Consider the following 72,089-nt stretch of genomic DNA (forward strand, 5'->3'; position numbering starts at 1 on the left):
GTCATGGGACTTGCCCAGATTCTTCTAAAAATAAGCAAGTCACTAGGAAGAATGCACAGACCTGTTTCTCAGCCACTGTCTATTCCCTCTTACATCTCTCACACACGATAGTCTGAAAGGAAAATGTAATCAACAGTTTCAGAGAGTCTCAAGACAAAAAAAAACAAAACAAAACTGCCTATTACTCCAATCCATGTCTATTGATTGAATAGGCATCCATGTCTATCTATTGCTTCATCCATGTCTATTCTCTACTTTTAAAACTGTATATAACGTTATCATATGCTATTTAAAAGCTAAGGATACCACTATATACAATGTCTGTTGAGTTTTAATAACCATACAGAGATGCAGTCCTTCATCTATTTAATCTATCCTAGAGCTTAATGAGGGGCTTCCCAGATGGCTCAGGAGTAAAGAGTCCCCCTGCTAATGCAGGAGATGCCAGTTAGATCCCTGGGTCAGGAAGACACTGGAGGAGGAAATGGCAATCTACTCTGGTGTCCTTGCCTGAAAAAATCCCATGGGCAGAGGAGCCACAGTCCACAGAGTTGCAAAGAATTGGATGCAACTGAGCATGAAAGCGTGCAGAGTTTAGTGAACATCTAGAATATTCTGTAGGAATTGTTTGAGTATTCATTTCAGGTATAAATCAGTAAGAATACACTAAAGATTTTCAATGATAGAGAACACAGCAACATTCTACTGTTAAAAAGGTCTTTAAAATGTTGTTCAATTCTCAGGATTTGTCAAATCCTCACTTCTCCAGGTCCAGCTCAGTATCCATCTTATCTGTGAAGACTTTCAGGACTTCTAACCCTGATCTGCTATCTCTGCATTGTAATTGCACTTATAACCTTTGAGTATAGCGTGTACTTCATTTATTTATTTTTGGTGTTTCCTAGAGGCTACCTTTGCTTTCAGTCTAGTTTGATCAGGAAGAAGAAAATGTTCTCTGGTATCCACAGATTCATTGTCACCATCTCTTTGACTCATTACTGGCTTCCCTGGTGGCTCGGATGGTAAAGCGTCTGCCTGCAATTCAGGAGACCCAGGTTCGATCCCTGGATCAAGAAGATCCCCTGGAGAAGGAAATGGCAACTCATTTTAATACTCTTGCCTGGAAAATTTCATGGATGGAGGAGCCTGGTAGACTACAGTCCATGGGGTCAGAGTTGGATATGACTGAGCAACTTCACTTTCTATGACATTACAGGAAAAGGGCCAGCATATGAATTAAACCTGTGAGCTCAGCACTGGGATGAATACAATGGACATCTTCATTGATTCTTTATGAATCCAGGCATTCTATTTATTTTGACCAAAATCCCTGTACTGTCTATAGACTATAGGCCATGATTTTTATCACTCAAGCATGGGTTTAATTACTTGAACATGGAGGAAAGAAAAGCAAAAATGCAATCATTTTAACATCTAGATTTTCACATCGGTATTCACTCTAGAGTTCAACAGCCACATACATTCCTCATGTTTACAAGTCACAATAAACCCTTGCTATAGTTTATAAAATAGGTAATATAAAATAATGGATAAAATAATGAGTTCCCTAGTCAGACAGCCCCTTGTTTTAATCAAGCATTCTGTGTGACTTTAGGTTCCTCCACTCTAAAGTTGGGATAATAATGTCCTTAGTTTTCTTGTAAATATTAATGGAGATAATGCAAGTAAAGCAATTAACTCCTGGCAGATAAAAGTGATCAGTAGCTCTTAATTATTAATATTATTGCTTTTCCATATAATTATTGAATTATTATTATTATAAAAGTGTTACCTCTATGCTTTCCCCCTTATTCATGGTTCCTGCCTGTGACTCAGAGTCTGCACTAACCAATTTCTGCAGCTATCTGGGGTGATTGTGATATCCACTCATGTCTCTGTTTGTTGACCTCTTCATACCCAAAGCCTTCTCCTCCGCTCGCCTCAACTACCCGCTCACACCGGCATGGTCGTGCATTTCCAGTATCCAAATCTCTGTGCGCCCAAACCACTCACTCAAGCCCCATTTCTCAGATCACATAATTGCTCCTCTCTCTATTTCAGTCTCTCATGTGAGTGCACACATGTGCGAATAGACACATGCACACACTTACACAGATATGCACAGAGAGAGAGACACACATATACAAAAACACATCTTCTGAAATGCTCACGATCTTTAGGCTTTGGCCCTAGAGTTTCCTTCCCTACATTTCCCTCGTTCTAAGCAACACACAGTGGGTTTTCCCAATATGGCCTCACCTATGCCCAAAGCACCAGTTACTATTCATATATCATGGACTTCCTAATTTATACCCGATTCAGACCTTTCTTTTGAGTTTCAAATCTACATGTCAGCTTGACTCCTTGCCATCTCCACTTGCACCCCTCAGTAGCATTTCAATTTCCACATGCTGAGGACATCTTCCCCTTCAAACCTATTAATGTTATTTTCCATTTCCACAAATGATAAGACCATCTAACCATTCCAGTGCCTAAGTCAGGAATCTATAAATTATTCTCTCATTCCCCTCTTCCTCCAACAAGTATGTTAGCTCAAATCTCTAAAATCCATTTATTTCTCTTCCATTTTTAATCACCACTGCTGCTGCCAACTCCTGTCTAGACTGCTGTCTTCTCTTGCCATAACTCTTTACAGGTCATATGCCTCTTCATTGTTCACTATAGAGCCCAGACTCCAAATTTACTTAAAAAATAAATCTGAGCATGTTAAAAAATCTTTATATTTAAAATCTTTCCATGATTTCACAACCCTGTTAGAATAAAGAAAAGTTCTGGAACCTATCCTGAACCATAGAATAAGGCTGCTGCTTATACTTTGAGCCTCATGGCATCTGGTCCCATCAGTTCATGGCAAATAGATGGGGAAGCAATGGAAACAGTGACAGACTTTATTTTATATTTTTTTGAGGGGAAGCTCCAAAATCACTGCAGATGGTGACTGCAGCCATGAAATTAAAAGACGCTTGATCCTTGGAAGAAAAGCTATGATCAACTTAGACAGCATATTAAAAAGCAGAGATATTATTTTGCCAACAGAGTCTGTCTAGTCAAGGCTATGGTTTTTCCAGTGGTCATATATGGATGTGAGAGTTGGACTATAAAGAAAGCTGAGTGCCTAAGAACTGATGCTTTTGAACTGTGGTGTTGGAGAAGACTCTTGAGAGTCCCCTGGACTACAAGGAGATCCAGCCAGTCCATCCTAAAGGAAATCAGTCCTGAATATTCATTGGAAGGACTGATGCTGAAGCTGAAACTCCAATACTTTTGCACTTTATGCAAAGAGCTGACTCACTGGAAAAGACCCTGATGCTGGGAAAGACTGAGGGTGGAAGGAGAAGGGATGACAGAGGATGAGATGGTTGGATGGCATCACCAATTCAGTGGACATGAGTTTGAGTAAACTCCGGGAGTTGGTGATGGAAAGGGAGGCCTAGCATGCTGCAGTCCATGGGGTCACAGAGAGTCGGACAGACTGGGCGAATGAACTGAACTAAACTGAACTGAACTGAAGCAATTAATTAACTAAGTGACTTGACCAAAGCTCTTAGTATGACCGAAAAAAAAGTCCGAAGTAAAAACCCAAAAAGATGTTCTAGAAGAGTCTAGACTCATCTCATCATTAACGCATTAGGGATGAATTGAGTTGACTATGGGTCAGGAAAAAGCAAAGGAGGTGAATGGTATCTTTTCAGTAAGATGCATGCCCGCAGTCCCTTTGATCATTAATATAATTAACCCTAAATAATTCATAATTCTAAAATATCACCCAAAAAGAAGGGAGAGGAGGGGGAAGAGGAGAAGAAAAGAGGAGGAGAAGGAGAAGAAGGAGGAGATAAAAAGCAAGAGAAGTCATAAGGAGGAAGGGAAGAAAACAAGAGGAGGAAAAAGAAAGCAGTGTGGCTTTGTCAGATTCCGATCCCACCTATCACTGTAAAGCTGTTCACTAGAAATGTAAGGTAACTGTACAGAAGAGAGCTTAAGGAAAGCAAAACTGAAACTATTTTGTTTTCATTTTTTCTTTTTAAAATGCTTCTCTTTCATTTTACCTTTATTGAAGTGGGTCTTTGAAAAATCATCATTTTCAGCACTACAAACTAAACAAGCTCTTGGCATTTCTCATACAAAAGAGGTGCCATAATTTCATGCCTTTGCAAACACACACTGTGAGCAATCAAGGGAAAAAGAAAATTAAAAACTAATTCTGCTGTTTACTCTCCTCATTTATTTCATCAGCCATCTCAGTCTTACACTGAATAAAAATCAACAGGATTTGATAGACATACCTAGGGGAGGCTAGACATCTTCTCTCAAAATCTCCAGAAAGCTGGAAAGGAAAGTCAAATAACAATGCTTTGGGGAGGCATCCCTAATTATACAATCAAAACTATCTGTACCAACATTTCCAACACTGTGGAAGTGTTCTGAAATCAGAAGTTACGTGGGGTAATAATAATTTGAAAGCTGGAGTTTATCATGGATTCAAACATTTGACAGCAGCAAACCATGACCAAAAAGACTCCAGAAAAGTATAGACAGAAGAATTGTGACCAATGACTAACCTGTATCTGTACCTGCATCTCGATTCTTCCTCCTTGAATTTTGGAAGTTCAGAGTTTATGTGGAGGCCCTGATAATGTCTTTAGTATAAATTCCATTTACACCTCTGCAGCATCATGGACACAATTCATAATGCATAAAACCAAATTACCCATCAAAAAAAAGTATCTCATTTCTGAAACTCTCCTCAAGAGTTTGGTGTGGGAGCTATATAGGATGAGAGTCATTTACTTTATCTTTAAACATCAACATTACAGGTAATAGAGGAGCCTGCAGAAAACGTGAAAGTGATCATCACACAGTCATGTCCAACTCTTTGTGATCCCATGAACTGTAGCCCACCAGGCTTCTCTGTTCATGGACTGCTCCAAGCAAGAATACTGGAATTTGTACTCCTTCCCTTTTCCAGGGGTTCTTCCTCACCAAGGGATCAAACTCAGGTCTCCTGCCTTGCAGGCAGATTCTTTACCATTTGAGACACCAAGGAAGTTTATTCAAAACACAAAGAAAAGATGCAACTAAGCACACTTTACAAGCGAAAGTGTGAAACATATGGAACTCAGTCTTGAAAATGTTACCCCTCATATCTGTAGCTGTCAGTGATAATAATTATTATATGTTTTAATGCCCTTTTTACTCCTAAATAAATTTCAGTCAGGCAGACAGTCAATAAGTATTTATTGAGGATTCTTTGTAAGTCAGTTTCCCTGGAAGCAAACTGTGATGGATAATTGCCTGCAGGAGTTTATTGAACATCAACAGTTACAGGGGAATAAAGGCCATGGGACTGAGCAGAGGGAGAAGCTGAAATTGCCGTGAAGTCACAGCCAAGGCCTCAGCTAACCATAGATTCTAAGGTAGCTCTGAACCTGAACAGACCTTCAGAGTTTAGAGAAATCTTCAAATATGGGTGAGAGAATTGGCCCTTTGGTACCTCCCTTGCCCCAGATTGACCAGTTATTGAATACAAGCTCTCTCTCATTATAGAAAGTGAAAGTGTTAGTCTCTCAGTCATGTCAGGTTCTTTGCAACCCCAAGTACTGTGACCCGCCAGGCTTCTCAGCCCTTGGGATTCTCCAGGCAAGAATACTGGTATGGTTTGCCATGCCCTTCTCCATGGGATCTTCCCCACCCAGAGATCAAACCCAGGTCTCCTGCATTGCAGGTAGATTCTTTACCATCTGAGCCACCAGGGAACTCATTATGGAAGGAATTTCTAAAACAATGACTCGTTTGAGTGGTATTGATAGTCTGGGTGACAGAGTACAACATGTACTGAAACACATATTATGAATCTGTCCCATGAGCCCTCTGGCATTAGCAAATTATAGAGAACACATAATTTGTATCTAGCGTGCTCCTACTTTACTTTGTGTCCCAGCCCAGATATTTATGAGGTCTGTGCAGACTTTCCAGAGCAGAGAGTTGTTCCCTCCTCTGTGTTCTCTCGTCCCACTCATAGATTTGTGGTACTACTTATCAAACTGAATCATATGTCATTAATCCCTGGTCTGAGTTCCATACCCAGCTATGTGTTCCTTGAGGGTAGGTTCCAATTCACATGTCATTTTCCTCACTAAACTCTCCCAACCCCCTGTCTACATAACCATAGTCCATTTGTTATTCTCAGTCACAACGAGCTTATAACATTCATCCTGACTCCTAATTTTTAGGTTTATGCGTTTCCTTGCTTATTATTAAACAATTGGTGAAGCCATTATTTTATGACCACATTGAAATAAAAGTAATCATTTAAATAGCTGATGGCCTTATATTTGCATTGAACATATTCAGTGACACACAATAAACTGAATTCTGGTTATGCATTATAATGATGATGGAATTTAGCAAGCCTTTCATTTTTCACACCAAGAAGCCAGTTTTTGGACAACACTGTTACATATTTTGTTTATTTCAAAGACTTGATTTGAGGTACTTACTTCATGGCAGTTATTTTAAGCTTTTTATTTTAGAGGAGTTTTAAGTTCAAGGCAAAATTGAAAGTATATAGTGGAAAGTGGAAGGATTCCAGAAACACAAAAGGGATTTGACCCTAATTTTAGATCCAGGCTAGACCCATCCTACATTAGTTCATTTGCCCCAAACATCTTCCCCAGACTGCTTGACATGTCTAAAATGACAGTTCTTCAAGGAAATTACCCCTACTCTAATACTGGATAAACAATACGGTTACATAGAGTCACTTTGTTAGGATTCAAATCTCAGTTCTACTCTTGCAAACTATGTGACATAAACAATAAATGTTATTTCATTCTATGTTCATTTTCTCATCTGTAAAACAACGTCAATCATGGGATTTATCTCACAGGATACTTGTGGGGCTAAGTGACTTGCAGAAAATGCTTATAGCCAAGTGTAGTGCATATGAAAGTGAAAATGAAAGTCACTCAGTTGCGTCCAACTCTTTGCAACCCCACGGACTATAAGGTCCATGGAATTTTCTAGGCCGGAATACTGGAGTGGGTAGCCTTTCCCTTCTCCTGGGATCTTCCCAACCAAGGGATCGAACCCAGGTCTCCCACACTGCAGGTGGATTCTTTACCAGCTGAGCCACAAGGGAAGCTCATGGTGCATATGAAACACCATTAAAGGTATATCTGTTAACTGATCATGCTTCACCTATCTCTATAATAACAAGTTAACTGAGGCAATGAGAATTCTGATAGAAGGAAAAATGATAATAAAGAAAACCTGGAGTGACGTAAAGTGAAGGGGTGTTTATTCAGAATTAAAAAAAAAAAGGCATAAGGTGCCAGAAAGAAAAGTCGCCAGAAGAAAGGTGTAGAATGGGGTGTAGGAGAGTGTCAAAAAGATTTAACATGATAATTAAAATCTTGGCCATGATTAATGAAATTACATTAGGAACAAGGCAGCCATGTCTTTCCTCTTCTACATTTTTCTTTCTTTCACACAAATTGCCCAATAGTTCTTAGAATTCAGAACTCAGTTTGGTGCCAAGGTCTTCAAAATCTTTTAAGCAGTCTAAGATCGCTGAAGAATTGATGCTTTTGAACTGTGGTGCTGGAGAAGACTCTTGAGAGTCCCTTGGACTGCAAGGAGATCCAACCAGTCCATTCTAAAGGAGATCAATCCTGGGGGTTCATTGGAAGGACTGATGCTAAAGCTGAAACTCCAATACTTTGGCCACCTCATGAGACGAGTTGACTCACTGGAAAAGACTCTGATGCTGGGAAGGATTGGGGGAGGGAGAAGAAGGGGACAACAGAGAATGAGATGGCTGGATGGCATCACCGACTCAATGGACATGAGTTTGAGTCAACTCCGGGAGTTGGTGATGGACAGGGAGGCCTGGCGTGCTGTGATTCATGGGGTCGCAAAGAGTCGGACACAACTGAGCGACAGAACTGAACTGAAGAACCAATTATTTTTAACATTGTTTCTATCGTAAGCCAAGTTCCAAATTCTAACTACTGCTCTGCAATGGAATGTTTCAATATCATCATTTACCAAGTCTCTTGCAACTACAAGTAGAAGCCTGAAAGAACAGCCTACATATGGCACCCAAGGAATAGAAATATAGTGAAATACAGTGCTGATGACAATGGGTGATTACTGACCCCAGAATGGAAACATAAAAACCATCTGTTAAAAAGTGCTTCAAGACTTGTGAGCTACTAGGACCTTTAAGCCTGGTCGGCTGCTGTCTATGGGGTCGCACAGTGTCGGACACGACTGAAGCAACGCAGCAGCAGCAGCAGCAGCAGGACCTTTTAAAGGTTTTACTATGTTCACCATGTCTGGAATCACTCTGGTTATTGGGTGCTCTGTAAAGGAAGCAGGCCCCAGCTTACCTGAGCACTGGCATTAGAACTGGACATGGAACAATAGACTGATTCCAAATAGGAAAAGGAGTACGTCAAGGCTGTATATTGTCACCCTGCTTATTTAACTTATATGCAGAGTACATCATGAGGAACGCTGGGCTGGAAGAAGCACAAGCTGGAATCAAGATTGCCGGGAGAAATATCAATAACCTCAGATATGCAGATGACACCACCCTTATGGCAGAAAGCGAAGAACTAAAGAGCCTCTTGATGAAAGTGAAAGAGAAGGGTGAAAAAGTTGGTTTAAAACTCAATATTCAGAAAACTAAGATCACGGCATCTTGTCCCATCACTTCAAGACAAATAGATAGGGAAACAATGGAAATAACTTGGGCTCCAAAATCACTGCAGATGGTGACTGCAAGCCATGAAATTAAAAGATATTTGCTCCTTGGAAGAAAAGCTATAACCAACCTAGACAGCTTATTAAAAAGCAGAGACATTACTTTGCCAACAAAAGTTCATCTAGTCAAAGCTATGGTTTTTCCAGTAGTCATGTATGAATGTGAGAGTTGGACTATAAAGAAAGCTGAGCACCAAAGAGTTGATGTTTTTGAACAGTGGTGTTGGGGAAGACTCTTGAGAGTCCCTTGAACTGCAACAAGATCCATCCAGTCCATCCTAAAGGAAATCAGTCCTAAATATTCATTGGAAGGACTGATGCTGACACTGAAGCTCCAATACTTTGGCCACTTGATGCAAAGAACTGACTCATCTGAAAAGACCCTGATGCTGGGCAAGATTGAAGGCAGGCAGAGAAGGGGATGACAGAGGATGAGATGGTTGGATGGCGTCACCGACACAATGGACATGAGTTTGAGTGAACTCCGGGAGTTGGTGATGGACAGGGAGGCCTGGCGTGCTGCAGTCCATGGGGTCGCAAAGAGTAGGACATGACTGAGTGACTAAACTTAACTAAGTGGTCCAACAGAGGAAGGAAGACCATTAGATAGCTCTCCTCAGGTCCCCTCAGGGAGTATCACAGGTGAAATAGAGGAAGGAGACTTGGACAGGTCTATTTCCCTAAATGCTGTGAATCATTATTTCAGATTTTGTCATTTTTTGATCAGTGCTTGATTTTTCAATAAGGAGAGCCACTTCAAAAAAGCATGTTAAGGCAAGGTGAGAGAAATGCTTTTTCCAAAATTTATATAATTCAAGAAAAGTCCCTTTTCCAGGAATTATGTAATTCAAGGTTTTAAAAAGACCTCTCAAGTCTTATGCTGAGCAATTATTTTGTGCCAAAATGACGACAAATCACTCACAGGTAATATCTTAATCTTTTAAAAAATCCTGTAATTGACTGATATTATTACTCTACTTTCTAGATAAGGGAACTGACAATCACAGTGAATAAGAGAGTAAGTCATTTCTATAAAGTCACAAAACAAGTTTGTAGTAAAATTCAAATTTCTCAGTAGAATCTATATGGTTTGCACTAATAAAGAGGTCATTCTGTAGAATACATTGCTCTCTATTTCCCAAACAAAGAAAGAGAGAGCTATAAAAATAATCCAGAATTTCACTAAAATCTTTAAATATAATAGACTTTTGCAATTTCAGATGCACTTATGATTCCTAGAGGCAAATAATTGCCACTGGCACATATAATTTAGTGAATCATCTTTCCCAGGGAAATGGCATTACAAAGCCTTCTAACAGACCATAAAAGTTAGTAGACCCAAGAAGAAAGTACTTTTTTTTTCTTTAAGAAAAATAAAACTAGTTGAAAACAAGTAACACTGTCTTGTCTCCTTTTCCAATGTACATGATTTCATAGGCACACACAGGCATTCTCTTACTTATTCCCATCTCCGCAAAGAGAACTGAGAATATACTATAAGCACATTGAATTCATTTAGTCCTGCCTTTTCTGTGCCATTAATTTATTGCTTTATTCTTGCTCTCTATACGTCAGTGTACATCAACACAAGAGAAAAATCTGAATATCTGTTCCAAAGCTTAGCTAGACTTTATCATAATTCCTCCTGCACAGTTTGGTCTTTTGACCCCTTTTTAATCTATGTCCCAAATTCCCAGTAAGAGAAAGAATCGAGAGAATGATGTTAGTGTCAAGTAGCAACGTGCTTGGCCTTGGTAATTTCAGTATATAAAATCATAACTCCAGGAACCAGAATAAAATTTGAAATGCCATCTCTTAATATTATTTTAAAAAGATCTTTCAAGCCAACACAAAAATAGGAATGATGGAAGCAGACTGGTGGAGGCCTATCAGACTGTAATTAAAGCTACAGGTGTGCAGAGCACTGTCAGCCCAGACGGGTACTGTCACTGATAAAGGAGAAAAGCAAAGTGCTGCAGACTTAACAACCTTCTGCAGTTAAACATACCAAAAACATCCCAAGGCTTTGGAAATGTTGCACAATATGCGTCAAGAGAAGGCTCTTTCTCTTTGCAGCTCTGCTCAATGTTTTATGTTCCCATCGTTTCTGTTCCCTCCTCTTTTGATGGCGTACATGTCATGTGTCTCTGGACCGATAGGGAAAACTCACAAAAAGACAGTGTCTACACTGACAAAGTTCGTCCAGAGTAAAGACAGCATCTGTTGAGTGTGATGCACTTTTGCTGTCAGTGTTTCATCTACAGACTTCGTGAAAGAGAAAGCCAAGCTGCTAAGTGCCTATTCTACCTACTAGGTAAATTATGTACATTACTTACTTTTTCCTAAAGTCGAATGCTCCAACTTGATCAAAGATTAGTAAGTTTAAAAAAAAAAAAAGAAGTCTTATTTTTTAATGCCATGGTTTCATTTCAAATCAGGGAAAAATCACTCATTGATCTCAGATGAAATTCCTATTTGAGAACATTGGAAGCTGATTTCCACAACATTATGTACTCTAAGAATAGCTCATTAACTGAGATCTTATATATCTAACATTTTTATGGAAGGCAATGATGATAGCAAATATTTGACTAAACTAAATGAATAAGCAAGACTGATTTCTTAAAAGCGGCAAATGTCCAACAGAGGCCAACTTAAATCGTAATGATAAAAGCAGTAACACATAACATATATCGAGAGCTTACTATATTCCAGACATTTAGCTCAGTATTTCATACACCTTAGCTCTTAATCCTCAGAACAATCCATGAAGTTGGTACTATTTTTATCCTCTTTTTTTGACAGATGAAGGGTTAAGCTTAGTGAACTCAAGGCACTTGTCCACACCCATAGAGGGAGTAAGTGACTTGAAATTGAAAGTGAGACAGTTTGACACTGAAGTCCAAGCTTCTAATTATTCATGCCACCAGGAAAGAAAGGAAATTTATAAAAGAAAACTAGGAGTGGCCACAAATCAAAGAAAGAACATACCAATGCCCCACAAGGCGGGAAAGGGAACAGGAAATGAATTCAAGAATTCTCTTATACCATAATGTTCCTGCATCTTCTCCTCTTGCACACTAGTGGTCTCCATGTGGCAGGGAGAGCGGTCTCCCAACCTCCTCCCTCCACTAGCAGAGTGGAAAGGACATAGCCCTCCCATGACCAACACCCGAGACCGGAATACCCTGCAGAAGGCCTCTGATGAGAACCTTCTCTTCAACTGCACATTGTGCTGGGAAAATGCTTCAAATGGACAACTTACAGGTTGAAGGGGGTGGGAAGGGATTTTGAACCATTACGGGACCACAGGGAGGGATGGGGGAGGTATAGTTACTCATAGAAGAAAGGTACTGTTGACAGGAAAATTAAAGGTAGTTGTGTTGTTCAGCTGCTAAGTCATAGCTGCCTCTCTGTGACCCCAAGGACTGCAGCATGCCAGGCTCCCCTTCCTCCACTGTCTCCTGGAGTTTGCTCAAAGTCATGTTCATTGCCTCAATGAAGCTGTATTAGATTAACAGTATATGTCCATTTTGCTTGAGAAGTTTCTGAATTCCAGCCTTGGCTCAAGTATGGATGAATCAGAGGCATTCGTGAATGTGTTTGCATTCTAATGTGTCTTTCAAACTGTCTAAAAAGGATAACTATTCCTGTCCAACCTTCTTCACAATCCTTTCAAATAAGGTAATATTTTCAAAAAATTAAAAGTTATCCATGGGACTTATGACCATTCCAACAAGAGAATGCTTTGTACTATTTATGGGGATAAAAATGTTTATGAGCTAAGTAAATTGTTAGCAAGATTTTGGCTTGCTCAAGAGAAAAAACTCTTTCCAAGTACTTTAATAGTGTGGCAGAAGATACCAGACTCTAAATGTGAAAAGTATGCTAAATACAAATTTTCCTAATTTACTTATTAAGGCAGATATAAAAAGCCTTTGGTAGATAGGAAATTCTATGAACAGTGTTCACGCTTTTGTAATGAAACAATTTATATCAACACTTTCTATAATATACTTTTTACTGAATTTGTATTTTTGCAATTCATTCCTTAACTCATCTCTTCATGTCCTTACATGTTCATCTAAGCTGTATTAAATTCCTACTGCAATGAACCCAAATTAAAAGGCCTGACTATAAATTAGCAGCCACTGGGCTATAATGGGGCTTCCCTGGTGGCTTAGATGGTAAAGAATCTGCCTGCAATGTAGGAGACATGGGTTCAATCCCTGGGTCAGGAAGATCACCTGGAGGAGGGCATGGAAATCCATGCCAGTATTCCTGCCTGAAGAATCCCATGGACTGAGAAGCCTGGTGGGCCACAGTCCATAGGGTCACACAGAGTTGGACACGACTGAAGTGACTGAGCACAGCACAACACAAGCTATAATGACTTCTCTCAACACATCCTACCAACAATGGTGACATCAGATTTGCTCACTTTACTGAATCTGATAAAGTCCTGCTCTGCTATAAAGCATGGCATTTTCCCCAGGACAATAAGAATTTTACAAAATATTAATGTTCTAGAATTACAGCTAACCCCTTCTGAATTTTTTTCACAAGTTATCTCATTACTATTCAGAATTTAGTAGCTTCCTATTGGGAACTCCTGGTGGCCCAGTCAGTATAGAATCCGCCTGCAATGCAGGAGATGTCTGTAATATAGGAGACCTGGGTTTGATCCACGGTCAGGGAGAGCCTCTACAAAAGGAAATGGCAACACATTCCAGTATTCTTGCCTGGGAAATCCCATAGACAGAGGAGCCTGAGGAGATACAATCCATGGGATCACAAGAGTTGGACACGACTTAGTGACTAAACCACCACTACACTGTTACATCAGACTTAATACTACTGGATGGCTTCACCCACATGTATCCACTGGAAGAGCTAATTTCTTAAGAGAAAGAACTCCTCCTGTGTATCTGAGAAAGAGTTTCAAAAAATATTTTGACCAGAAAAATGCCTACTAGGATTTTGGAAACCCGTTTAACCATCTTATTCTTCTGAGTCCCTACTTTAATTTACAGTCTTAAGAGAAAATAACTTCACAACATCTATTCAAAGAGTTAAGTGAGGAAAAAACATCCTTTATATATCCCAGCTAATGATACACAAACTAAGAATAGATATGAGCAAAGATTCTTCCTACTTGTCTAATGCACTAAGCTCCCAAGATTATGTTTGCTCAAACGTTTTCCATCAGATTAATAAATGTCTTCTTATATATGTATATTTCTGCTTCAGTCATGCCCAGCTCTCTATGATCCTGTGTACTGTAGCCTGGAAGTCTCCTCTATCCACGGGATTCTTTAGGCAAGAATACTGGAGTGGGTATCATGCCCTCCTCCATGGGATCTTCTCAACCCAGGGATCAAATCCACATCTCCTTGTATCTCCTGCATTGGCAGCCAAGTTCTTTACCACTAGCACCACCTGGGAAGTCCCTTCTAATATACAAATGCCCCCCAACAGATAGTTCTTCTCATATTCCTCAGTGGTTCTAAGAAAGATTTCATATTTCCCACCACCACTTGAATGTATGTCACCATATAAATAAGCAACTCCAGTGGGCCACTTCATATGTCACGAAGCAAACCATGAATATTTTGAAAGAATGGATCAATATATTGAGGTCAACTGGGTCCATATTTCCAGAAAATCAAAATAGGACTAGAAATAAATTTCTCATCAGAATACGCAGCATTGGTTTCTCCCATACTGACAGGAATCAGAATAGCCAGGGCATCTTCCCATCTTTTAGATTTATTTTATTCAATGACTAGAAAGAAGTTACAAAAATACTTTAGAAGCCAAAATGTTTCTGAGATAAAAAGACACTTCCCGAATGGATTTGGACATGAAAGCTCTTGGCCCCATTTGGCAGAATAGAAGCCAGAAGCTCAGATAATGGCTATCTCTAAGGCAAATCCCCTGAAATGATCCAACCCTTGTTCCCAGGACATTTAAATTTAAAACATAATTTACACAGAAGTCCTCCAGATCTGACACATTCACAAGCTCTCACTGAGTGAAGTCATATTTGTATTCAGCACTGGATGATGCTAACTGCTACTTGCTAAAAGTGGTGCAATTTGCTGAAATTTCTATTTTGTACCCAACATCCTGTGCTTAGTTTGTGATGCTGTATTCTCAGTTCCCTGCCAAAAGGCAACCCCCTTTTTCTGAAAGTAGTGAACAAGTGTTTCCTTCATGATTGAACCAGACTGTCCATCAGTCTGTTTTAAGGGGTGTCCTGTTGTGATCTGAACTTTCTCATCAGTTTTATGTGCTGATGAAGAACTCTCCACAATGTGGGAGAAATTGTAATGTAAAAAGAAGCTACAGAGAAGGGGGAGATGGTACTGTCTTCTGCTTGCCTTTGAAGACTTTTGTTTGCTCCTGCAACACCCAATGGCAGCAGAAATCTAAAAAGAAAATGGGAACAGGAGAGAGTTACCTTTAAAATGTTTCAAAAGAGTGACAAGCAAAGAGAAAATCCTCATTATTCAGAATAGCTCTTGTTGGGTTGCTAACTCGTGTCTGACTCTTTTGTGACCCATGGACTGTAGCCCACCAGGCTCTTCTGTCAAAGGGATTTCCCAGGCAAGAATACTGGAGTGGGGTACCATTTCCTTCTCCAGATGGTCTTCCGGACCCAGGGTTCAAACCCATGCCTCCTGCATTGCAGGAGGATTCTTTACAGCTGAGTCATCAGGGAAATCCATTATTCAGAATAGAATTTCCAAATGTCTGAGTACTATGTCCCTAAGAGTTTCCTGACAGACTCTACCCCTGGGTGCTCAGCATCCACAGTCTGACGTCCTACTTCTCTTGAGTTCCAGGGTCGTGACATGAAAGGCTAGTCCTGCTTCTAGCAAAACAAAGAGTGAAACTATCACCCAGACTTTAGGTCTCAACCGAAGTGGCTCCGCTTAGAGAAGGGTTCCCCAACACCCAGCTTGACAGAGTCCCCCCATTGCAGATTTCATGGGAATCCTGAACTTTTCCTTCCCAGCACTCATTCCAATCGCATAAATGTATTTAAATGATTATTTATGATGTTACTTGGTTACTGTAGATTGCTTGGGGGAAATGAATAAACAGACACCACTGAAATATGGGGAAATGCCTGGGTTAAAACCATGAAAAAAAATAATTATTTAGGATCCTTTGCTCCAAAATATCTAATGAAAAAGTAAAAGAAGAAAAAAGGAAGAAAGCATTGGGGGTAGAGAGAAGGAAGGAGAGAGAAAATGGTTCACTTGAGATATTAGTCCAGGATAATCATGGTTCAAGATGATGCTTCATCTGTAGTTCAAATGATGTGGTCCAGTTTTCTTCTCTTTTCTAAGTTCTGTCTCCATAGATTGGCCCCTTTCAATGGCCTTGTTTCCTGGCTTTGTTTACTGGCTTATGTCTAGTGGAGAATAAGGGAACCTGCTTCCTGAACAGATCAGCTGAAGTCACAGAATCGAGTCCCCTTGGCCGTGTCTTGACTTTGAGCATTTGCCCATCCCTGAGCCAGTCAGTGTGGCAGGGATTTGTGGAGAGGCTAATTTGCTCACACCAATCAAAACTCATTCTCCAAACCAAGCACAGTTGTTAGCTCCCAAATGCCAGTATTGGAAAATTCAGAATACTATTCAAAAGGCAAAAAGTAAGAATGAATGCTTTGAGGACAAGAAACAAATCTCCATATCAATGACCAATTAGATTTTGCACTGGAAGCCAACAAAGAGATTTTTAGTGAAGAAATAGCTAATCCAGATTTAAGTTTGTAAATGGCATTAAGGTGGAACAGTTAGGTTTATTTTTATTTTTATCTTTTTTGGAACAATTAGGTTTAAAGGGAATTTTTAAAGCACAACAATAGGATTTGCTCACTGGATGAGAATGATATGAAAGAGTATAGAAAGGAAGATAAACATGTAGATGGTTCTGCTATAGGTTAAGATAAATTATACAGAAAAAGGAACAGGATTTTAGGACTCTTAAAATCTGTTACATTTTACATTCTATAGGAAACCACTTTTTTTTCCAAACAATTTTAGGAAATATTTGAGGAATTGGTTGACCACTACTGAGGTAGGCTTAAATCAGCTACCATGTCCCAATAGTATATTTAAACAGAATATTGACTTTCAATAAATTGAACACACAATCCCCAATCTCATTGTTCTATATTTTAGAAAAGACACCAAAAGAGGATATCATGTGCCTTGAGCAGACTTTTAATTATAAAACTTGAAACTCCAACTAATTTACTTTTGACTAATAATCTCCCAAATTCATGTGTTGAATCTAGCCCCAAAGTGATGATACTGGAGGTGAAGCATTTGGGAGGTGATTGGGTAATGGGGTAGAGCCCTCCTGAATGAAATTAGTGCCCTTTTTGAAAGAGTTTCCAGGGAGCTCCCTCCCCCTTCTCCCCTGTGAGGACACGTGGGCTCTACCCCATTACCCAGTCACCTCCCAAAGGCTTCACCTTCAGTATTGGACCTACAGTAGCCAATCAGAAAGCGGGCTCTCACAGATGCCAAATTTGCCATGCCTTGATCTCGGAATTCCCAGTATCCAGAAGTGTAAGAAAAAGTTTGTTGTTTAAGTCACTCAATCTACTTAATTTTTAAATTGTCATCCTAACAGACTAAGACATAAATCTAGTATGTTCTGCTATGCTCTAATTCCAGTATGACTTGTGCTAAATATAAGAAGCACACCAGCCATCTCATCTGAAGTCACACCAGCTAAAGAGTATGCCCATTAGCTTTGCTGTATAAGAAACACACCAAAAGTTAGTGGTTAAACAGCAATCCAGTATTTAGCACACAATCCTGTCAATATCTGGGCTTGGCCAAGCTGATTTAGGCCTAGACGTTAACCTCAGCCAGCACAGCTGCCAGAACAAACAGATCCCTAGCCTGGACCTGAATGTGGTCTGTCAATGCCTGGCGGGGTAGCCCATACTTACACCTGGAGTGGCAACATGGTTTATACACAAAACGGCAGAGGAGGAAGAAAGCAAGACCCAAAGTGCAAGTGCTTTTCAAGCACCTGCTTACATTTCATCTGTAAATTTGCACAGATCAAGCCTCAAGGGCAATGCTAGAGTTAGTGTGAGGGCACTCCTGAGAGGCGTGGAAGGGGATTGCATGAACAAATTGGGATATTCTGACAAACAGTTCCCCACAGGGACTAACAGCGTGACTAAACCAAGTATTAACCACAGGATCAATTCTTCCATTTAACCTGAAAAAAAAAATTCCTAATTAAAGCTTCACAAATTCTTAGAACTGAAAAAATGTTGAATAGTATCTCATATTCTTTTCAGTAAGCAATTACTCCAAGATTTGTATGAGAAAATTGGGGTGATGAGTTTTCCCTCTACTCTCTCAGTTGACATCACTGTGTTAACCCTTTCTAACATAATCACAGCTACCTTGGTACTAAAACTCGTGAGGCTTTTTTTTTTTAACTAAGAAATTTAATATACAAATTCTAATGAGTACCAATGTAATTTAATTCTGATCTTAATATTATCAGCGCTGTTCTCATTATTATTCTGCACTAACTAGTTTCCTGGTGTGCTGCAGTCCATGGAGTCACAAAGAACTGGACACAACTGAGCAACTGAACTGAACTAGTCTCATTCAATCCTGAAAAGTGAATCTCATCTAAAGGTTCATGCTGAGCTTGTTGAACTTGCCAATCAGGTTTGCTTAAGTTCCTAACAGGAACACAGGCCTGCTAAAAACTCTGTAGTTTGGATAAATGAATATCTACCTTAATTAAACTAAGAAAGTGTTAAATCAAGTCTAAAACTCCAACTTCTTCTTTTAGTTTTGAGGGAGTAACAAGGACCAAATTTACCTCCTTATCTGGTATAACAATATATATATATATATATATAAAATATATGAAAGAATAATTTTGAGCCTTCACATGACAGGCAGTTCAGGATAGTGATCTCTTACAAAATGGAAACTGTACAAAGTGAACCTATTATTTTCTGCTTTCTGACTGGAAGCAAGAAAGAAAACAAGGGGATGGAAGATCCGAAGGCCTGCAGAGTTCCTCTCACAAGACACACTGCTCACAGCTCAGCATTGATCGTAGTGTGTGCCTGAGCCAGGTAAAGAATCGCCAAAAAAGATCAAGTAAGGTAACCCCTGGGGCTCATACAGGGCTTGGAGTAGTTTGTGTTCTCATCAGCTGCACTGGAAAAACCTTCTAATACACATGGAGGATACTCATAAAAGTATTGCTTCAGTAGAGAGGAAAAAATTCCCAAGGTTAAAGGTTGCTTTGGTGCTACCCAAAATGGCTTAAGAACAAGCCATGAAGGAATCAAAGAGTTTCCAAGTAATTTAACTGCATTCCAGAATAAAAATCAAAGAGTATTCGCAAAAGTTAAAAAGTACCTAGCATGCAACAAGATAAAATCTACAATATCTTGATTCCAGTAAAAATTAATCAGGCAAGTAAAGAAGCAAGAAAATACAACCCACAATGAAGGGAGAAATTATCAGTGAAAATGTATACAAAAATGACAGAGATGATAAACTTAGTAGATAAAGACTTTAAAACAATTGTTATAACTATAATTAATATAATTACGATTCATACGATAAAGAAGATGAAAGAAAGTATCACCCCAATGATGTTTATCATAGAAATTTATTTCTAAATTTATGCAAAGGACCTACAGGAGCCAAAATGACTTCGGGGGAAAAAAAACCTTTGTTGAAGGATTATACTATCTGATTTCAATATTTTTGTAAAGCCACAGTGATAGAATAGTATGGTATTGATATGAAAGTGTTAGTCATTCAGTCATATCTGACTCTTTGCAGGCCCCTGGACTGTAGCTCACTAGCTCCTCTGTCCATGGGATTCGCCAGGCAAGAATATTTCCCAACTCAGGGTCTCCCGCACTGAAGGCAGATTCTTTACCATCTGAGCCACCAAGTTCAAGGCTGACAAGTAGATCAAAGGAACAGAATTAAAATGTACCTATATAGTCATTTGACAAGTTGCTGAGGCAATTAGATGGGGAAAACAAAATATTATCAACAATGATACAAATACATATGAATCGGAGAAGGCAATGGCAAGCCACTCCAGTGCTCATAAAATAAAATAAACTTTAACCCTTACCTCACACCACATTCAGCAATTAACTAGAAATGAATCAGAGTCTTAAGCATGAGATAAAATTATAAGAGAAAAGAATAAGGGACCTTTTTTTGCGAAACTTCCTTAATCAGGGAACAAAATATTAAACTACAAAAGGAAAAAAAATGTTAGACTCCAGCAAAATTTTAAAACTTTTGCTTTTCAAAAGATAGTTATGAAAGTGACTAAGCAGCCTAAAGTTTATGGGAAATATTTTCAAGCATGTATCAGCAAAAGATTTGTAATTAGAGTGTATAATAAACTCCCACCACTCAATAATAAGACTTGGAAAAACCCTTAACAAAAGGAGCATGGATGACAAATAAGAGCATAATATTCATTAGAGATATATAAACTGAAACCACAGGAAGATACTAGGGTGCACACACAAGAAAGGCAAAAATTACAAAGATTGATCCCACAAAGGGATGGTAAGGTTGTAGAGCATCTGGAACTCTCACACTGTTGGCAGAAATATAAAAGGACTAAATAACGTAGGGAAAGAGTTCAGCAGTTTAACACACCTTCCTTATGATTTAGCATTCCACTTCTAGGTACTTATCAAAAGAAATAAAAGCTTGCACATACATTTTTACTGGTAATATCTAAAAAGTGGAAACAGTCCAATGTCTAACCAACTGGTAAATGGATACACAATAGGTGATATACCTATTCAATGAAATGTTCAGTTCAGTCCAGTTCAGTTCGGTCTCTCAGTCGTGTCCGACTCTCCGTGACCCCACAGCACGCCAGGCCTCCCTGTCCATCACCAACTCCCGGAGTTCACTCAAACTCATGTCCACAGAGTCAGTGATGCCATCCAGCCATCTCATTCTCAGTCGTCCCCTTCTCCTCCCGCCCCCAAACTTTCCCAGCATCAGAGTCTTTTCCAGTGAGTCAACTCATCACATGAGGTGGCCAAAGTATTGCAGTTTCAGCTTTAGCATCAGTCCTTCCAATGAACACCCAGGATTGATCTCCCTTAGAATGGACTGGTTGGATCTCCTTGCGGTACAAGGGACTCTCAAGAGTCTTCTCCAACACCACAGTTCAAAAGCATCAATTCTTTGGCGATCAGCTTTCTTCACAGTCCAACTCTCACATCCATACATGACCATGGGAAAAACCATAGCCTTGACTAGACGGACCTTTGTTGGCAAAGTAATGTCTCTGCTTTTTAATATATTATCAAGGTTGGTCATAACTTTCCTTCCAAGGAGTAAGCGTCTTTTAATTTCCTTGCTGCAATCAGCATCTGCAGTGATTTTGGAGCCCAGTGAAATGTTGCTCTGTAATAAAAGAACAGACTGTGGACCTGTATGTCAACATGGTTGAATCTCAAATAATTATGCTGAGTAAAAGAAAGTAGACCAAAAAGAAGAAATGCATAAGATATGATTCCACCCATATAAAATTCTAGAAAATGCAAACTAATATATCAGAAAGGAAATAAGTCATTATCTGTGGATAGTGGTGTTATAGAGAAGGAGATGGATTACATAGAATCACAAGGACGTTTTGGAGTTGATGAATATATCACTATCTTGGTTGTAGTAATAATTTCATAATTTATACATATGTCACAATTCATGAAATCTAAATTTATATAGCTTAGTATACATCAATCACAGTTCAAGAACACTGTAAGGGAAATAAATCTAATAATCTAAGCAACAGCACTAATTTTGAAGTCAGTGTTTTATTTGAGCTTGGATATGCTACTTATAGTTTCTGAATTTCGCTTTCCTCATCCATAAAGCAGAAGTGTTGATTGGGTTAAATGACTTCAAAGTCCTTTCAACTTTAAAACTCTAATTGTTCTATTTTATGTAACTATTATCTCAGTTATAGTAGATTATATATTTCCTGCTTCTCCCCATGATCCATACCCAAGCGATACTTCCTTACGAAATTATATTTATTGCTGCATTAAAGTTTGGCTTGAACTTTTGATTTACTTTAGTCAATGAATTATGATTGGGAATAAAATGATCAGAAGCTTTGGGAGTATGATTCTGCCTTTTCTATTATCCCCTTCTATGGGATGAGCAGGTCCATAATGAAAATGTAGAGCAAAACTACAGACGTGCTAGACGTTAATGTAAGCCAGAAAGGAATCTTTGACTCTCTAAGTCTTTAAGCTATAAGGGGCCTTTTGTTACCACAGGCAACATAGCTTAAGGTGACTGTTAACAGAAATTGGTATTTAGAAACGACATGATGGCGTAATAGGTAAATTTATAAATATATTGTACTGAATTAAGAATGTCAGGGAAATTGCTGTTGTAAGCTAAAATTGGTGATGGAAATCATGCACATTTGGAAATATTTGGTAAAACTGTCAGTTGAGATAACTTTGAAGTAAATATTTTTACCTAATAAACTTTTGACATTAGCCAAAGAACTTGAAAAGCAGAATGTTAGCATTATTAGTAAAAATGAATTACAGTTGACTCTTGAACAATATGGGGGTAATCCTTGTATAATTTAGTGTTGTCCCTCCATTTTATGTGTAGTACCTCCACATTCTCTGTTTCAACTGACCAGGAAAAACACCTCCATACACTGGGACACATGTTGTTTAAGGGACAATTGTAGTTCCTTGTGCCAATTTTTCTACCTGACTGCAAACTCCATGAGTGCAGGTGGTACAAATCATTCATTTGAGAGGATAGTGATGAGCTCACGAAAAAAAAAAAAAAAAAGTTGGTTTTAAAGTAGCACTTAAATATAGAAATTCTAGGACTTGTAGAGTTGAGAAGATGGAACTGATTCTATTTCCAATCAGTAAATGATAAAATGAAGACCTGGAGCAATTAAAGGTGATCAAGATTCATCCTCTAAACCATTACTATATCAACCATGTGACCATAAATCAGCTTTATCAGTGATTGTTAAACTGTCATCAGTGTTCTTCTCATTATTAATGCTTTACCTTCAAAAGAAAAACCTGCGAGTGACTTATGTTCACTAAGGCCACAGCCATATGAGCCATGCCTGACCGATTATCAGGTGTGTAATATGCACTAAGAGGAGAACTGTTGACTGGCTGACTCCCTTCACGAGGTAGTACAAGCCATGATCACATATTCTCAAACAAAAGGTCCCTTCTATGTTATTTTCCTGGCTTCTGGCACTTCTGCTGCTGCTGCTGCTGCTAAGTCACGTCAGTTGTGTCCGACTCTGTGTGACCCCATAGACGGAAGCCCACCAGGCTCCCCCGTCCCTGGGATTCTCCAGCAAGAACACTGGAGTGGGTTTCCATTTCCTTCTCCAATGTGTGAAAGTGAAAATTGAAAGTGAAGTCACTTAGTTGTGTCCGACCCTTAGTGACCTCACGGACTGCAGCCTATCAGGCTCCTCCATCCATGGGATTCTCCACTCAAGAGTACTGGAGTGGCTTGCCATTGCCTTCTCTGGCACTTCTGCAGTTTTTCTTAATCAAGGGTTTCTGCTAACAGTACTATCACCATGATGTAAAGTGTATTACTTAGAACACTTGTTTTGTGAAATGTTAATGCCTTAAGCAAAAATAGATTCTGCTATCAAATTAGTTTAGAAAGTACTTAATTAAACAAGGTTACAATTTTTACTGAGTGCAGTGCAGGACTTCTCAGAGACTTTAAAATGCAAATGTAGACGGTAAATCTCCAAGAGGGGACATGATATACATTTGCCAAACTTATCTGACCACGGAGCACTGTGTTTCCCTAGAGCATCTCACAGACTATATTCTATGGAAAACACATACACTTTAATGTCTTATGGAAAAGCATTCTAACGCTGTTGGAAACACATATATAATATCTTTGCTGCCGACCAATTTTATCCCTTCTTCCTGTGAAAGTATACTTCCTTTCTAGGAAAGAAATGGTTAGGGAAAATGATAACGAATATTAAATTTTAGCTTCCAGTCTTTTCATGTGCATACTTACATGCTGAATGGACTCAGATAGTCAACGCATCTCTTGTTCCCCCATTCTGCCACGTTAATAGGTCAATTGCAGCTTTCTCTCAACACAGCAACATGTGGCCCCAGTTCAATGGGAAAGAAGCCAATCATCTCTTGTTGCTGGCACTATGCCTGTCACACCTCCTGAAAGCTATAAATGAACAGAGAGTCCTAAAAAATGCCCTGCAAAAATGTGGGAACAGTGTCTATCTTTCTGATTCTCTTCCTTTTCTGTGCTTCCCTGTCCTTTTCTGTTCCTGTCACTTACCCAATGACTTCCAACTATATCATTGTCTGTTGCTCCATCAATCATTATTCCCCTTGATTCCCTATTAGCTAATCATCTCAATCTTCTCCAGAACCTGCTCCCTGATTTCACATCTTCCTGAGCCTGTTCTTATTGCTTCTTCCTCCCAAATATCCCTTACCTCTGCATGTATCAGTTCAGTTCAGTCGCTCAGTCATGTCTGACTTTTTGCAACCCCATGGACTGTCACACACCAGGCTTCCCTGTCCATCACCAACTCCCAGAGTTTGCTCAAACTCATGTCCATTGAGTTGATAATGGCATCCAACCATCTAATCCACTGTCGTCCCCTTCTCCTCCTGCCTTCAATCTTTCCCAGCATCAGGGTCTTTTCAAATAAGTCAGCTCTTCACATCAGGTGACCAAAGTATTGGAGTTTCAGCTTCAGCATCGGTACTTCCAATGAATATTCAGGACTGATTTCCTTTAGGATGGACTGGTTGAATCTCCTTGCAGTCCAAGGGACTCTGAAGAGTCTTCTCCAATACCACAGTTCAAAAGTATCAATTCTTTGGCACTCAGCTTTCTTTATAGTCCAACTCTCACATCCATACATGACAATTGGAAAACCATAGCTTTGACTAGACAGGCCTTTGTCAGCAAAGTAATGTCTCTGCATATATAAGTCTGCTTATTCTTCAAGGTCCAATTCATGCTCTCTCGTCTTTGTTTATCTAGCTTTATTGAGCTCTTGCCCTGTGAATATCTACAGCACTTTATTTACACTCTAGTTTTTGACACACTGCACTTTCTTTCATACAGTACAGTTATTTAGGTCCATGTAGATGTCTTCTGACTGTCAATTCCATCATGGTGAGTGATACAACTTGTTCTTTGGCTCCTCCTAACTTGGACTGCAAGGAGATCCAACCAGTCCATTCTAAAGGAGATCAATCCTGGGTGTTCATTGGAGGGACTGATGCTAAAGCTGAAACTCCAATACTTTGGCCACCTCATGCGACTAGTTGACTCACTGGAAAAGACTCTGATGCTGGGCAGGGTTGGGGGTGGGAAGAGATGGGGACGACAGAGAATGAGATGGCTGGATGGCATCACCGACTTGATGGACATGAGTTTGAGTGAACTCCGGGAGTTGGTGATGGACAGGGAGGCCTGGCGTGCTGTGATTCATGGGGTCGCAAAGAGTCGGACACGACTGAGCGACTGAACTGAACTGAACTGAACTACACAATTTCCTCACCTAGAATATGTTCATCAAAACACTGATGTATAACAGACTACTGATAAAAAATATAATCCTTACATTGACATTGACTAGCTCTATCCTGATTGAGCAAGCAATGGTACATAAGCTGGATACCTCTTTAACGTCCCCAGAAAGAATCTATTTAAAATAAATATATTAGTATTAGTGCTTCCCTTGCTGCTCAGTGGTAAAGAATCCTGCCAATTCAGGAGACATGGGTCCAATCCCTGAGTCAGGAATATCCCCTAGAGAAGGAAATGGCAACCCACTCCAGTATTCTTGCCCGGAAAATCCCATGGACAGAGGGGCCTGAAAGGCTACAGTCCAGGGGGTCACAAAGAGTTGGATACAACTTAGCCACTAAGAAAGAACATATCAGTAATCAACATAGATTTTTTAAGGACTCATAGAAAATATTTAAGTGACACATTTTTTAAGTCCCTGTCTACACATCTGGTCTCATCACTTCATAGCAAATAGATGGGGAGACAGTGGAAACAGTGACAGACTTTATTTTCTTGGGCTCCAAAATCACTGCAGATGCTGGTTGCAACCATGAAATTAAAAGACACTTGCTCCTTGGAAGATAAGTTATGACCAACCTAGACAACATATTAAAAAGCAGAGACATTACTTTGCCAACAAAGGTCCATCGAGTCAAAGCTCTGGTTTTCCCAGTATTCATGTATGGATGTGAAAATTGGACTATAAAGAAAGCTAAGCGCTGAAGAATTGATGCTTTTGAACTGTGGTGTTGGAGAAGACTCTTGAGAGTCCCTTGGACTGCAAGGAGATCCAATCAGTCCATTCTAAAGGAGATAAGTCCTAAGAGTTCATTGGAAGGACTGATGCTGAAGCTGAATCTCCAATACTTTGGCCACCTGATGCGAAGAACTGAGTCATTTGAAAAGACCCTGATGCTGGGAAAGATTGAAGACAGGAGGAGAAGGGGACAACAGAGGATGAGATGGTTGTATGGCATCACCGACACAATGGACATGAGTTTGAGCAAGCTCCAGGAGTTGGTGATGGACAGGGAGGCCTGTTGTGCTGCAGTCCATAGGGTCGCAAAGAGTTGGACACTGAGCGACTAAACTGAACTACACATCATGTATTAATTTCCTGTAGACATGCTGTATCTAAGAGCTCTACATCAGTCCTCTCAGAGCCAGGCACAATGGTCTTTATCTTTTTCATTTCAAGACCATCCTCTCAAACCCTGGATTCTCTTGCTCCTTTTTTTTTTCTTTTTTTTTCTTTCTCCCCATATCCTCCCTCCAGTTCATCCCCGAACCTGGACTGGTGATTCATTTCACAAATGACAATATACATGCTTCAATGCCATTCTCCCAAATCATCCCACCTTCACCCTCTCCCACAGAGTCCCAAAGACTGTTCTATACACCTATGTCTCTTTTGCTGTCTCGTATACAGGGTTAAGGTTACCATCTTTCTAAATTCCATATATATGCGTCAGTATACTGTACTGATGTTTTTCTTTCTGGCTGACTTCACTCTGTATAATAGGCTCCAATTTCATCCACCTCATTAGAACTGATTCAAATGCATTATTTTTGATGGCTGAAAAATACTCCATTGTGTATATGTACCAAAGCTTTCTTATCCATTCGTCTGCTTTTTTATACAGAACAAATAATCTCTGTTTCTTCTGTCTTAAAAGACAGTTGGGCATAATCTCTGTTTTCAAGTCCTCTCCTTCAATCCTCTCTTATGTGCAAGTGCAAATGTTAGTCACTCAATCATGTCCGATTCTTTGCAACCCTATGGACTGTAGCCCGCCAGGCTCCTCTGTACATGGAATTCTCCAGGCAAGAATACTGGAGTGAGTTGCTATTTCCTTCTGCAGGGGATCTTCCCAATCCAGGGATTGAACCCGGGTATCCAGCATTACAGGCAAATTCTATACACTTCCCAAATAGTACACTTTTATAGTATCCCTACTATTAATTCATGGCTTCTTCTCAGTCCCATTTCTTGCTTCTAATGTTATAGCCACTAGGAATCAGTTACTGGATATTTTATCACCAGTTTCTACATTTGTTAGTGACCTTGTCCAGACCAACAGCATAGATGGTATATGTATCTTAACTTCTCTTACATTTATATTCCAGCTCAAATTTTTCTCCAAAAACTAGTTTGCTATATTCAACTTTCTAATCAGCATCTCTGCTTGATTGGTTAACACATATCTGCAAACTGAATGTTTGTTTTTAACATTATATAGTTACTATTAATTTGAAATTTAAAGGAGAAATTATAAGGAGAAGTTTGACTAGCTTTACTATTCACTACTCTCATGCCTGGACTTTTTCAAATCATTGTTTTCTTGAGCTATAATTTACATACAATAAAGTATACATGTAGTATGTCTAGTCTATCATATTTGACTATTGTAAACATCAACCCAGTTCCAAAGATATGGACTACTTTAATAGACAATGTTATTCCATTGTCTATTAATGTCATTCATCTGCTCATGAGTCAATCATTGTCCTAATTTCTACTCTTAGATTTGTTTTACCTATTCATGGCTTTTTATATATGGTGTCACATGATATATATTTTTCTGAGTCTAATATTTTCACTCAACATAATGGTTTTGAGATTCATCCTTTTTGTTGCATGTATCAGCAGTTTGCTCTTTTTATTTGCTGAGAATATTCTATTTACAAATATACCACACTATTCTTATCAATTCACCTTTTGATTGAAGGCTATTTCCAGTTTGAAATTATTAAGAATAAAGATGCTATAAACATTCTTAAACAAGTGATTTGTAGAAAAATTATTTTACTTCTCTCAGTAATAACAAGAAATAAAATTTAAACTCATATTTCTCTGATGACTTATGATATTGACAACTTTTCATATGATTTTTTTAGTCTTGCCCATTTCAATAGGATTGCTTGTTCTTTGATATTTTATTTGTAGAAATTCTTTAAATGTTCTCAGTGTGAATCCTTTGTCAGAGATACAAGCCAAAGATAATTTATAGCGTATTTGCTATTTATTTCCTTAAATTGTGTATTTTGATGACCAAATATTTATAACTTTTATGTTATCTGCTGTATCTTTTTTGTAGCACTTTTTGTGAAGATATAAATACATTAAGAAATATACCATTTTCATGAAATGAAAGACTGAATATTGTTAAGGTATCAGTTCACTGTATTATTCTATAGATTCAATGTAATACCAGTATAAAATATGGTAGAGATTTTGAAGAAATTGACTTTCTAATTCTAACATTTTATAAGAAAATGCCACAAATCTATAAGTGTTAGATTAAGAATGAAGTCCCAGCTTCAGCATTTGGGACTCTGTGGGAGAGGGTGAAGGTGGAATGATTAGAGAGAATGGAATTGTAGCATGTATATTATCATAAGTGACCAGTCCAGGTTCGACGCATAAATTTTCCTCTGTTCAAAAAAAAAAAAAAAGAATGAGAAAAAAAAAAGAACTAACTTAAATTACATATACTATCTTTTTAAAAAGACTTTCTATAAAACTGCAGTAATCAAGCCAGTATGATATTTGCATAAGGGTCAAAAATAGGTCATGGGACATCACAGAGTCCATATCTATTAATAGACACACGTGAATATGTCAATTGCTTTAATTAGAATTCCAGTGTATTAAATGGGGAAAGAAAAGGATTTTGAACAAGTTGTGCTAGAAAAATTAAATGCACATAAGGAAGAAAAAAGAAAGAAGGAAAGAACCTTGATCACACACCATTCTCAAGAATTGTTTTAAGATGAATAATAAAGCTAAACTGAAAATATAGAACAAAAATGTTTCTGTAAGGAAATAAGAGAAAATCACATTGACCTCTGACGTAAGCAAAAATTTCCTGGACAGAATCCTTTGCTCTACTTCTTAAAATTCTTCCCAGGTTATTGAATAAAGGATTTGATTCATTCAACTGAGCTCATTTTCTAATGTAGGAAGAAAGGTATAAAATGTGACCTTTCAGAGAACACAAAGAGAATACTTGGATAAATTCAGACTTAGGAGGAATTGATTACCTAAAATTGGGAAGAAAATGATTTTGAGCAGAAGATATTGTCTCATTACAATGCATGAAAAGACAATCCTCTTATTTGCAATTTGTGTCTTGTAAAAGTAGTTATGCTGTGTGACCACTGTACTGGTGGAGACCTAAAAGGACTAGTCTGCATCCTTATTGATCAGATTTCCTGGAAAAAGAGGACACTTTCTGGTGTCAATTCTCTGGTAAAAGATGGGTCATTGGATAGAAGACAGGAACCATGAGGAATGGTGAATTTTCCACTTCTCCTGGATTAAATATAGACCAATAACTTACCAAGAATGAAAAGTACCTGTAGAATGGCCACTATTAAAAAGCCTACATGTAACAAATGCTGGAGAGGATGTGGAGAAAAGGGAACTCTCCTACATTGTTGGTGGGAATGTAAGTTGGTACAGCCACAATGGAGAACAGCATAGAGATTCCTTAAAAACTAAAAATAGGTTTGCCTTAAGAAGCAGCAACCTCACTCCTGAGCATATAGCCAGACAAAAACTATAACTTGAAAACATACATGCAACCCTATATTCACAGCAGCACTATTTACAATAGCCAAGACAAACAAACAACTTAAATGCCCATCAACAAATGAATGAACAAAGAAGATGTGAAATATATATATATATATATATATACACAGTGGAATATTACTCAGATATAAAAAGGAATATGGTGAACTGTGGTGTTGGAGAAGACTCCTGAGAGTCCCTTGGACTGCAAGGAGATCCAAGCAGTCCATCCTAAAAGAAATCAGTCCGGAATATTCATTGGCATGACTGATGGTGAAGCTGAAGTTCCAGTTTTTTTTTTAATTTTATTTATTTTAATTGGAGGCTAATTACTTTACATTATTGTATTTGTTTTGCTATACATTGACATGAATCTTGATGCAAAGAGCTTATTCCTTTGAAAAGACCCTGATGCTGGGAAAGATTGAAGGCGGGAGAAGAAGAAGACAGAGGATGAGATGGTTGGATGGCATCACCGATTCAATGGACATGAGTTTGAGTAAACTCCAGGAAATGGTGAAGGACAAGGAAGCCTGGCGTGCTGCAAGTCCATGGGGTCACACGACTGAGAAACTGAACCAACAACGATAAAATGAATGAAATAATGTCATATGCTGCAACACAGATGAACCTAGAGATGTTCATTCTAAGCGAAATAAATCAGAAAAAGAAGATAAATATCATATGATACCACTTACATGTAGAATCTAAAATACCACACAAATGAACTTATATATGACACGGGAATAGACTCGTAAATATATAGAATAGACTTCTGTGGATTGGGTGTTCAGTACTAGCAGATGCAAGCTATTATATATTGAATGGATAAACAGCAAGGTCCTATCATATAGCACAGGGAATCATATTCAATATCCAGTAATAAATCATAAAGACAAACCAAAAAAAACGAATGGCAAGTACCTGGCACGTGGTCCTTCATTTAAGTCTTTGTAGCCTTTGGAAGACACAATTAATGTAGCATTCACTCTTTCCCACTAAGCTCAGAGATAGATTCAGAAGTTTTATCTCATACCAATGACTCAAGCAACCTATTTATTAGACTTGGCTCATAAAAAACAGTCAGCGGCATTCCTGGTCTAAATGCCTAAAAGAGGTATCCTAAGTGGTACTTTTAAAGATGGTATTTTTTAGGTGAAGTCCATTTGGGAATAGGAAGAAAGACACATAGAGAAGATTTTGCTTCATTCTTGGGTTCCACATGAATGGTACAAAGAGCTCAGGAAAACATCTTACAACATGCAATGTCACATTTTCCAAATTTCTGACACTGTATTTTTTGGCTTTTCATTATCACCTAGGTTTTTTAAATCTTGCATTTTGACTCTGCCTATGAGATATCCATCTCCCATCTTCCTTATGCTTTCCTAAGAAAACCTTTTGTTCCATGACCTGCTCTGTTTCATACTGCCTTGCTCATCCAGGAAATTTCAGGGATTGAGTCCTGATCAGTCCAAGAAAATTATGAGGGTCTCAATTTCATTACCAGTGACTATCGCATGACATATGATGACATATGACATATGACACGTGATGTAGTGCTGGCCAATGAGACACAAGTGACAGCCTGGAAAGACTCCCTTGCTCTTTAAATGGGCACATGAGAAAGGTAGCCCTTCTGTTCCTCTGGGCATCATGATGTCTGGAAATGACTTCCAAAATTGGTGCAGTCATCTTGCAACTATAAGTGGCACCAGCCTTAAGAGGATGGTGGAACAAGAAGATTAAAACTCAATTTCATCATTGAATCCCTTATTAAGTGGTGCTGGATCTCATCCTTCCTCTGACTTCTTGATATAGTCCCACAGAAGTGTGTCAACTTGAGTAGAATGTTGTCATCATTTACTGTAAAAGGCTTTCTGTTGGTGTGTAAAAAAAATTCCCTGCCCTTCCCCATTTTAACAGTTAGACTATGAGTAACATTTGAAAAGGGTTTTGGCCCTTGCTTAATCTGAGTTAAAAATGGAGTAGAAAAGCTCCATGCCCTGCTGTACCCAACCCAGATAGAGTGCCAACTTTGGAGAGTTTTGAGTTTTATTTTAATTAAGGAAGACATAACTTCTGCTCAGACCTTCAAAGCACACTAACGAGATTATTTTCTGGTAATCAAGCACTTCTACAAGGAACCATCCCACTCAGCGACACATAAGAGGAAGAAACGGAGGCTATTTGGATGCCTGCTGGCTTGGTGGGTACTTAGGCAGAAATGGAGAGGTGGCTTCATTGAACAATGATGACCACATCCCAGGAATTCATTTCTGTATTTGCTTTTCTATTTGAGAAGTTGGGACACATTTAGGAGGCTTTGATTTTAAACTTTCTTTTCTGATGCTAATCACTTAGTGACATTTTCTCCTTCTGGGCTGAGGTTTTCCACATTTGGTCTCTGTCTTTTTTTTTTGACTAAATTAATCAGAGCCAGAATCCTTTTCCCATCTGCCCCGAGTTATCCACTGATTTTTCAGAGCAATCTCACGGAGATGGAACAAGAACAAGAACGTGGTCCTTGGTTGATGATGATGTAGCAGCCAAGGAACTGTAAACTTTGTGGTGGAAGAAGTAGCTGGGTGGAGGCCACGTCATGAATATCCAGAGGGTCCGGATGGACTCCCACACTGCTCATCCTTTGGGAAACTCTGGCGTCACAACGCCTGAGCATGTCTATACATGCCAAGACTAATCCCTTCACATGCTGTATCACTGATTTTGGCCCTGTTGCCTTCAGCTCAGCGTTTCACTTACAATAATGCTGCTCATCTTTGGACACTGAGTATGCACTAGGCACTGTGCTACCTGCTTTGCAGATGACAGTCCTCACAGCTCTCATGTGTAGGGGGGGTTATACTTATTTTTCTCAAGAAGAAATTAAGAAAAGCATTATTCCGTCCAGAGTCTCGTATTACCTAAGTGGCATAGCCTAGATTTTACCCTAGCTCTGACTCCTAAACCACACTTGTTTCTCTCTGTTTGGCATGCCTGTCCCAAGTACATGCTCCTCTAGTACTTGGACACAACAATTACCTCAGACCAGGTATACATACAAGTGTTCAACAAATTGCTATTGTTATTAGTGTGGAATAATAAGAGCTTCAGAACCTGGGTTGGGTGGTCTCTGCTCTGTGAGGCGGGTACCTCCAGTGGAGGCCAGCAGTTACCGCCAGACTGAGAGGTTTCAATTACACACACAGATTTGGGGGAGTGGTCTCCGGATTCCAAGGCAGGAGTCAGGGCTCCTGCTCTTGTTCAAGTCAGCACCCCAGCTCCACCAAAAATCTTGAGCAACTTGTGTGTCACTCAGCTGCTCTGAGCCACAAGGAAAGCCCAAGAATACTGGAGTGGATAGCCTATCCCTTCTGGATCTTCCCAACCCAGGAATCAAACAGGGGTCTCATGAATTGCAGGCGAATTCTTTACCAACTGAAATATCAGGGAAGCCTATGAATAATATAGGCAAAAGCAATTTTATTGATCCAGAAATAGATACTAGCTGAGTGACTTTTATCTATTAGTTAAGTATGACACTTAACTCAGTTATTTAAACTACATTCTTAGTCAAGCTAGGCCTAAGATTCGGTGATTGTAATAGCTGTTTAGTCAAACTGCCCCTGGTAACAGGCTGACTGTATTTATGCTTTAGCCATAGAAAAGAACACAAATTGACCAGTTGAAATACATCACCTTATTATAGTGTTTTTAAAAAGTAGGATAACCTTCAGGCTCTATCGTTGGCAATTCAGGCACATTATTTTTATTAGTGTATATCAACAATGAGATTCTTAGGTTCATGTCAGAGTATGAGATAGTCCTACATGATGAGATTTTTGGCAGCAAAAAGCATATTTGATTTGTCTCAGTTTCTCCAATAATTGACACAATGACCGGAAAATAGCAAATATTCAATTTATATTTGTTAAATTGAAGGAGGGAGGGATAAATTAGGGGTTTAAGATTAACAGATACAAACTACTATTATAAACAGATAAGCAAGGGCCTGAGGTACAGCACAGGAAAATATATTCAATGTCTATCATAACCTATAGTGGAAAATAATCTGAAAAAAATACATATATGTGTGCATATATATATGCATATATATGTATATGAAACTGAATCACTTTGTTGTCCACCTGAAACTAACCTGAAACTGACAGAATATTGTAAATCAGCTATACTTCAAGTAAAAATATAAATTTGTTAAATTAAAATGCATTAAATAAATATAAAGAAAATATATTTTAGCTCTGTATGAAAATAAACCTAATAAAAGAATGAAGGGGATTTTAATTGAATCTCTATTATAATGTATTCTTATGGGCTTGATATTATGAGAAAATGGAGGCTGGAAAGTCAGAGCTACATGTGCTTAATTCCCACTTCTTTATTAAGAATTTCATGATTCTGGAAAAAATACCTAACTTTCTATCCTCAGTTTTCTCTTTGAAATATAAATAATACCTCGTAGAGTTATGATTAGGAATATATACATAGTCAGTATAAAACCGTGAAGATTAGGTATATATCTATCAAATACAGTCATATTAAAATTGACATGGAACACACTATACTTCCTCATTTTCTTTTTATAACTTTTAGTCTAAATATTATTAATAAAATAGATTTTCAATTTAATTTCTTAATGAAAATACATTGCTTAAAAAAGCCAGAAGGCTGACAGAACTCTGCTGTTAATTGGAAATTTGGTCAGAGTTTTTGCGAAGTGATTTGCTAAAAGCAGAGCTTAGTTGGGAAGCACACATACGTACTTATACACACGTGCAAAAACTTTTAGCAAAAACAAAGTTTTAGGCAGGTCTGGCATCAAATTACCCCATTTCATGGGTTGCTGTGGAAACAGATTAGCCCTCTGGAAGTGCAAAACCACGTTTGAGTCTAACGCGAAGAACCCTCCATGCCATGAAAGGGAAGAACAGCTGGGGCTTGAGGAAGTGTAAGCTGACATGTCAGACAGTAGCCAGACAAAGTGAGCCAGGCGTTGTCTGGAGGAAAAGAAAGGAGTGGGGGCTGGGAAAAACAACTGAGCACTGTCAACAGAGTTAAGAAAATGGACCAGTTGTTTACTCTCATTATAAAAAGGAAATAGAATTCCAGGGATGAGGAGTAAATTTGCTGAGAGTGAAACTTTAACAAATCAAATGCAATAACAGGCTTGCCCTAAGTAGTGCTCACATGGAAGTTTTTTGACTGGAAAGTGCAATGCTAAACTGTGATTCAGTGCACTCAATGTTGACTGGTTTGGGATATAAAAGCTGATAATAATTTATCTCTCTGTGGGATATCACCCTCTTGCTTCCTGGCCATTTGGAAACTGCCTGCTTCCAGAAAGTACAGATATAGCACTGCTCTCCTTAAACTGTCCCAAAGGGGAGATTTATCTGGACTGATATAGAGGCATCTCATGAGCATAGTATTGGTAGCTCAACACGGTGGAATTTTCTGGTGGCCCAAAGATAGCTGTCTAAGTCTCCAGCTTTCTCTGAGTTGCAGTTTCCTTGCTGGACAAAGGTGAGGGAAGTACTTGTCCAAAGTGCTGGTGTCAGAGGAAAAGATTTTGAAGTAAAACGGGTTGAAGGATACCATCTTCTTGAATCCTAAAAATTCACAATACCCTCTTGCATACTCAGTGCTTTAAGAAGCATCAGTATGGGGAAAGAGTGGTTCCATCACGTTTAATCCTCTGTTTCCCTCATTCGATCCCAGAAGGTTTTTTTTCACTGAGCACCTATTAATCTCCCAACGTGATGCTGTGCCTTAGAATTCATGCTGGGAAACACAGCAGTAGCTGTTTCCAGGACATTTTCAGCCATAAAATCCATATTCTATTTTTTTAAATTATAAATGTATTTTATTTTTTATTATTTTTAAAATGTTATTTGTATTTTTTTAATTGAAGGATAATTGCTTTGCATGCATGCGTGCATGCTCAGTCACTTCAGTTGTGTCTGACTCTTTGCGACCCCATGGACTCTAGCCCACCAGGCTCCTCTGTCCATGGGATTCTTCCGGCATGTATACTGGAGTGGGTTGCCATGCTGTCCTCTGGGGGATCTCCCTGACCTGGTGATCAAACCCAAGTCTGCCTGCATCTCCTGCTTTGCAGGCAGATTCATTACCCACTGAGCTACCCGGGAAGCCCAATAACAGCTTTGCAATGTCGTACAGTTTCTGCTATAGACAATGTGAATCTGCTATAGTTATCCGAATATGTCCTCCCTCTTGAGCCTCCCTCTCACGCACCCCCTGCCCCATCCCACTCCTCTCGATCATCACAGAGCACTGAGCTGAGCTCCCTGCATTCTATTTTATATTTTTCAACTTTTTGGTTGACATGGACCAATTCCAGAAGTTCAACCTAGAACCTAGGACCTAGAAAGAAAATAATCAGTACTTCAAAAATGGTTTGGTTTCACACGTAAAGTGCAGTCAGGTACTAACTTCAGGTAGATTATTTTAAGGGGTAGGTGATCCTCCAGCCTCTGGAGTGTAATTGAAATGCAAGTCAAGTTCTTATCCACAGGCAGCATCAAGATAATGTAGTTTAAAAAGAGCCTTAAGAGCAAATGCTCTATAGTTCCCCAATCTAAAACTCAGCTTTATTACTAATTTACTGTATGACTGTGGGCAAATTGCTTAGCCTCTCTAAAAGCCACCCCTTTTTCTATTAAATACAAATAAACATAGTGTCCCCCAACACAACACCTGACATATGTGTCCAATAAAAGTTCACAAACAAAATCTGACAGTAAGAAATTGGGATGGATCTCAGAAAGACCAGCATGCATGAGAGCTAAGTCACTAAGTCATGTGAGACTCTTTGCAACCCTATGGACTGTAACCCACCAGGCTCCTCTGTCCATAGGATTATCCAGGCAAGAATGTTGGAGTGGGTTGTCATGTCCTCCTCCAGGGGATCTTCCCAACCCACGGATCGAACCCGCATCTCTTATATCTCCTTCATCAGCAGATGGGTTCTTTACCTCTAACACTATTTGGAACACACTCAGAAAGACCAGACAACTGCTCTAAAAAAGTTATTAGTTCAGGCCTTTGGGTGAAATTCTGATCAGTTTGAATTAAAGAGGAATGAATCTAAAGTTAGCAAATAATAATGCAGCAAAAAAAAACGGTTTCTTTCTTTGGTTGTCTTTGCCCTCCCGCCAATCTATTCTCTCCATGATAACTATTCTAAAATACTCCAATGTTCATCACAACACTGTTTATAATAGCGAGGACATGGAAGCAACCTAGATGTCCATCTGCAGACAAATGGATAAGAAAGCTTTCCTACATATACACAATGGAGTATTACTCAGCCATTAAAAAGAATGCATTTGAGTCAGTTCTGAGGTGGATGAAACTGGAGCCTATTATACAGAGTGAAGTAAGCCAGAAAGAAAATCACCAATACAGTATACTAACTCATATATATAGAATTTAGAAAGATGGTAATGATAACCCTGTATACGAGACAGCAAAAGAGACACAGGTGTATAGAACAGTCTTTTGGACTCTGTGGGAGAGGGCGAGGGTGGCATGATTTGGGAGAATGGCATTGAAACATGTATATTATCATATGTGAAATAAATCACCAGTCCAGGTTCGACACATGATACAGGATGCTCGGGGCTGGTGCATGGGGATGATCCAGAGGGAGGATAAGGGGTGGAGGGAGGTGGGAGGGGGGTTCAGGAAGTGGAACTCATGTACACCCGGGGCGGATTCATGTCAGTGTATGGCAAAACCAACCAATATAATATTGTAAAATAATTAGCCTCCAATAAAAAAAAAATAAAATAAAATAGAAACCTAATCATGTTATCTGCTTATTTTAACTTACTGTCTAAAAGATGAGAGCTAATGCATGTCACACAGCCTTGTCTTTCCCAATAACTGTTGCCTCCTGGACATCACACCCTGTCCTCCATGCGGCAGCTCACACCTAACCGCCAGGAGATCCTAAACATACCATGCTGTGTCCTAGGTTGATACCTGTAACACTTGCTCCCTGCTTTGTTTGAAATACCCTTGCTCTCACTTGCCTATTTCATTCTATCTTCAGCTCATGTCACCTCCTCCATCAACCAATCCTTAGCTCCCTCCAAGACCAGTCCTCCAACAGAGCCCACTGTATGTGTCCTCACTGAAGCATAACATCCCACTGCAGCATTCTTGGGCTACACTGAATGATCAAACATGTCAGCTCCCCAGCTCCCGGATGCTTCCTCCTAGGGATTCCGTTCCTCTCCACATCCCTAGAGTCTACAGAGAAGGTCCTAGACAAACATCTGCTAAATAAAGACAGAAGAAAATAGGGAAGTGTTTCTGGAAACCGTTTTATTCAACAAATGCCTTTGTGGCATGGAAAAATGTTTTCCTCCAACAAATGCTTCTATTGTAGTAATAATATCCATAGCAGAACATGAGGCTCTGGAAGTGCCTCAGTTTAAATCCAGTTTCCACTTCATTCCAGCTCTGAAAATTAGAGTGAGTTTATTTATGTCTCTAAGCCTGTTTCCAATCCTGTAAATAATCACAGCCACTCTGTTCTTTGTACATGATTGAGCCTAGAGTAACTTCTTATTGATTATTAGCTGTCCTGATTTTACTGTGATTTGTAGCATTACCATTTTATTACCATATTATCAAAAGATTAAATAGAATAAGTTCCACGTGAAAGTGTTTGTAAACTGTAAAAAGATATTGAAATATTAGTTGTTAGAACTTTTTATCTTATTTGAGCTCAATGGAGAACTTCCCTGGTGGTCCAGTGGTTAAGAATCCAGCTGCCAATGTAGGGGACACAGGTTCCATCCCTGGTCCTGGAAGATTCCTTATGCCGCAGGGCACCTAAGCCCATGAACCACAACTACTGAGCCTGCACCCCTAGTGCCGGGGCCCCACACAAGAGAAGCCACCACAATAAGTAACCTGGTATCCCAGAGGGGGAGTGGCCCTCACTTGCCACAGTTAGAGAAAGCCCATGCATAGCAGGGAGGACCCCGTGCAGCCATACAGAAAGAATTAAATGATCTTCAGAAAAGCAAAGCCCACTCTTTCCTTCCCCTAGTGTGTCCACAAATCTGTTCTCTGTGTGATATCCATCTCTTCCGTGCAAACAGGTTCATCAATACCATTTTTCTAGATTCCATATATGTTCGTAAATACACGGTATTTGTTTTTCTCTTTCTGCCTTACTTCATTCTGTGTGACAGGCTCTATGTTCATCCACTTCACTAGAACTAACTCAAATTCATTGTTTGCTATGGCTGAGGAATGTTTCATTGTACAGATGGCACAAAACAGAGGTAATACAGGTTTAATTATGACTGATTTGTGTTGTTGTATGGCAGAAACCAACATAACATTATAAAGCAATTTTCCTCCAATTAAAAATTTTTTAAAAATGAAAAACAAAGTCCATAGTTCTTTAAATAAATGAATAAATTCATAGAAAATTCAGTCAGCCGTGAACAGCCACTAGGTGTGGTAGTTTGGTTTAGGGGTGTCAGTAACGTAAATGGTGTGGGCTACTTGGAAATTAACTTTCTATAAGAAGTTCTGAAACATTTTGCCAGCCCAATTACACAGTGTTGGGAGTCCTCGCCAGTTCTAGGGTCTCAGGACTACACTTTTGCCTTTCAAATTCCATCTTCTCTAAAATGATGGGTAATTAAGTGAAGAATGAAACTGACACTGAAACTATCTGGTTAATACATGTACTCTGCTTCTCAGGAATTCAGTAATTTAACAGGGAGCAGCAGCAGGTTGAAGAGCCAAATCCTGAAGCTTCATTCACTCAGCCAACAGCTGTGACCTTGCAAGAACAGCACATGGGAGCCCAGATATAACGAGCCCGATTTTGGTTTGTTTGTTTTTATTTTCTTTTAGTAATGACATGGCTCTGGAGAGATTCTCATGAGGGAGAATCTGGCTAAATGGCTAGCAGATGATTGATTAACAAGATGTTTTGTTTCCATTGTCTCATAGATAAGCAGGACCATTCTGTCCTCTAATCTGCTGACTCCTACTTCAATACAGTATCTTCTAAGTCATGAATAAACATAAAATACACAGAGATGGAAACAGAACATTTCTTTCAGAGAGCACAATTAAGGGACTGATTTGATTATTTACACTGAATTATAAGCACAATTATTTCCTCCCTTCAACTAGAACCGTAGAGAACATTTTAAATTAAGATGCTTTGGCTGAACAGCCCAGAAAACCAACTAGCAAGAAAGTGAGATGAGCCTATGAAAGGAGACCTAAGCCGTGCCCCAAGTTCACGCTCCCTACAGGGGTCAGTAGGCTGGCCTGGGCAGCCAGTAGGTTTTGAGGTCTCTGACCCTTAGCTTTTTCCACTGACCTTTAGACTTAGGCCAGGGTGGGTGGTTATCAGTTACAATTAGGGATGCTAGGTGAAATATAGGACATCTGGTCAAACATGAATTTCATATAAACAATGGATAATCTTTTAGAATAATTTAGGACATACTTAGACTGAAAATATACCCAAAAAAGTTTTATTCAATCTGAAATTCAAATTTAATTGAGCCAACTCTATTTTTATTTGCTAAATTGACAACCTTGGTTACAACTGTAGGCTAAAAAAATATAGTCACAACCTGAAAGTAGAGTTATTTTATTTGATGGGAATGTTTAGGTCTCCAAGCCTCGGAGACAGCATCTTAGTAGCTCTGAGAACACTGATCCAAGGAGCTGGGATATAAGTCTGCACAAAGGGAGCAGACAGTCTGAACATCAAAGATTATTGTGAGGTAAGAAAAATAGATATCACGTTAAGGAATTTAGCATTTTGTGTATGGGAAGATGCAAGCCTCTGGGCCTACTGAATTCATTCCTTTCAAAGGCACCTCAGCTACCTGGGGCTGAATCCTGTTCCTTGTTCGCCTTAAGGAGGGCAGATGTCTGCTCTCTGCATTCCTCCCCCCGACCCCCGGCTCCTCAGCAATCCCTGTGTGGGGTGGCAGCATCTGCTGGATCACAGGCATTGTGTCCCATTTGAGGAGCCCTCGTTCACCTTTGGAGGCCAGAAATCATTGCTGATGGCTGTGACGTTTCTTGCCCACCAATTGGACAGGAAATATCTTCATTTCACACAATCAATATGTGAGTGTGCCAAGTTGCTTCAGTTGTATTCAACTATGTTGTGACCCATGGACTGTAGCCCACCAGGCTCCTCTGTCCATGGGATTCTCCAGGCAAGAATACTGGATCTCCAGGAGATTTTCTTGACTCAGAGATTGAACCCAAGCCTCCTGCGGCTCCTGCATTGCAGGCAGATTCTTTACCACAAGTGCCACCTGGGAAGCCCCAACATGTGAGAGCCTTATCAATCTCCAAGCAAAAATTACCGCTAAAGGAAAACAAGAGGTGAATCTCCCCAGAGCAGGAGGTCTTCATCACTGACCACACTGGCCACCTCCACCTGTTTAGTCCTCCTCTCAAGCCCAGAAAGTGGTCCCTTTATTGCTGAGAAGCTACAAGTTACTTCTCTCATCTGACTGAACTTTCCCCCTATCTTTCCCTTAACTCTTATTTAGGAGACAATGGGAAGGGGATTGAGTTTTTCAGTCAATGCCAAAATGTGCAAGTCACAAAGCAAATGTTGACAACGGAGTGGCTTGTGACAGACAGAAATGGTTCATAATCTTTCTTACTCTCCTCATGAGCAATTTACTTTGGCAGACAGTGGAAGAAGATATTTCCCTTTATTTCAGTGTTACCACGGTGAGGAGGGAAGTACAAGAGGCTGAGAGTCATGCAAAGTTGTTTCAAATCCAGCCTTCAGGACATGAAATTTGCCTCAGCTTTGTCTGTCAGTATTTTGATCTGTAAAATGGGACAATAATACAGTACCAGCCCTATAGCATTCTTGTGAGTGTTAAATGGTATAACATAGGGAAAATTTTTTAAATGTTGGGGTTTGCTTCTCTTTCTCCTTCTGAATTCTTAACACTCTAAAAAAGGTCTATTCATTCTTTCATCTTTTTATTTTTTAATATAGAGTTAAGGCCCTTCTAACCCTACTCTCCCCACAAGTCTTTCCCCTTGGGGAGTTATTTGTGGCCCAGGATTACCTGTTTGGACATCCTCTTTCTGCTCTCTAGCTGCAATCATTCTGACCCTATAGTACCCAACTTGGGGTAGGAATCATTATATTTTCATATCTATAGATATTAAAATAGTCTGGTTTATAGGTATTTTGGAAAAGAATGCCTAAATTAATCAACAACCGCCCTCTGAGTTGAAAAGTAAAATGTGTTATTGTGTTGCTCTTGTTTAGTTGCTAGGTCACGTCTGAGTCTCTGTGACCCCATGCACTAGAGCTCCCCAGGCTTCTCTGTCCATGGGATTCTCCAGGCAAGAATACTGGAATGGATTTCCATTTCCTCCTCTAGGGGATCTTCCTGACCAAGGGATTAAACTCACATCTGTTATGTCTCCTGCATTGGCAGCCAAGTTTCTTACCACGAACGCCATCTGGGAAGCCCCAACTTTGGGTAGGAATCATTATATTTTCAAATTTTATACAGTCAGCAAAAACAAGACCGGGAGCTGACTGTGGCTCAGATCATGAACTCCTTAGTACCAAATTCAGACTTAAATTGAAGGAAGTCAGGAAAGCCACCATTCAGGCATGACCTAAATCAAACCCCTTATGATTATACAGTGGAAGTGACAAATAGATTTAAGGGACTAGATCTGATAAACAGAGTGCCTGATAAACTATGGATGGAGGTTGGTGACACTGTACAGGAGACAGGGATTAAGACCATCCCCAAGAAAAAAGAAATCAAAAAACCAAAATGGCTGTCAGAGGCGGCCTTACAAATAGCTGTGAAAAGAAGGGAAGCAAATAGCAAAGGAGAAAAGGAAAGATATAACCATCTGAATGCAGAGTTCCAAAGAACAGCAAGGAGAGATAAGAAAGCCTTCCTCAGTGATCAGTGGAAAGAAATAAAGGAAAACAATAGAATGGGAAAGACTAGAGATCTCTTCAGGAAAATTAGAGATACCAAGGGAAATTTCATGCAAAGATGGGCTCTATAAAGGACAGAAATGGCATGGACCTAACAGAAGCAGAAGATATTAAGAGGTGGCAAGAATACACAGAAGAACTGTACAAAAAAGATCTTCATGGCCCAGATAATCATGATGGTGTGATCACTCACCTAGAGCCAGACATCCTGGAATGTGAAGTTAAGTGGGCCCTAGGAAGCATCACTATGAACAAAGCTAGTGGAAGTGATGGAATTTCAGTTGAGCTATTTCAATTCCTAAAAGGTGAAGCTGTGAAAGTGTTGCACTCAATATGCCAGCAAATTGGGAAAACTCAGCAGTGGCCACAGGACTGGAAAAGGTCAGTCTTCATTCCAATCCCAAAGAAAGGCAATGCCAAAGAATGCTCAAATTACTGCACAGTTGCACTCATCTCACATGCAATGTGTGAGATGCTTAAAATTCTCTAAGCCAGGCTTCAGAAATACGTCAACTGTGAACTTCCACATTTTCAACCTGGTTTTAGAAAAGGCAAAGGAACCAGAGATCAAATTGCCAACATCACCTGGATCATCGAAAAAGCAAGAGAGTTCCAGAAAAACATAGATTTCTGCTTTAATGACTATGCCAAATCCTTTGACTGTGTGGATCACTATAAACTGTGGAAAATTCTGAAAGAGATGGGAATACCAGACCACCCGACCTGCCTCTTGAGAAACCTGTATGCAGGTCAGGAAGCAACAGTTAGAACTGGACATGGAACAACAGACTGGTTCCAGATAGGAAAAGGAGTATGTCAAGGCTGTATATTGTCACCCTGCTTATTTAACTTATATGCAGAGTACATCATGAGAAATTCTAGGCTGGATGAAGCACAACCTGGAATCAAGATTGTCGGGAAGAATATCAATAACCTCAGATATGCAGATGACACCACCCTTATGGCAGGAAGTGAAAAAGAACTAAAGAGCCTCTTGATGAAAGTGAAAGAAGAGAGTGAAAATGTTGGCTTAAAGCTCAACATTCAGAAAACTAAGATCATGGCATCTGGTCCCATCACTTCATGGCAAATAGATGGGGAAACAGTGGAAATAGTGGCTGACTTTATTTTTTGAGGCTCTGAAATCACTGCTGATGGTGATTGCAGCCATGAAATTAAAAGACGCTTACTCCTTGGAAGGAAAGTTATGACCAACCTAGACAGCATATTTCAAAGCAGAGACATTACTTTACCAATAAAGGTCCGTCTAGTCAAGGCTATGGTTTTTCCAGTAGACATGTATGGATGTGAGAGTTGGACTATAAAGAAAGCTGAGTGCTGAAGAATTGATGTTTTTGAACTGTGGTGTTGAAGACTGTTGAGAATCCCTTGGAATTCAAGGAGATGCAACCAGTCCATCCTAGAGGAAATTAGTTCTGAATATTTATTGGAAGGACTGATGTTGAAGCTGAAACTCCAATACTTTGGCTACCTGATGTGAAGAGCTGAGTCATTGGAATAGACCCTGATTTGGGTAAAGACTGAAGTCATGAGGAGGAGAAGGGGATGACAGAAGATGAGATGGCTGGATGGCATCCCCGACTCAATGAACATGAGTTTGTGTAAACTCCAGGAGTTGGTGATGGACAGGGAGGCCTGGAGTGCTGCAGTCCATGGAGTTGCAAAGAGTCAGTCATGACTGAGTAACTAAACTGAACTGATAGATATTAAATAGTCTGGTTTATATGTACCTAATATTTTGGAAAACAAAGCCTAAAATTATTAGCAGTCGCCATCTGAGTTCAAAAGTAACAGCTTGTTATCGTGTTGCTCTTGTTTAGTGGTAGGTCATGTCTGAGTCTTTGTGACCCCCTGCACTATAGCTCCGGAGAAGGCAATGGCACCCCACTCCAGTACTCTTGCCTGGGAAATCCCATGGATGGCGGAGCCTGGTAGGCTGCAGTCCATGGGGTCGCTAAGAGTCAGACATGACTGAGTGACTTTCCTTTCAATTTTCACTTTCATGCATTGGAGAAGGAAATGGCAACCCACTCCAGTGTTCTTGCCTGTAGAATCCCAGGGACGAGGGAGCCTGGTGGGCTGCTGACTATGGGGTCACACAGAGTCGGACACGACTGAAGTGACTTAGCAGCAGCAGCAGCAGCAGCAGCACTATAGCTCACTAGACTCTATCCATGGGATTAAGTGGCAACACTGGAATGAGTTGCCATATTCTCTTCCTGGGGATTTTCCTTACCCAGGGATTAAACCCACATCTCTTATGTCTCCTGCATTGGCAGCCAAGTTCTTTACCACTAACACCACCTGGAAAGCCCCATCTTTGGGTAGGAGTCATTATATTTTCAAATCTGTAGTTACTAAAATAGCCTGGCGTATATATACCTAATATTTTGAAAGATAATGCCTAAAATATTAACAGTTGCTCTCTAAGTTTAAAAGTAATAGTTAATGGTCACTAAATGCTGTAGAGTTGTTAATACTTCCAAATTCTAAGCTTTAAGTGTGCATTAAATTCATGAGCAGTGTGTGAACCGAGAACTTCCAGATATTCATGCTGGATTTAGAAAAAGCAGAGGAACCAGAGATCAAACTGCCAACATCTGTTGGATCAATGAAAAAGTAAGAGAGGTCCAGAAAAACATCTACTACTGCTTCCTTGACTATGCAAAAGCCTTTGACTGTGTGGATCACAACTGTGGAAAATTCTTCAGGAGATGGGAATACCAGACTACCTTACCTGCCTCCTGAGAAATCTGTATGCAGGTCAAGAAACAACAGTTAGAATCAGAAATGGAACAATGGACTGGTTCAAAATTGGGAAAGGAGTATGTCAAGGTCACCCTGCTTATTTAACTTATATGCAGAGTACATCATGAGAAACGCTGGGCTGGATGAAGCACAAGCTGGAATCAAGATAGCAAGGGGAAATATCAATAACCTCAGATATGCAGATGACACCACCCTTATGGCAGAAAGCGAAGAAGAACTAAAGAGCCTCTTGATGAAAGTGAAAGAGGAGGGTGAAAAAGTTGGTTTAAAACTCAATATTCAGAAAACTAAGATCACGGCATCTTGTCCCATCACTTCAATTGAAAGAGAACAACAGACTGGTTCCAAATAGGAAAAGGAGTACGTCAAGGCTGTATATTGTCACCCTGCTTATTTAACTTATATGCAGAGTACATCATGAGGAACGCTGGGCTGGAAGAAGCACAAGCTGGAATCAAGATTGCCGGGAGAAATATCAATAACCTCAGATATGCAGATGACACCACTCTTATGGCAGAAAGTGAAGAAGAACTAAAAAGCCTCTTGATGAAAGTGAAAGAGGAGCATGAAAAAGTTGGCTTTCAACTCAGTATTCAAAGAGCTAAGATCATAGCATCCGGTCCCATCACTTCATGGCAAATAGATGGGGAAACAATGAAACAGTGCCAGATTTTATTTTCTTGGGCTCCAAAATCACTGCAGAATGTGACTGCAGCCATGAAATTAAAAGATGCCTACTCCTTGGAAGAGAAGTTATGACCAACCTGGACAGCATATTATAAAGCAGAAACGTTACTTTTCCAACAAAGGTCTGTCTAGTCAAAGCTATGGTTTTTCCATTAGTCATGTATGGATGTGAGGGTTGGACCATAAAGAAAGCTGAGGACTGAAGAACTGATGCTTTTGAACTGTGGTGCTGGTGCTGGTGAAGACTCTTGAGAATTCCTTGAACAGCAAGGAGATCCAACCAGTCCATCCTAAAGGAAATTAGTCCTGAGTATTCATTGGAAGGACTGATGCTGAAACTGAAGCTCCAATTATTTGGCCACCTAATCCGAAGAACTGACTCATTGGAAAAGACCCTGATGCCAGAAAAAATTGAAGGCAGGAGGAGAAGGGGACAACAGAGGAGGAGATGGTTGGATGGCATCACCGACTCGATGGACATGAGTTTGAGCAAGCTCTGGGGGTTGGTGATGTCCAGGAAAGCCTGGCATGCTGCAGTCCATGAGGTCACAAAGTGTCAGACACAACTGAGCAACTGAACTGAAATGAAATGAATGCATTAAATTTATAATAAAAAAAATTTTTTTAACTTAGTATCAGATTAATTACTAAAATTCTCATAGCCAATAAGAGGCAGAAATGGACCTTGAATCTAGCTCTTATGACTCTAAATTTTGAGTATATTTCCCTCTAGTATATTGTCTTTCTGGTTTGTTTCACTTGCCCTGGCAACCTTGTAGTATATAATTATGAACATTCAAAAGTAAACATATCCTGTCTTCCCTAACAGATCATAAGATCCTTGAGAACAGCAATCATGCCTTTACTTGCATAAGATGGTGTCAGACACACACAACGTGCTTAGTAAATGTGTATTGACTGAGCGATTCTGTGGTAACATTAATTTTTCATTGTCTTTTCCAATCCCATCTATTGGAGAAAATGCAGAACTTTTCATTTCCCTTGCTTGCCTATCAGCATATGGCAGTACAGAAGATTTTGGTCTTTGTTGTAAGGACCACCTCTCTTCTAACATCTATTTCCACCATAGATAAATGCCACTTACTCATGCACAGTGACCTCACGTGGGCACTCTGAGAGGAGTGCTGCCTTCGAGATAATCTGCTCTGCACCCTGCCTGAAGCCCAAGTGCCTTTAGATATTCATCCAAATTCTGCTGAAAGAAGATTAGGGACAGGGAGTTGTGATTTGGCAAGGCCATTCAGAATGCAGCAAAGAATTAAGAGTGTGTTTAGTAAATTAGACTGAAATCAGCTTCTCCCACTTCCATGCGCCGCCATTCATAGGTAAACCCTGTGGACTCACAGCAATTTCCATCCTTTCTATTTTAGGACTGGCTTTCAGATGTTTTTAGACATACCAATACCTCTTCAGTGTTCCTCTTTCTTTCTTTTGGCTCAATACCATACAATAATAAGCCTCTTCTTCAATACCCATTTTCATCGAACTTTTAATTTCATATCTTGCATTTAGTATCTTGAAGCAATGTGAGTGTATCAGGGTAATTCTAGCTTCTATAACAAATAGATTCATATATATATATATAGTATCTCAAATACAGGAGTTTATTTCTCCCTCATATAACTCTCCAAGACAGGTGTTCCTGGCTAGCAGGTAGCTATTCTCCACTCGGTGTTTCAGACACCCAGGATCTTCATGTCACTTGGCTCTCTGATCTCCAAGAGTTTTATTATCCATTGTTTGCACCCAACGGATAAAAAGAAAAAAGAAGAATGTGAAGAAGATACACCTGCTTCTTAAAAACTCTTTCCTGGATGAAATTACCATCACTTCTCCTTGTATTCTAAGGGAAAAACATCACTTGGTCAACTCTGAATGTAAGAAGGAAGTGGACATGACTCTAGGAGGTATGATCTCCTGCTGAGTTGTCACCTCTCTGCAACAACACCAGGTTACTGAAAGAGAAGATATTTCTGTGGACAGTACCATCTCTGCTATGGTGTAAGGGAAGATCAGATTCAGCAAGAGTAGTACAGTGCTGCATAGGTCTGCTTTCTTAACTCAGTAAGGCCACCATTCCTCTTACCATCACTCTGGTCCAGGGTTTTCTACTTTGTTCCTTTGAAAGACTCACCTGTACTTTTATGTACCCATAAGAAAGGAAAACTGCTGTTAGTTATTTTGATGCAGGGATCTTTGGACATATTCCAATTTCTGAGACTTTAAAATTTGAAAAGAAATGCATCTGAATGGTATCTATCATCACACACACACACACACAACTACAGCAATGAGTGCCTTGTATTATTGTCTTTTTTCCTCTATTTAAGAACTTCCATGTATTATTCCTTTTATCCAATATACCCACAGCACATAGGGAAGTGGTTTAGCAATTTGGGAATCTCTCAGTCACAGGACACTCATCAACTATTCTGCCAACCTTATATTATAGGGAGTCTGATTTGAGACTTGGATTTAGTGCTTAGTGTGTTCAAGTTTCATTCCCTTACCACTGGAGAATGGCAGTGGTATAGCTGATCAAAATGTCCTGAGGGTTTGATACAAAGCTGTATGGACAATATTTTATCTCATATTTAGTTCATTAAAATCAAATCATGCAAGCAGTCAGGTCACAAACTTTGAACTTTGATGATAAAGATAATAGTGAATTCCACAAAATAGAACAATACTTTGGCAGAAAAAGAATTGGAAGCTTTGTTTCTGCACCATTTTACAGAGCATTAAAAGAGCTCTTCAAGCCTCAAAGATTCTCCCAGTGGCCTCTCGTGGGCCATAAAGGTTTCACTATAAATCACTCCATGAGACCAAGGTGTGGAAAGATCCAATAAAGTACAGATATGTTATCTGTGGGGGTAGTTTCTATGAAACTAACTCTTTTATCACCCAAGTCAGTAAATATCTATTGTGTGCTGTGTGTCTTCAGTCGCTCAGTCATGTCTGACTCTTTGTGGTCCCACGGACTGTAGCCCATCAGGCTCTTCTGTCCGTGGAATTTTCCAGGCAAGAATACTGCAGTGGGTTGCCATTTCCTACTCCAGGGGTTCTTTGTGACACGAGGATCAAACCCATATCTCTTGTGTCTCCTGCACTGGCAGGCAGAGAAAGAGTGCCTTTTATAGAAAAGGTACTCTCAGGTGTTTTTGTGAGTCATGGGATGGGGAGTTTCAAGCCAAGAATATTGTAGGGAGAAGGCAGGGCTGCAGTAGGTCTCTCTGGCAGTGACAGAAAATGGTAGCCCCTGTGTGCCCAGATGAGCAGTGGATTTCACTCCAGTGTGACTAGTACTGTGTTTTTAATTTGAAGCACAGTTGATTTATAATGTTTCACATGTACATATGTATGTATGTGTATAACAATCACTTTGCTGTACCTGTGAAATATTAGAAATCATACATACATATACATCTATGCCTATTCTTTCTCAGATTTTTTCTATATGTTATGACAAGATATTGAGCATAGTACTGTGCTATACAGTACGTCTTCATTGTGTATCTACTTTATATAGAGTAGTGTGGATCTTTAAATCCAAAATTCCCAATTTAATCCCTCTCCACCCTGCCCCCTTTGGTAACCATAAGTTTATTTTCTTCCAAAAACTCCAACAGCAAGATCTTCAGATTTTCTTTTAATTAGTTTAAATAATTTGTAGATATCAAAGCATCCTTGAATTCATTAGTATAAATTTATGACCCAGGATTCGTCCTATGTTCAAATAAGTCAGCAAAGAGATGGGAGAAGAGAGGAAGCAAGCAATACAAATCTCTAAGATGCTAATCACACCCGTGAAACCAGAAACAGTGAACGAACAAAAACTGTTTTCTTTAAATTATCCATAGTTCCCAACTTCACTGATGCGAGTTCAAACTTAAAACTGGAAAAGCCCGCTCTTCTCTTTTTTAGAGAGGAAAGAGATGAACACTGCTAACCTCTGATTTTCCCTCCTGCAAGTCACCATTTGTTTAGCCACCTACATGTTCTCAAAGCCTACCCTTTTCAGCGGAAGCCAAAGGCTTCCAAATGAACACAGGAAACGGCTGTGCAGCCATGACAAGTGACCAGAACTCCTTATTTCTGACAAGAAGACAACTCAGGAGCTGCAGGCAATTTCTACTGAGGTCTTTTGTAAAGTTTCCCTTTGGAAGGGCATAGTCGAGGGGGCCAATGAGAGCTCAAGAGGCTTGTGGAACATGAACACTTGTTTTTGAAGTTACCTCTTCCTGTGAGCTGATTTTTCAGTTTGCCTTTCCCTTTAATAGAAGAAATATGGAGCCTGGCTGCACTCACACTTTAACTTGTTTACCAGAAGCAAGTCAAATCAGAAAGGCAAAGAGCTGCCTCAAAGGCCCGGGTCGCGTGAGGGTGGGGGCGATGGGGCAGTGGGGGTGGGGAGAGAAAAGGCAAAGGAAAGAGGAGATGCAAACTCCAGTCCGCAGGCAGAGCCTCCAAACTTCTAGTCCCTTAAGCACTGCAAAGTGATTAAGCTCACCTATTTCATACCTGCCTTGCAAAGAATGCAAATAGGTGGAAAAAGAGAATATTTGGAAACACAAAATTGCACTGTGGACATCATGAAACATTCATTTGGGATTCAGAGGGCTTGACCCACTTAGTATGTTAAACATACACGGGTTTTGGCTGTAGAACTGGAGCAGAAGGGTCTGAGCAGTTATAAAGCAGAACCTTCTCTCGTTTTTCCATAGGGAGGGGTCTAAGAACAATTCAAAGTACTGGATGGTTTCAGGAAGGACAGGTCTGCAAAAGGCGCATTAAAAGGGGTTCCTTAGAGTAGCTGAGGATTTCCCTGGATTATATTCTGGTGATATGCGCTCAAGTCAGATTTCACAGATGTGTGGGGAGGCTCCAGAGGCATTTCTTAAACAAAGTTCACCTGGTTTCAGGGATGGCTCTCCCCTCCCCACCATTTCAATGTCATTATGGTGGGTAGGATTACAAAGGATAACGTAAGGGATCCATGCATCTTTATGGGACCACTCACCCAGCACCAAGGGAAGTGAGTTCACTGTCCTGCTTCCCTTTTGTGAGGGTTTTAGTTTGTCCTCTAACAATTTCAATATGCATTTCCCCAAAAATTTGAAGATACCATTCAATATAGTCTTATCACTCTTCTTTCACTTTGAAAACATTTTCTTATGTTTTTTAATTGATAGCATAGTTAATGTAATTATTTCAATAGATAATTAGGCACAGAGTAGAATAAGCATCTGGAAACTCAGTACACCAGTGACAAAAGAAGATGATGAAGGAAAACTAAACAACTGCCTGGCCAATTGAAATATGCAGTAAAATTATCATTATTAAACAGTCTTTTGTAAGAAAAACCGTCTGAGACTGCATTTCTATAGCATCATTCTCATCATTATTACCATTTTTATTAGTGGGCCTGATCCTATGAAGAGCCAAGGAAAATAAACTACTATCTGGGAGTAATTTGTTTCCCCATATGATGTGAATTACATTTTCTTGGAGAACAAGGTCCCAATCAGGGAACTGAGAAGAGATCATCTCTGGGGAGTCTGTTCTAATGTGAGTTCAACAGCAGAGGCAGCCGCCAAGAAAACAGGAAATTGTGAGGCCAGGCCTTCACCAAAGGGAGTCCCAGTCTCCTGCAGCTCTCAGAAGCTCTGCTGACTTGCAGCACATTCCCAAGGTATTGCAATCTCTCCAGGCCACCTGATGGGCTAGATGAGTTCAACATTTACTGCAAAGATTGTGGAAAATCCAGTTTTTCCAAGAGTGGCACAGCAGAAAAACTCAGAGGCTTAATATCCTATGTAAGCTTCTAGTGTGTTATCTGAGCACAGAGTAGGGGAAGAGAGTGCGAAAAGCAGCTTCTTTCCTTCTCTCAGGCAGCTTTCCACCTCTCCTACCTCCCTTAGGAAGGTCTCAGGACCGTCTCTACCCGATTTATGCCTTATACGTGCCCACCAAGTCAAAATCATCACACCGAACCCTGTCACGGGTACAAACCCCACCAATTCATGACTGAGATGGTCTAAAGGTCAAAAGCAGAGGGTTTATATATAAAGAAACCAACTCTACCTCTTATTATCTCTGTCACCTTGGGCAAATCATACAACAGTCTCAATGCCTTCATTTTCTCCTCTGTAAATTGGATGTTACTGAAATTTAAAAATTAAAGCATGGAGAAGAACATACAACTCAATGTAAATATCCAATATATGGTAGCTTTAATATCATTTAATGCAATATTAAGGCATGACATGTAAACTTTTTAGCCCTGGTAAATTGTTTGATTAGATAAAATCTTCCCAACAGATAAGGTACTTGAAATTGGCATGCTGAAAGGGCTTATTGTTTTGTTAAGGATCTTTTGCTTGCATCAGTAGAAATCAACTTAGTCTAGCTTCATCATAAAAAAAAAAAAAAGATGAGGCGAAGGAATGGAATTTTTAAAGAGCAGTATTTCTTAGAGTCAAAGTAGCTGGAGTCACTCAGTCCTGTCTGACTCTTTGTGACCCCATGGACTACAGTCCACCAGGCTCCTCTGTCATGGGATTCTCCAGGTAAGAATACTGGAATGGGTTGCCATGCCCTCCTCCAGGGGATCTTCCCGACCCAAGGAGTGAAACCACATCTCCTGCATCTCCAGCATTGCAAGCAGATTCTTACCTCTGAGTCACCTGGGAAGCCCAGTTGGCTGCTAATTATAATCCAAATCTCTAATCCATGAGGAAAAAGAGTCTGATTGACATAACTGGTCACTTGTTCAGCCCAGTTCCTATCACATATGGGGAACAGAGGCCAGGAAGAGAATATCCTCCTGTTCCTCAAAATGTTCTCATGGTTATCAGAGTTTGAAATAGGTAGCTTCAGTTTTCCATGATTACTAATTGATGATTCTCTGAGGGTCCTTCCGTAGCTAACATGTCCTGCAGATAGGCACTTCTCCTTCAAGAATAATGGTTAAATTAAGTTGGTGCTTGATCTTTTATAAAAATAATTGAAAACATTGGGAAGAGTCTATGAAATTGATATCATGTCAGGGGTGACCAATTTTTTTATTTTTTATTCATTTAAAGCAAGACTGTACATATTTTAGGCTTTATGAATCAAGAAACAGAATTGATAATACTAATACTATAGAGACACTTATATAATTAATTTAAAATATTAAGAAACACTTTTATTCACTGGCTGTGCAATAAGAGTTGGCAGGCCAGATTTGCTGCACAGACAGTAGTGTGGAGATCCTGTCCTACATAATTTTCTCCCTGTCATACAGTGCATCGTAATAGTCTCTAGGTTTAAATCTGGTTCTTTGATTGCTCATGAAAACCTATAACAGCCCTTAGCATTAGTAGCATGATGAAATTCAGCTTGGCTGTTCAGACATTAAGAAGAGATTGTGCTCTGATGAAGTCAAGTGGTCTCCATTACTAGGCTTTGCTCCCTCCTGCTGCCTTCAGGTTCCCTGCAGTTTGGGCCTTTGAAAGGACACTTGTCTGGCACAGCTATTGAGGAAACTCATGTCCTAAGAAAGCAGACTTGGTCACAGATCCTGGCTCATCCCCTGGGAGAGCTATTGTGCCACCTTTCTCACTGGCAATTATTCTCACAAGTAAAGAGCCAAGCTACTTTCCAGGACAAATAGGACTTTAAGAGTATGTTCTATAGTTAGCTATTTATATAGCATATAACTTAATCTCTCTAAATCCATATTTCATTATATAAAAATTAGAGTTGTGTGCTTCCCTATTCCTACTCTGCAAATAGGTTCTTCAGCACCATTTTTCTGGATTCCATATATATGCATTAATATATGACATAAGTAAAGCAAGTCAAAAAGAGAAAAATAAATATCATAAATATAAGTAAGTCAAAAAGAGAAAAATAAATATCATAAATATGATATAAGTAAAGTAAATAAAAAAGAGAAAAAATATATCATATATTAATGCATATATATGGAATCTAGAAAAATGATGCTGATGAACCTATTTGCAGATGAGAAATAGAGATGAACACAACTTTAATTTTTATATAATGCAATACAGATTTAGAGAGATTAAGTTATGATGGTACCACACTTATGGCAGAAAGAAAAGGGGAACTAAAGAGCCTCTTGATGAAAGTGAAAGAGGAGAGTGAAAAAACTAGCTTAAAGCTCAACATTATAAAAACAAAGATCATAGCATCCGGTCCCATCACTTCATGGCAAATAGATGGGGAAACAATGGAAACAGTGGGGTACAAAATCACTGCAGATGGTGACTGCAGCCATGAATTTAAAAGATGTTTGCTCCTTGGAAGAAAAGCAGTGACAAACCTAGACAGAGTATTAAAAAGCAGAGATATTACTTTGCTGAAAAAGTTCCATCTAGTCAAAGCTTTGGTTTCTCTAGTAGTCACATATAGATGTGAGAGTTGGACCATAAAGAAGACTTAGCACCAAAGAATTGATGCTTTTGAACTGTGGTGCTGGAGAAGACTCTTGAGAGTCCCTTGCACAGCAAGGAGATCAAACCAGCCAGTACTAAAGGAAATCAACCCTGAATATTCATTGGAAGGACTGATGCTGAAGCTGAAGCTAAAGCTAAAATACTTTGGCCACCTGATGCAAAGAACTGACTCAGGAAAAGACCCTGATGCTGGGAAAGATTGAAGGCAGGAGGAGAAGGAGATGACAGAGGATGAGATGGTTGGATGGGACTCACTCAATGGACATGAGTTTGAGCAAACTCTGGGAGTTGGTGATGGACAGAGAAGCCTGAAGTGCTGCAGTCCATGGGGTTGCAAAGAGTTGAACATGACTGAGTGACTGGACTGAACTGAACTGACTCTATGACAAACTCTAGGTTCATCCACCTCACTACAACTTACCCAACCCCATTCCTTTTGGAGGCTGAGTTGTATTCCATTGTATATATGTACCACATCTTCTTTATCCATTCATCTGTCAAGGGACATTTAGGTTGCTTCCATGCCCTGGCTACTGTAAACAGTACTTCAGTGAACACTGGGGTACATGTGTCTTTTGTAAAATACCCGGGAGGAAGCTGGCTGTATAACACAGGGAGCTCAGCACAGTGCTCTGTGATGGCCTAAAGAGGTAGGATGGTGGCAGGGGAGGGAGGGAGGCTCAAGAGAGCAGGGATGTGTGTATACAGAAGGCTGGTTCACACTGTTGTACAGCAGAAATCAACACATAGTAAAGCAATTCTACTCTAATTTAAAAATAAATAAACTGGGGAAAAACATTTAATCCAAAGAGATATAAAGAGATGGGGGATACTTCAAGAGAAAACTCATGCTTGCTATGGCCTATTAATATTATTTAGCATCATTGGTATGAGAAGTATAGTAGAAGCCTTAATTTCTAAAATAACCGGGTTTTGCATATGTGTTTTAGTATTTTTATAGAACTATTTTTTTAAAGTGAACTGCATTCTGTTACACTGAATGGAATGTGCTGAATATAAACTAAAAAAAAAAAAAAATAGAGTTGTGATACCTAACTAACAGTACTCATGCTTGCTGCTGCTGCTAAGTCGCTTCAGTCGTGTCCGACTCTGTGCGACCCCATAGACAGCAGCCCACCAGGCTCCCCCGTCCCTGGGATTCTCCAGGCAAGAACACTGGAGTGGGTTGCCATTTCCTTCTCCAATGTGTGAAAGTGAAAAGTGAAAGTGAAGTCGCTCAGTCGTGTCCGACTAGTAGCGACCCCATGGACAGCAGCCCACCAGGCTACTCTGTCCATGCGATTTTCTAGGCAAGAGTACTGGAGTGGCTTTCCATTGCCTTCTCCGACTCATGCTTGCTATGGCCTATTAATATTATTTAGCGTCATTGGTATGAGAAGTATAATAGAAGCCTTAATTTCTAAAATAACCGGGTTTTGCATATGTGTTTTAGTATTTTTATAGAACTATTTTTTTAAAGTGAACTGCATTCTGTTACACTGAATGGAATGTGCTGAATATAAACTAAAAAAAAAAAAAATAGAGTTGTGATACCTAACTAACAGTACTCATGCTTGCTATGGCCTATTAATATTATTTAGCCTCATTGGTATGAGAAGTATAATAGAAGCCTTAATTTCTAAAATAACCGGGTTTTGCATATGTGTTTTAGTATTTTTATAGAACTATTTTTTTAAAGTGAACTGCATTCTGTTACACTGAATGGAATGTGCTGAATATAAACTAAAAAAAAAAAAAAAATAAGAGTCGTGATACCTAACAGTAAGGACAAAATGACTAATGCAAATAAATCACTTAACACCGTGACTGAAATATATGAAGCCACTGAAAATACGGTGGCAGTGATGATGAAATGATGACGATAATGATGATAAGATGGTGGTGATGGTGGTTGTAATGATTAAACTTTAGAGGGTCAAACCATGAGTTTCTTCTAGTAACACTTGAAGTTACCTTCAGAGGAGCTAGGTTCCAAGTTCCTTTGCCCCATCAACCAGAATGCTAATAATTGATTCTAACTGATATACTTTAGGTCTGGAATTGTCCCAGCAGTCTGCACTCCACGCATTTCCACTTACTCTCATTTCAGATATTTGGTGAGAGGCAGCCTATCCTAGCAATGTAGCAATGCATTTCATGAAAACTAGTTCCATAAGACAGTTGTTTAACCACACAAACACACACACATACACAAGTATGTGCAAATACACACACAAATGCACACATCATACCTACACAACTTTTACAGGCAAACAAATTTGGGAAACATTGAGCTAAAGAAAGCTGAACATGTTTCCAAAAGAAGATTTTTAGGATGCTTTTACTATGACAATATCCATTATGACATTCTGTGATGGAACTGAAGAATTTGTTGTGCCACGCTGGGCTTAGTCTCTCAGTCGTGTCTGACTCTTTGCAACCCCATGGACTGTAGCCTGCCAGGTTCCTCTGTCCATGGGGATTCTCCAGGCAAGAATACTGAGTGGGTTGCCATGCCCTCCTCCAGGGGATATTCCCAATCCAGGGATTGAACCCAAGTCTCCCGCATTGCAGGCGGATTCTTTATTGTCTGAGCCAGCAGGGAAGGAACTAAAGAATATCATTCCCCAGATTTATTTCACAGTGATCTTGTTTTCCCTGAGCAGATTGTGGTGCCAGCTTTCTGTGAAGTACATTTTCAAAATGGTGATAATCTTGACAAGCATTTATTGATCAATTAATAAACACCATGCTCTCTGCTAAGAAGTATTACTATTTCATTTGATTCTCAAAATAATTCTTGTACCAATTCACAAATGAGGAAACCTCTCAGACAATGTACATGCCCCAAACCCAGACTATAGGACACATGTTTTAAGGAAGTAATGTGAATTCAGAGACAGTGCTTTTTATCCATAGTAAGTATCAAAACATTGAGGAAACCAGTATGTGGTGTTCTATGGTCCAGATTAGGAGCTGGATGAAGAATAAGAGAGTGAAAATAGATGTTCCATTCTCATAATAATAACTTCCTAAATTTGCTCTCTTTCTTTTCAAGTAGAAAGTTCCTCATAGTCCATTTTTTTTTTTGCCAGCATGAGGATCATCCCACTTTTGTTCTGAGTCACTAGACTAAACCTGCTGGATTCAGATTCCGAGTGCCTGGCTGCTCCTCTGATTGCTGACTGTCCACTGGAGTACTTAAGGCATCAGATTGTATTCTTAGAGGCATGCATCCCTCTCTTCAGATACTGACTCTATCACTCAATAGCTATGAGACCTTGAGCAAATCATAAAACATCTCAAAGACTCAGTTTTCTCATCTATAAACTGAGATTAATACTAGTTTTGAGAAGTGGATGAGTATACACATGTAGATTTTAATGGCATTCAATAAAGTAATATTTGCATATAGCATAGTAGAATCATTGATCTATAAATAAGCTTTATGTAAGCATTAGCTAAATAAAATAACAGATAAAGTTTTTAAAGGCACATGGTAATCATTTACTAATGTTAAATATCATCATTATTATTTTTCTTATTATTTAGGAAAATTCATAAAATTTTATTGATTACAAAAAATCAGGAAATTGATAATTACATTTCTTAACATGGAATACTTGTATCCTGAAATTTTTGATAGCTTAGTTCCCTATATACCAGGAAATTATAATTTCCTGGAATCATCAATCATTATCAGTGCAACTAAGAATCAGGAAATAAGGAAAAGAAACCCTTAAATCCTATAATAACTGCTCAAATCCCTTGGACTAAATATTGAACATTTTGAGGAACAGGAGGATATTCTCTTCATTTATATACAAGACTAAGTTTCTTAGTCATCTGAATTCTCAGCTGATTAGAAACAGTCACTTGAAAGGCAGAAGGACACTTACAGATACCAAGGAGGAAGGTGACTGGGAGGAATCAGGCGACTGGGATTGACACACACACTTGATACCATGTACAAAACAGATAACTAACGAGAACCTACTGTACAGCTCAGGGACCTCTCCTCAGGGCTCGGGGTGAGCTAGGTGCGAAGGAAGTCCAAAAAGGGGAGGCTGTGTGTGTGTGCACAGCTGATTCCCTTTGCTGCACAGAGAAACTAACACAACATTGTAAGCAACAGTTTGCTGTTGTTAGTCATTAAGTGGTATCCAACTTCTTTGCGACTCCATGGGCTGTGGCCTGCCAGGCTCCTCTGTCCATGGGATTCTCCAGGCAAGAACACTGCAGTGGGTTGCCATTTCCTTCTCCAGGGGATCTTCCTGATCCAGGGATCAAACTTGGGCCTCTTGCATTAGCAGGCAGGTTCTTTATCACAGAATATCAGGAAAGCCCCTGTAAAGCAACTATACTCCAATAAAATTAGAAAAAAAAAAAAGATTAGAGCTAGTAAGTGATGGAGAATTTGCCCTGTATCTTTTGATTTCAAATCAAATGTTTGATTTTTTTTATTATACTGTATCTGCTTTTTTATCAAATTTATAAAAAATTATTAAATTTGTAAGCCTCAATATTATACTGTCTACAGTTGATTTAAACTCACCATAAAAAAATTCTAAAACGGAGTAATATGTTACTGGTAGATGGTTGGTCACAATAAGAAAAATAAATTTCAGAGTTCACAACTTGATTCCCAAAAGAAAAAAAAAAAAGGCAGATAGATGTAAGAAGCAAGCACACTGACCTTAGCAGGGACTATTGACAGACAATAAAAAAAAAAAAAAAAAAGAAAAGCAAAAAACAAAACTTTCTTTATTAGAACTTAATGCACTTACTAATTGCCATGTTACTCATTTTGAGCCATTGAAAAACAAAGTCACATTTTAATCTATACTTTTCAGAAAACATAAAGTTGTACAGTATAGAAAGATTTCTTCCAAAAGCAGTAGAAAAATTTGGTTAAACTTGTTGCAGAGAAACATAACCTTTATTACTTCAAATTGCCATGTAATGAGGGCTCACTGCGTTTGATTTAGGTCATTAAATCTCTACTTTGAGGACACTGGTTTACAGTTTAAGTTGTAATTTATTTGCTTATTAAAAATAATGATTGAGCACTTGCCCTGTATAAAATCCTATTGGGGGAATAGTAAGATTTTTTTAAGAATAAACCAAATACCTAGGAAAAGTGCTTTTATAGAAACAACCTTCTATAAATAAGTAATAAAATATACTCCTAGCAATCCTGGGAGTATGGAATGAAGCTTGGAAGCCCATCCATTGACAACTGGAATTTCATCCCTTTTTTTCGTTTATTATGTTTTATTGGAGTGTAATCGCTTTACAATGTTGAATTGGTTTCTGCTGTAACAATGTGAATCAGCCACATGTACACCTATATCCCCCCCTTCCACCTCCCTGCCACCTCCCCCTCCGCCCCACCATCTAGGTTATCGTAGACCTAGCTGAGCTCCCTGTGCTGTACAGCAGCTTCCCACTAGCTAGCTGATCCATACATGTAGTGCACTGTAGACTCACATTATGATGGGTTAAACTGTCCTATAAATGTCAAACTGCTGTGCAGTAATTATTATGTGTATAGAAACTTAAGAGTTTTGCAGAACATGTTTTAGCCATTAATTCATTTGACTTACACATAATAACATTGTAACAATAATAATTGTAAGAACATAAATGGCTCTATGTGGAACACTATCTTAAAATTTTACATGGACTATCTCATTCATTACTTAAAAAAACCCTAAAGGATTTTTAAAATCCTTTTATTTTACCTAAGAAGAAACTCAGGTTTAGAGAAATAGGTAACCAGTCATACAGCCAGTTATTTGCAAAGAATGCCATTTCAACATAAGGACTCTGTTCTAAATTACAATGCACTATCCCTTCCAAAAACTCTAAGTGCTGGAAGCTTTTACTAAAATCATTTATAAGAAATCAATCTCAGAGAAGTCAAAAAGTTGCCAAGATTACTCAGCAAATAAGTCTAGGGTGAAACTCAAGCCTTTTTGACTATTGATTCCATATTTTGTTACAATTCCACTCTGTCCTTTTCACTTCCTATTTCAACCAGGCACATTATGGTTCAAAATTTTTAAGTTAAAAAAAAACAACGCAGGAATAAATTCCCACAGTCTAGCTGCAAAGTGCCAAACAAAGTGATTTCTAGGGTTTATGGGTTAGAACCTCCTAAAACAATCCAAAAATGGGCAAGTAACTTGGTCCCCGCAACTGATAAGTCCAGAATTTTCCAGCTAAAAGCCCTGACTCACAAACTTGGAAGCTTTTGTTCTAACTGGAGAAACACATTCCTCTATACCTGATCTGAGATCATCTTTCATGAGAGACAGTTAACATCAAAGCATCATTTACATAAGAGTGGGAGGAAGCAGCGCTTAGTATCTGGGCCTGTTCCTCCTGCTACAAATACTTCAGAAGAAATGTCACTTTCTGGGAGGAAATGTATAGTCTGAAAACGTAGTTTGAAAGTAGTAGAAAAAAACTTTAATATAAAACATAGCCCTCCCCTTTCCCTTCGTAGAAGCCAACATCTGCTCTGAAGGCATTTGTTGACTTACTGCCCAGTGAAGAGGCTGGAGGAGCCACTGGTGGTCATTAAGGCTGCCCACGCTTTGGAATCATTCACAGCCTGTATTCCAACTGCCCAGAAATCCTTAGCAAAAACCACAGACTGCAAAAAGCTGGAAATCGGTTACCGTTTCTGAAGAGGTATTCCCTCGTCATCCTATGTAATTAAGACAAAACACTAGGTTGTTCATTGAAAAGTTCACTGTGATAGGCTTCAGTGTTTAATTATGACATTCATCACCATTTGCCTTTGACAAAGAGAAATCCTGCCGTATTTCTGGAGGCAAGTAAATCCCGAGGTTACATTAAACAGAGCTTCTGGACTAGCTAAAAACAGCACGGACCCGGCTCGGCAGGTTCGTTAAAGAGGTCTTCCCGCAGCTCCGCAGCAGGGGCCTTTCTGAGGCTGAGGCTGGCCCGCTGTGTGTCCGCGGGATGAAGGGAACAACGGGGACTCCTGCTTTTGCTAAAGCCACAAAGGAAAGAAAAGAGCCTTCCAAACGTAAACTGGTCTCATTTCTTCCTCTCCTCGGCTCTTCACAGGGATTAAGTGGGGAAGGAAAGACACAAAATTAAATTTCTCCAATATAATAATTGTCTGCAAATTAACATCTTAAAACGTCTTGATTTTTCTGCAAAAGAAAGAACACTTCTTTTATTTAAATTAAATCTTACTGTTATATGTTTATTATACTAGAATGCCTTACTGTGAATTCACCCATTGCTTTATGTTCAGTTCAGTTCAGTCGCTCTTTGTGTTAGCTTTGGTTATTTCATTTTTTAAGCCTTTTAAAATGTATTTATTTGTTTATTTTTGGCTGCATTGGGTCTTAGCTGCGGCATGAGAGATCTTTCCTTGCAGTGCACAGACTTCTCACTAGTTGTGGCACAGGGCTCCTGAGGCACGTGGGATCTTAGGTCCCCAAGCAGGGTTAGAACCTAAGTCCCCTGCACTAGGGTCTAACGGTGGCTCAGTGGTTAAAGAATCCACCTGCAATGCAAGAGACTTGGGTTTGATCCCTGGGTCAGGAAGATCCCTTGGAGAAGGATATGGCAACCCACTCCTGTATTGTTGCCTGGGAAATCCCATGAACAGAGGAGCCAGGTGGGCTATAGTCTGTGGAGTTTTAAGAATCAAACATGACTTAGCAACTAAACCACCACCACCCCGCCTGCACTGGAAGGCGGACTCTTAACCCCTGGACCCACCAGGGAAGTCTTTGTTATTTTGTTATTATATCACTTGTTTTGATGTTAATGGAAAAGAAATCTTACATGAACATTACCCTTCAAATTGTGATTATTCCTTTTCAGACAAGTTTTGAAGATACGGGTACTTGTTTCCCAAAGCACTTTCGTGATCTTGGGTTCAGATTATGAGCATTTGTAAACTTTGAGTTATGCTCTGGGCACTGTCACACTAAGTGTATAAGTACTTTGGGGAGTTCTTTTAGCTCATTGAATAATGCTTCCTGAAAACTTCCAATCCAGATACACAAGCTTTGGTCATCCAACTCTCTCTCTACACACACATATATGCAGAAAAAGTCAATACGTTTTCATCCATCCACAGGGATCCTTGGAGCCACTATGGACCCTGCTTTTTTTGACATCTACCTTTTTCAGCGTTTTCTTTATTTTTCAATTATTAAGTTGGCCAAAGATTTCTCTCAGAGTTTTCCATAAGATGTTACAGAAAACCCCAAATGAATTTAGTGACCAACCCAATACTTTCACATGATTTTAATGGCATTTGGTTGCTTAAATTAGCCAGAATTGGTATCTGTAGCTTGCATCAAGGAACTGTATGGAAATATTAGTTTCCTCCCTATCGGTCTCATAACTCTACCCAATAAATAAGACAATCCAGGACACTGTTGAAAGGAGGAGTACGTGTGTGTGTTTGTGTGTGTGTGTGTGTTGGGGAGAGGGGTTGCTTTTCGCTTTTTGTTGCTTTGTTTCAGTTTTTAACACCGCCCAAATCGGATTACATTGCTTACAACCACCTGGATGGGAAATGAGCAGACTTACTGAATAATATTCAGTTATCAGTTAGACTTAGAGACGTGCCATATGGCTGAACATTAACTGCTCATAATGATGCTTTAACTACAAATAATTGAAGCAAGGGGGCCTTAGAGCACTCTTAATCTACCTTCCAGTCACTGCAGGCATTCTCCCTGCTTTCTCCTCACACACAGCCCCTCATCAGCCCATTCTTCCCGGCCAGAATTTCCATGAGCCAAGGAAGAGAGCAAGCAATGGCCCAGACAACTGCCATTTTCCTGCTCGTTCCCTTGTGAGGTAGTCATTCTCATCCTTAGAGGTCAGTCACACAGACGTTCTCTGAAGTCAGCTTACTGAAAAGGTCAGCATCTTTTTACGAGCAAAAAGTAAATGTAGAAAGCATGTGGGCTTGATCCTATGCTTTCGGATCACTGTGTGCTGCCCAGAAAGAATCAAAGGCTTTTTATACCCGGAAAGTAACTATAGAGCCTGCTGTGTACACAGGGCTTTCCTTGAGGAATTGGATACCAGTACAGAACCAGGACTTTTCAACAGGGGGTCAAGATCCATGAGTGGGACTTAAAATTGATTTCGTGGATTGAAGCTAACATTTTGTTTAATGTAATTTAAATGTTCAGAATTAGACTCTGTTACAGTGTCAGACTTTATTTTTGGGGGCTCCAAAATCACTGCAGATGGTGATTGCAGCCACTAAATTAAAAGACGCTTACTCCTTGGAAGGAAAGTTATGATCAACCTAGATAGCATATTAAAAAGCAGAGACACTACATTGCCTACAAAGGTCCATCTAGTCAAGGTTATGGTTTTTCCAGTGGTCATGTATGGATGTGAGAGTTGGACTGTGAAGAAAGCTGATTGCTGAAGAATTGATGCTTTTGAACTGTGGTGTTGGAGCAGACTCTTGAGAGTCCCTTGGACTGCAAGGAGATCCAACCAGTCCATTCTAAAGGAGATCAATCCTGGGTGTTCATTGGAAGAACTGATGCTGAAGCTGAAACTTTGGCCACCTGATGTGAAGAGCTGACTCATTGGAAAAGACCCTAATGCTGGGAAAGATTGAGGGCAGGAGGAGAAGGGGACGGCAGAGGATGAGATGGTTGGATGACATCACCGACCCGATGGACATGAGTTTGAGTGAACCCCGGGAGTTGGTGATGGACAGGGAGGCCTGGCGTGCTGTGGTTCATGGGGTCGCAAAGAGTTGGAAACTACTGAGCGACTGAACTGAACTGAACTCTGAAAGAAAAAAAAAAAGAATCCTCATTTCAATTAAACTTCACAAAGTAGGTGAAGCTGAAACCAGGTATGTTGTGAGCAAACAACACACACAAAACGTGCCATAGCGTCAGTGTTGGAACAGGTGACATGGCTCACATGTGTGTGTGCTAAGTCGTGTCTGACTCTGTGTGACCCCGTGGACTGTAGCCACCAAGGCTGCCCTGTCCATGGGATTTTTCAGGCAAGGTTACAGGAGTGGGTTGCCAGTTTCTTCTCCAGGGGTCTTCCTGACCCAAGGATCGAACACACATCTCCTGAGTCTCCTGCATAGTCAGGATTCTTTAGCACTGAGCCACCCGGGCAGCCGCCATGGCTCACAGACCTGTGTTAATACTTCAGTGTACTCTCCAGGAGCACCTTATTCTAAGGAGGAGATGGCTGACCCGGTGAGAGACTTTGTTGTCTTGTGCGCTAGAAGAGCGCGTGTGCTGGAAACATGTAAATCTGATATGAAATTGATAATCTTTGATATCATTATTTGTATTTTTGTGCCTTGGGGTGAGTATTGGGTTGCCCTCACCGAGTATGGCTCTGGAGGTGAGTGTGACTATTGCCTTTATTTTACAGATGGAGAAACCCAAGGATCAAGTGGTTGAATAATTTGGCCAGGTTCACATGAGTAGTAAACAACAGAGCTTAGAGACTTATCACAAATGCTACACAGCTTCTTTGTGAAGCCTCGGCAGGAGTCCAGTCTGCATCCTTGAAGCAGAGCATCCTGCTCTGCCCAGCTTTCCAAAATAGCTCCATCAATGATCTCCATCAATAGCTCCATCAATAACTCATCAAGCTCCAACAATAGCTCCGGAGCAAATGGTCTCAGCTCAAGTGCAAAATGGGTGAAGGAATTTGGTCCCAGACATTTCAATGCCCAGAGCCTCTTCTTCCTGAGCTCATTTCTTTCAATTTTTCCAGAAATAACTGCCCAGTGTTCAGTTCAGTTCAGTCGCTTGGTCCTGTCCAACTTTTTGCGACCCCATGAACCACAGCATGCCAGGCCTCCCTATCCATCACCAACTCCTGGAGTTTACCCAAACTCATGTCCATTGGGTCGGTGATGCCATCTAGCCATCTCATCCTCTGTCATCCCTTTCTCCTCCTGATAATTTAATGTAGAGGTTTTGCTAAAATTCTACCACTTTTCTCCATTCCTTTGTGTAGTCTTTATGAGTTCTGACTCTGTTGAAAGTCTCAATGTCTTTTGTGTAAATTGTTTAATTCCCACATTTAGTCTCATTGTTTTCACATGTTGCTGCTGCTGCTAAGTCGCTTCAGTTGTGTCCGACTCTATGCGACCCCATAGACGGCAGCCGACCAGGCTCCGCCGTCCCTGGGATTCTCCAGGCAAGAACACTGGAGTGGGTTGCATTTTCCTTCTCCAATGTGTGAAAGTGAAGTCACTCAGTCGTGTCCAACTAGTAGCGACCCATGGACTGCAGCCCACTAGGCTCCTCTGTCCATGCGATTTTCTAGGCAAGAATACTGGAGTGGCTTGCCATTGCCTTCTCTGTTTCACATGTTAAATATTCTAATTTGCCTACTGAAGGCATTTTTCTACCGTAGCTTAAAAAAATGCCATGACTGAATGACACCTAACAGACTGAGGAAAATAAATAAATCTGAACTATTGAAAGCAGCCAACTTTTAAAATATATTTATATATATCATAAAATCACTCTCTGAGAATGCCCTGGGGAACAAATTAGATAGATGGCTAGAGTTCAATAAAAACAACTTTGAAATGTATTGGGACTGGGTTATTACAGGCTTCTGCTATTTAGAACAGGCATATTTCCTCTTTACTGTAAATCGTGAGTTCAAGCTACAAATACTTCCTATTGACCCGAACTTAGTTGCACTTGAGGGTCCTTCTGGCTTGACTGCCAGCCGCCTGCCATATCTGTTACAAGGATTTGGTAAGTTTTTATGATGATTTAGACTTTTTTTCCCCAGTAAGCCATATTTTGCATTAAAGTGGATTTTGTTTTATGATGTTTTTAAGATCCTCGAGGGGTAAGAAAACAGAAAACAAACAGAAAGGAAAAAACAAAGATAGTCAGTTGGGTCAGAAATGCAAGGAAAGTCACATTCAGATGTTGCTGCATTCTGCCTCCCATCTGACCTTTGGTTCTCCCACATTTCTTGTCCCCTTCCCCCTTTTTTCACCATAGTCTTCTGTATGCTTGCTTTCCTTTCTTCCCCAGCTTCAACACTGAGATTGAAATGAATATGTCACTTGGGGTTAGCATTGAAAAATTAAGATGGAAGCAGAGGACAGCTCATTGAGTCCCCATTTCAAAGCAAATATTCATTTACTACTTGGCCCATCTTAGTTATGAGACCAAACAGACTGTCAGACACACTGTGTGTGCTAAGTCACTTAAGTTGTGTCTGACTCTTTGCAATCCCGCCAGGCTCCTCTGTCCATGGAATTTTCCATGTAAGAAAATTGAAGTGGGTTACCATGCCCTCCTCCAGCGATCTTCCTGACCCAGGGATCAAACCCACGTCCCTTATGTCTTCTCCATTGGCAGGTGTGTTCTTTACCATTAGAGCAACCAAGATACACTGTGCTAGGTTTAAAATGTGGGGCCATCTGTATAGCAGGCAATACAGAATTGCAGGTAAGAGCTCCAGCTTTGAAATCAGATGAACTGGGTTCAAACTGTATTTCCAGTGTGATAGGTTACTTAACTTCCCTAAATCTCATTTACAAAATAAGGAAAGCACGAGCATGAGCATCTACTTCAGAGTTGTGTGAAAGTTAAATGAGGTTTTAGATATAAAATGGTGAATAAATGATCCATTACAAGCACTTGATATATGTAATTTTATTATAATATTACTATTGCTACTACACTACAACTCTTGAGAGTTCCTTGGACTGCAATGAGATCAAACCAGTCAATCCTAAAGGAAATCAACCCTGAGTATTCACTGGAAGGACTGATGCTGAAGCTGAAGCTCCAATACTTTGGCCACCTGATGTGAAGAGCTGACTCATTGGAAAAGACCCTGATGCTCTGAAAGATTGAGGGCAGGAGGAGAAGGGGACGACAGAGGATGAGATGGTTGGATGACATCACTGATTCAAAACATATGAGTTTGAGCAAACTCCAGGAGATAGTGAAAGACAGGGAAGCCTGGCATGCTGGAGTCCATGGGGTCACAAAGAGTGACTGAGCAACTAAACAACAACAGTATTACTACTACTGCATTAAGTCCTAACTGGGAAGTCAGAAGAAGGTAAAGGTGGAGTTGGTCATAACGGGAATCCACTGATGGGAGGTAAGATGGAAATGATTATGGAGAAGACAGAGTAAGTGGAGCTCAGAGCTATATGTGTGCGTGGGCTGCAGGCCAGATGCTGTAGGGGGAATGAGAGAATGTGGGCATGAGAGGGCTTCGAGGAAAGAGCCCTGGGCTCTTCCAGGTCACGAGCTAACTGGTTATGTGACCTTAGGCAGGTCCCGGGCTCGCTCTTACTCAACACAGCAGACATAGAGTGAAAAAGTTGGCTAAACATACCCGCGAGGGCCCCTTCCAGCTGTTAGATATTGTGGCACACATTTGAGCATTAGATTTAACAAAGGGATGGAGAACCCAGAGCCAGAGGAGAAGGGACTGTTGCAAGGTGGAAAGAGGGGGGGAAAGGGGCAAAATGCAGCGAGAATGGGGAAAATGGGAAATAGGGATGGAGCCAGAAAAAAATCACGAAAATTGAGTGCAGTTTTCCCCAATTTCCTTTTACGCCCCAGCATATGTAGAAGGAATTATTCCACATGTGTATAAGCTACTCAAATACCTGAAAGTGTGTAAAGAGCTTCTTTCACACTACTGATTGCCCTCATAAACATGAAAGAGTTCTGCTGGTGTTATACACGTTATTACACAGTGGCCTCAAGTTAAGCCGAGGACATGCGCGCGCGCACACACACACACATACATGTTTCTTGTAAATACACTATCCCTACTCCAATCCCCATCTCATAATATTAGACTTAATTATTTAAATTCAAATTATTGAAACTTCTAGTTAATTAGATTTTCTATATAAATACAAATAGGATTTAATGCTTTTCAGCTTTCTGGTTCTAAATAAGAGGATCCAAGAAAACATTTTAAAATATTAATCCACAAAAATAACACTGATTGTTTCTATATTTCTATAATATCTTATATAGAGCTGTCTTCCTGGAGCAGTCTTTTTGCAATTTTAAAACATCAATGAGCTGGAGTATTTGTTGTTTTCCCCTTCTATTGTTCGTCTCACATACACAAATAAAATGACATCAGAAACACCTGGAAATTTTCTTTTCCTAGCTTGCATTATATTTTTTATATTTTATCTATGTATATATAAGCACATTATGTGTGTATATATGCATGTGCTTGTGGTATGTGTGTTAAAACCATTCAACCTAACTTCACCTGGTGTTAGCTTTGCAGATACACCCTTCTTGAATTTAGGGACAATAGTGGACCCAAACCAAATCAAAGTGGAACCCATGAATCAAGCTTAGGAAAATCAGCACTTCATATGACCTCTGGCCACTTAAAGTCGTTCCTTAATGGGCACATAATCCAATCAGATCCAGTGAGAATTTTGCTTGGACATTTGAACTTGAACGGAAAGCTGCGGCCACCTGTAGTCATCTTGCCTCCAAGAAAGCAAGCCTGCCAGAGAAGTGAGCTAACCCAGAGGACGTAGCCTGTGGGACGGAGCAGGAGATTAACTGGATCCTGTTTCCATCATTTGAGCTCTTACACCTTCACGTAAAGCATGAATGAGGCCAGTCTTACCCCTGGACTTTTAACATATTTGCTTGTTGCTTTAAAAAGCTTCTAGCTTGTTTTTAATAGGTTGATTTTTTAACTATATATAAGCCTAGTAAAAATTAGAGACACTAGCTTTTACTTATTTAAATAAAATCATTGTTTTCTAATAAGAGGATATACTGAAATCCGACATTAAACCTGTCACACAGGCACACATTGAACCAACTTTGAAGTTGGAGAAGCCCTGTGATATTTTTTTATTTCAAGTGTTGATGACATTTTTTTTTCTCACTGAAGTCTTGAAGTTGTCTATTATTTTCAAACTTTTCAAACTAGATGGTCTGATTTCTTAGCGTACCAATGAAAATTACAGTATTCTGAGATATTCAAATCATGACACTTCTAGTACATAAAGACCGCAGATTTCAGGAACCCATATTTTCAGTTGACCTTTTTCTTCAACGAGACTTTATTTTACCAGTTACATGTCCTTTAAAAGAAAAAGCTCAGACTTCATTTCTCTCCAGTTTTTTAAGCTAAATATTGTTCAGGTGGATCAGAAGGGTAGATTGCCTTCATTGGGAAAATTGTTCATTTTGAGGTTTATTACAGAGACAATTCTTATTTTCAGGTGATTTTCTTTCCAAAATTTAGCATCTCCAAAACGTCTTCTGGTGAATAACCCCAGCTGGTGGTTCCAAGTGTGCATGCATGTTCAGTTGCTCAATTTTGTTCTTTTGTGACCCCATGGACTGTAGCCCACCAGGCTCCTCTGTCCATGGGATTTTCCAGGTAAGACTACTGGAGTGGGTTGCCCTGCCTTTCTCCAAGGGGTCTTCCTGACCCAGGGATCGAGTCCATGTGTCCTGTGTGGAGGATTCTTCATCACTGAGCAACCTGGGAAGCCCAGACACAAGTGTATTTGTGAGCAAGCACACACTTTCATTCAGATCCCTGGGGATCCATCCTGGGCCTTCCGTTTCTTCCTCTATCCCTCTCTCTGGATAATTTCATCTATTCTCGTGGTGTCAGCCATCACACGAATACTGACGACGCAGATACATTTATCTGGCTCACTGCTATCTTCCTAATTCAGCTCTGACATTTTTGGACTGTCCTAGAGAGTGAAGACTAAATTGATTCAACAATTCATTCATCACCTTTCCTACAAAACCCTTCCCTCTGGGACAGGCAGTGCATTTGTTTGCTAGCATTGACATAACAAAATACTACAGACTGGACAGTTGAAATAACAGAAATGTATTTCTTCACAGTTCTGAAGACTAAACATCCAAAGTCAAGGTGTCAGCAACACTGGTTTCTTCTGAGGCCTCCTGGCTCGTAGATGGCTCTTTTCTTCTGGGGTCTCACATCATCCTGCATGTGTGTCTGTGTTCTAATCACTTCTTCTTACCAGGATACAAGTCATACTGGGTTAGGGTCTACCCCAATGACCTCCTTTTAACTCACCTCTTAAAAGGCTCCATCTTCAAATACAGTCATATTCTGAAGTACTTAGAACTTCGGTATATGTTTTTTTTGAGAGGACGCAACTAGTATATAACAGGCAACCTGAACAGAATGTTTTTTCTTTCCCCTTGAGTTAAATACTGAGAACAGGGGTGGCCCAAGGGCTGAGTGAAATAGTGATATAGGGGAAGAACCACTCTCAAGTATAGTCAATTATGAGGTATGTTGTATTCTCTAGCAAATTTAAGCACACTAGTGAACATGACTAAAAGTTGATTGGGTTTTTTTCATCACCATGTGACAGAATGGTGGCTGGCACCATATCAGTGATAACATTTACTCCCTCTAAAATGAATAAAGAATCTGCCTGCAAGGCAGAAGTGAGTTCAATCCCTGGGTCAGGTAGATCCCCCGGAGAAGGCAATGGCAAACCATTCCAGCATTCTTGCCCGGAGAATTCCATGGACAGGAGAGCCTGGTGGGCTACAGTCCATAGGGTCCCAAAGAGTGGGACATGACTGAGTGACTAACACTTTCACTTTCAAAACTATTGTAAGTTATAAATAATTGCTGTGGTTACCTTTCTGTTTTGTTTCTTTTTTAAAGAAGTTTTATTGGAGTATATTTGCTTTACAATGTTGGGTTAGTTTCTCCTGTACAGCAAGGTGAATCAGCTACATGTATACATGTATCCCCTTATTGGATTTCCTTCCCATTTAGGTAGTGCTCTGGTTACTTCTGAGTTTTAATAGCATATATGCACGTTTCAGATTAGCCTATTTTATAACATATTATAAGAAGCATTATATTCTTCATGGAAGTTAATCCAGATAATCTCCAGTTATACAGCTGACTCTCAATATCACATCACATCAATGGTACTGACATACTTTGAATATAACTTTTCACTGACACAAACTTTGATCACCTAGCTGAGCTTGATAGATGCTGTTTAC

Source organism: Moschus berezovskii, chromosome 25 (genome assembly GCF_049115385.1).
Source record: "Moschus berezovskii isolate FMDL1 chromosome 25, NW_MosBer_1.0, whole genome shotgun sequence".
Taxonomy (NCBI): Eukaryota; Metazoa; Chordata; class Mammalia; order Artiodactyla; family Moschidae; genus Moschus; species Moschus berezovskii.